Below are 72,089 nucleotides of genomic sequence, written 5' to 3'. Positions count from 1 at the left end.
CACTGAGGGGATTTTACAACAGAAAACACTGTGGTAGCGGTTCTGCTCCAGCTGTCCGGCAAACACCAGGCAGGAGCCGTAGAAAGAGAAAACGTAGAAGTAGTTGACCAGGATGGCAACGCACATGCTCTGGCAGAAGATTTTCACAGACTCGATGTTGGTAAAAGGGCTAGCTCCCATGCCAAAGGTGATGATGTACAGCGAGCTGGTCATCGTGTAGCACACCATCACGTCAGCGAAAGCGTCCGCTACGCGCTCCTTGAAGGGGAGGTTTTCCCTTGTTCTCCTCCAGCCTGCCAGCAGCTCGAACACCCCTTTAGTTCCATGGCCTAGAAGAAAAGAGAGAGAGAAACTTCAGTAAAAATTATGTTTGCACTGATGTGTTAGCACTGTGTACATCGAAAATGACATGGTCTGGAAAATTGTTCTATTTGCATGATATAATCATTCCAAGCAAGTGAAATGGTCCATTTCTCAGAGGAAGTTCTGAAGCAGTGGTTTCTTGTACCACTGAGTAAGTTTGTTAGAATACACCAGATTCCTAATCAATTTTTGTTACTGCTATGCCATATCTGAATTACAAAACATGATTTTATCAATTCAACAGAAGACAAACAAAATGTTGTGCAAATAAGAAACAAAGGCAAATTCGTATTTCTTCCCATTTGGATCTCATTTTGAAACGTTTATGCTACCATAACAACTGCTCTGAAAATAATATAATATGGGCACCCCTAATGGTCAAGCCACATACCACATAACCCCTAGTTTGATTTCAGCATGGGGCCTTTGTTGCATTTGCCCCCATAATATAATTTTCCTGTATATGTCAACATTACCCTAGTTTGCAACACAAACCAAAGCATGCTACAAAAGTTGACCCCAAAATACATGAAACCACATTCTTTCAGCATCATTACAGCCAGAAAAGGACTTCTTGTTGTACCTATTACCATTTCTGTGGCCCACATGCAATATATACTGTGTTATAGACTTGTTGGGTGGGAACAGTTATTTCAGATGTCCCAAATTTACTGCATATACAAGGTTAGGTGACTAGCCTCTGGAACAGTTCCAGTGCTTTGATGGGCAAGACACTCTCAGCACAAAACAACTGCTATAAAATATCCTGTTCTTTGTGTGGAAACACCCTTTTATTTCAAGGCTGAAGCTATTGGTTGTTGGATTTGGTGGGTTGGCTGGCTGGAGTGTGTAAGAGCCACTACACTGAAAGAGTCAGAGTGGAAAACAGGTGGAAGTGATTGCCTAAATAAAACAGCTGCTACAGCGAACTGAAGGTGCCAAGTCTGCTTGTTGTTTCAACTTTTCTGTTTTTTAAGGCGTCCTGACCGGCCTGAAATGCCAGGCTCGCCAGAGGATCTGGACCAGTCACTTGCCAAGACTGAAAGCAGTCAGAGAGTGACAAGTCCAAAAAAGAAAAAGAAGTTAAGTTGAACTCCTAAGGGGTATTTTGATAAGAAGCATCCAATTGCTGACCTTAAAGGGACTTTTTATGTGAATATATATACATATATGTATGTATATATGTCAACAAATTTTCGTGCACAAGCTTTGAGTGCCCATGCCCATATTCCTGGTATCACTACCCTAGCATGTAACTATTACATAAACAACATCACTGTGACATCACTACTAGTACATGAAGAATAAGAAATGTTGCTCCTTAGGAGCTGCCATGTTAAGTACACTCTTCAATACACTGTCAAGAAGAATGAAAAAATGCACTGATGTGTTGGGTATTTTTGTACCAGCACTGGCAAGGCTGCTAAACAATTTCAGCATGACAAGACAGATTAAAAATTAAATTAAACCCTAAATTTGAACGGCCTTGGTTTGGCTCCTCTAATAGAGACGCAGGCTTTCCTTTTCTCTTCATATCTTAGATAGAGTTGTCCACTGTCCTCTCTAGCATGCATCAGTAAACGGCATCCAAATCTGTCTGCAGCAGCAGGCCCATTCATGTGAGTCAAATCTGTGGGATTTTCACCAGTCAAAAATATAGACATGAATACACGGCGTTCAAAGGCATATGCTCCATAGTGCAAAATCTCCCACACAGGAACACCCGCCCACCCACGCACACTGTTCATTTATTTGTGAAATGCCGGAGCTGCATTTCTGATGGAGGGGAAAAACTGCTGCGAGGGAATGTGTTATGAATTTCTGAACACGGGAATCAATTTAATGTTCCTCCACCATGTAAATATTTCAGTGCGAGTGAACACTGGATTCGGCCTATCTGCACATTTCTCTGCTTTGAAATATTCCTTTCAAACCCAGCAGGTGGACAGTGAAGTGAAGGGGGGGGATTGCTAACCTTGACGGCATTATAAATTTCCCCTAGTCTGACACGGAGGAAAAAAGTTAATTAACTATAAAGGATTAGTCCTATGTAATGAGTCGGCTAGATGGCTCTTCCTGCTTTTAGTTTTATTAAGCTGTGCGGCGAGTCAATTAGTTAGTGTCAGTTGGTTTAGAGGGTGTGGGGAGAGGGGAGATTCACGCCCAGGGTTTTTCCAGCATTACACCAGGGGCATCCGCACGTGTTTCCCTTCCTCAGCTGGCAAATAGGATGTTAAGTAGCGTGTCATTTTGTAGACATGATTGGAAAAGCACTGGGATTCATTACCGTGATTGATTTCTGGCAGGTGGAGGTGAATTATAACAAAGGATTTTAACAAAAGTCAGTTTACAGCATATTAACTAGCACGTGTCTCACTAAATGTTTATTAACATACAATTATATTGTATTAGTAAAGTCCTTTTATACTATATATTATCTGATGTAATTAACATTAGCAATGCACAAGCAATCAGTGAGTCAGGTGAGGATTTGTCTTGACATGTCAGGACATGTGGTGTAGGGGAGAAAAACTACAGCATAGTATTGTGATGTTTTGTGTGGCATGAATGTATTGATACAGTAGTACTATGTGAATTATAGTATCAGGACAAGTTGACACTGATGTAATTTACTCATGTTCAATGATTTACAAATCCCCCCAAAATTCCTAAAAAAGTTGGAATGACATCTAAAATGCTCATCTGCTCATCTAAAGTTCACATTTTAATTTGTTTTTAGAAAACACTGGCGTCGTGTGCTCCGGGGCTGAAGACGATAAGGACCATCTGTGGTTCAGAAGCCAGCATCTGTGATGTTATGGATGTGTGTTAGTTCCCGTGGCCTCATGGGTAAATTGCACATCTGTGAAGGCACTATTGATGCTGATAGGTACATATAGGTTTTGGATCAACACATCCCAGGTAGCACGCATACGTCTCACCACCCACAGCAGGGACATGGTTTGCCAGAGGGCGGGATTGAACAACATGAACAACTTCCCAGAAGGTGAAAGCTGACTGGATGTGACCCCCAACACAGTCCATCAACATCAACTGACATGGAACATTTCACTACCAAACTGAAGTGTCAGCCTCATGTAACCTTACACATAAAAAAGGGAATATGACATATATTACTTATTCAATTCAAAACGTGGAGAGAGACGCCTTCGACATGCAACCGACTGGAACCAAACCAGGGATTCCAGGGCCTCATGGCACGAGTCCCAACCACTGGGCCACCAGGACACCGTGAGAATTTTGATGATTAATGGACATTGCGGATTGTGAAAAATGCCCATCTTAAGTTTCCAGAGCCAAACAGGACATCTTCATATTGGTTTTCCGAAACCAAAAGATATTGAATGTTCAATTATATAAAGCAGCAAAAAGTCGTAAATCCTCACAGTGAAGTGAGGCTGGAGCCAACAACTTTTGGATTGATTAATTTTCTCCAAATCATGAGAATGATAATGAACTATTTTTTTCCTTTTGCACTTTTTTAATGGTTTGAACATCACTTCTAGGGTAAAGATACACAGATGTAATAAACATGTTCATCATCAACATATAAAAGAATATGGCATATTAGCGTTATTGTAGTAAATGGTATAAAACATTCAAAAACACTGGTAAGACCCTTCACACAGACTTGATTTAAGACGTCTTGAGACTCTAGTCTTGGTACTATATATTTTGATCAGGTCTGCTTTCTAGTAAGAGCAGAGCTCATTTTATCAATGACAAACACTTGGGAGATTTCACACCTGTCTTGTCTCTCCGTGAGACTCCTTTTGTCTTTGAAAGCTCCGTGCTCAAAAGTGAGAAGAATCCCAATTAGAAGGGCTGAGAGAGAGGGAACTGAAAGAGTGCAAGCAAAGATCAAAAACGGCAACACGCTCACTGGGCTGATATGTATTCACACCCATGTCAAACCGAGACAGACGCTCCGCTGGGCAGCGTTCTTGAACTGAGCAACGAGAACAGCAAGGGCAGCAGCCTGCACCTCTTTGTGTTAGTGAATATGAAAGTGTTGCTTTTTCCCAGATTTTCTTAAATCTATCAGGATATTTGACATGGTGACTTAATCAAAGCAAATGACTATAAAAAATAATATTGTTTTATGAAACATGACAGGAGGAGTTTGAATGTTGCCTTCAGGTGAATGGTTTCTATTTTGGCTCATAGCTTAGTGTTTGTCTCGACAAAATAAAGATACAGTCTGATTTAAGGTGCTGGTTGTACTTTCAACCTATAATATTTATATTATTAATATTTATAAATCAATTGTTTAATGTGGAAATTTCAAATAAAGCTAAATTAAAATGGGGTGCACCACATAGGCCTGGGCAGTAAAACAATAGTGATATGCACCAGCAAGACACCTCATCAATAGCAAGAAGAAAACTGGGTAACGCTTCAGTTTCCAGGTTTCATAATTTCATAGTGTGTAGGTGGTAATTACTAAGTGATATATTTGAAATGTCTTAGAAATTACCCACAAAACTCATGGTTAAGTATGTGATATTTTTTTCATGTAGTTGGTGCCAATTTGGGGTAAGTTTGCAGTTAATTTCAAAGACAGTTCAAATATGTGAAATGGTAAATACTACCTACTTGCATAAAAATGACACTTCCGAATTATCACATACCTCAAAAAAAAAATGTGGGGATAATCTGTGGGTAAATTCAGAGAAATTTTAAATATGTTCCTTTATAGTTTACCATCAACTGCATGAAAATGGTACTTGCTAATTATTACATAAGTAACCATTAGATTTGTGGGTAATTTATAAGAAATTTCAAATATATTACTTGGTAAATATCACCTGTTTAGCATGAAATTGTGAGACCTGAACCGTCATGAAAGCACATTAACAAATACGCCCTGGCTTATCAACATATCCCTTGATAACTGAATGTGCTATGAGTCACACACACAGCCAATCATGTTGTTTGGCTGTACCACTGACATGTGACACAACATGTGCAGACAGTGAGGAAATGGTTAATAAAAAAGGACAGGTAAGGCAGTCTTTTTTTTTAAAAGTCTATCAAGTCAAGTACCTGTGTGCCTTGAAAAATAATCAAGTGAGTAAATTCAATTAGGTTTGTTAAAATTGACCTTTTCCCCCTCGTCTTATCAATAAAAATAATTACCAGTACTTATCCATATCAACAGAAATTTCACATTTTATCCTGATAATTTTTTCAGTTATATTGCCCAGGCCTATCACAAAATAAACTAGTTCTTACAAAGAGATTAGTTGTTACTAAATCTTTACCCCCAGCTGCTGTCAGGTTTAAATGAACTAAATGACAGAATTAAAATTATGTAGCTAATGTATGACCCATTAATGAAGAAGAATACAATAGGTAGTACAAAATAAGGGTGTGGGTATGAATACTCTTTAATGATACAAACTGGGAAGATTTGAAAATGCATTTTACAGAAGTAAAACAAAATACCTCTAAGTACAAAAAAAGTTAGCAATAAAATTAGGCTATATTACTGGTTAGCATGATCCAATATATATTTCTCATTATAAACTGCATAATTAGCCTAATAAGTCTGAGATGTATATTTATGTATATATAATAAAAGTAAGAAAATGCTTACATTTACAAAGACAATAGTTAGTTATTTTTGGAAGGTGTACTGCAGCTTGTCACCAGCTATATATAAGTTCAGACTTAGCTTCATAATTCATAAGTCTTAACTAAGTGGATACTTACACATAATTAAATTCAAACAAGGTGAACCACACAAACTAGTTCTTCTGTAGTTATTTGTTACTAAATATTTACACCAACTAACTGCTAGGTGTAACCCTTGCATGGCTAACTTATCTGACAAAGCTAACTAGAGCTTGCTAATGTAATACCCATTTAGTGGGGAGTCAAAGAGGTAATAAACCTGACAGAGGTAATAAACTTGACACTTTAATGTCATTTAAACTGAGGAGATTTTGAGAGAAAAGTAACACAATACACATCTAATTACAAAATGTTATGCTAATAGCATTAGCATTAGACCAGATGTCCAGAGTCTCAGTTAGCTGCATAATTTCCCGCTCATTCTGAATTGCTTGTCTCTCAACTCTCAAAGACATAAGCATATTTTCCTTGTATGTATATATTGCAATACTTTTTTCCAAGCATGGTGAAGGCATGTCCCACCCAGCTCTGCCTCTGATTGGCTTACCCCACTCCTCATGCCTAAAGCTACCAACCCAACCAGCAAAGGTCAGCAGGTCATGACATCACCATTCTATGAAAAAAACATAGTTGACAGCTTTGTGTTCCAGAGGTTTCCTGTGATTTTAGACAGACAACACAATAGTCAGTAAACTAGCTAGTAGTTACTGAACACTTCAGGACTTAACACACAAAGTTAGTAATGGATTCAGTAATAGCTAGTGCAACCCAATATAGGTGTTTAAACTTTCATCCAGTGGTCAAATAAAGGCAAAGCCTGGTATAGTGTGGACGGTGCAGAAGCTTTAATCAATGACAACGTGAAAAAAGCAGGAGGGAGAGGAGCACATGGCTGGCAGCATGACTGCCGCTCAATGCTAATCAGCTTTGGAGGAAACCGGCAGTTCTCTCAGTGTCTGAATGCTGATAGAGGCAAAACTGAATGTCCAAATTCTTACTTGGGCCTCTATGACGGTAAAGAGATATGAACGGATGACGAAGGCAGAGCGGGGGTGAGGTAACACAGCAACAGAGGCGAGGAGAGAGGCTGCGTTCCCCATTATTGCAGTGATAAAACTAAATCAGTGACACCGTGATGTCCCCGAAACAACAGCGCACGCACACACACACACACACACACACACACACACACAGCACAACTCCTCTTCGAACTTTTATAGCCACGACTACGAGTCTGCAGGGAAGACCAGACTCTCATTTGCGGTTGCTCTTGCCATCCTCACCCACACAGAGACACCCCCACTCAAACACACTCCGGAACAAGCACACATACTCATACACACACACACACACACACACACACACACACACACACACACATGTACAGACAGCAAATGAACAAGTCTGCCTCCTTTCACCTCCCGTTTTCCTCTATATATGAGACTGCAGGTGGTAAAATACACTTTCTGGCAGCTGCAGTGAAGGCCTTCAGCACTTGTTCCTCAAAATCTGTGAACAGTTGAGTGCACTTACTGGGGATTGTGTTTAGATAATAACAACCTGTTACCAGCAATGTCAACCTGCAAAAACAATCAAAATGTGCTTTTCAAGCTGGGTGATTCAGCTTTTTCCAGAGTGAAGCTGCTCTTGAGGACCAGCCTGGCATCGCTGGATAATTCACAAATGCAAATGCAAATTGTCTGGAATCTCTAAGTTCATTTTTGATTTCCAAGAGGTGTTTCAAACAGCACTGTGTAATACCTCTGGATGTAATTGGATAGGCCTACAGTAGATGTCAGAGCAATGAAGCGTGTGACATAGTACTGAGTGACACGTGCAAGCTGGGGTGATGCTTGGTCCATTTTCAAGCAGGGAAAAATGCCAGACTGGTCACAGTCTTTCTCAATTTAAAACAGTAAGCAGCAATGAAAGGGCCACGGCCTCAGTACTGGACCCAGTAGGGCTCTGAATTCTCAATATCAATGTTCAGTGTCACTTCAAGTTCACTGTCACTTCCTGTTTCCACCATGTGGTGCAAGAGAACACTCACCAATCAACACCCATTAATCAAACGTGAAGTTTTGGGCAGATTTGACCTTGTATGCTCAAATTACAGCAACTTCCTGTTCCACCTAGGACTGGACAAGTACACAGAAGATACAACAACTTCCTGTTTCTCAGTGAAATATAGAAATTTGCTGCGCCACAAGGGTAAAACTGTTTGCTAAAACCTCACATTTGTCCCAGTAAAACCTCGTCAAGGTCTTAGGGCTTCTCTTACCACAATTGAGGTGAATTTTGGGCAACCGGGAGGAACACATCATCTTTAAAAACATGTCATTTCCTGGTGGTGCTATGACTGTGACCAAACTGGCATGTCTTACGGCTGGGACTCTTATCACACCTGTGAAGCTTTGGGTAGATTTGTCCATGTACACTCAAGTTACAGCAGCTTCCTGTTTCATGGCAAAACCTCTAAAGTCAACGTCATATCATGGCCACATCAGTCGTTGCTCAGTTTCTACACCAAAATGTGTTTCTGAAAACATTTGAGGCGAGAAATAGGCAACGCACTAACAGAATTGTTTTAAGAGCCTGGTGTTTTGCACCCGAAAAGTATGATGTGTGATGAGAAATCTGGAGTGGTGACTCTCTTCTAAATTAATGGTTGTGTTTCGCCTGATGAGAACAAGATCTGCCAGAGCAAATGAAACATGAGCTTGCAGATTCTTCCCAGCTAGTTGAGGATAACTTGACATGTTAGGGTTTTAGCATCTGTGGGGAATTTAAATTTGATTTTTCTTTTTTTTTTTCTCCTGTGGGGTCACTCAGGGTTCAAGCCTAGGTCCCCTTTTATATCATACAACTTATTCTCATAAGGTCTTCCTAAAACAGCGACTAACCGGTCATAGCTTTGGAACAGTCAACTAGGCAGAGTGTCTGTTGAGGCTGGGATTTCTCTACTTGCTGCACAGTAAGAAGTTTTGTCTTTCCAAAATCAAAAATACAAGCGCAAAACCAACGAACATAGACTTGAAATTTTAAAATATGGTTTGGGTTGTGTAAGTGAAACATGAGCGATTATGTGGCTTCTGAAGACAGCTGTCTTGATTAAAATACAAGCATATCTATTTCATCAGATGCGCGTGAGATGAATGTCTGAAAAACACAGCTGAAAAGCTGGACGAGCTGTTAGTTTTATTTCTAAAGCAAATTGAGGATTGACACGTCTGCTGTATGGGAGCCAGTGTATCACCAGTCCTGGATGCTACTAGCTGTTACATCTATCTTACCTGCTTTTTATTGGATTTGGGGAGGCTTACCAGAAATCTGTTTGCCAAACTTATCAATTGGTCTTCGTCTTTAACGCATTTTCTCACACCTTAAACACATTGCTTGAAAATACTGAGAATAAAACATGAATATCTGGTAAACAGGTTCCTAGATGTTGCTCTGAATTGGGCTGTTTCTTGTCCAGCGGGTCCTCTGTTTTAATTAGAGAAGCGTACTTTTGGTGGCCAGGTAGCTCAGTCAGTGGTGACTGTGAGTCCTCTGCAGCATCATTCCCGCTTGCAGCCTTTTGCTGCTTGTCACTCCCCCAATCTTTCTCTCTCCCTCTCTCACGATCTGATTGGTCACACCCCACTTCAGCTGTGCTATAGATTAAAGGCATAAAAATCCCCCCCTCAAATATTGCTCAGGATTCAATCATGAGTTCCCTATTATTCTCAATCAACATACTGCCCATCTAAAGAAACAATATATAATATCATTGTAATGTGGATGCTACGCAAGTGACCACTCCCTAAAGCCCTCCCTGAAACTGCAACTGACCAATTATAGCTTGGCAACAGGCACGGCAGTTGATAAGGTTGGAATTTTGCTACGCGGGGGACCTATAGTAAAGAGAAACGTGCTATCCAAAGACTTTCTAGCGAGGTGTCTTGCCTTACAAAAAAAAAATGCAAGCTCTAAACTGGATAAAATAGACCTGCCAGTACTGAACTGACTCAAATAGAAGCATAACAATTCCAACAGGTGATTATTAGCCTAAAAAACATCATGTTCATATGCAGATGTGTTAGAGATTAGGTGGCCGCTGACAGTCTCAAGTTGCTGATTGGATTGGACTGTCAACAATGAATGGTGCATGGCAGAGGAAGTCTTGGCCCAAATATCTGCTGGCTATACTGGAAGCCCCAAAACAATGGCCATTGTCCCAGGAGGCTAAATTGCCATCAGATGATAGCTGATGCAGTCCAAGATGGCTAACTGTTCTTTATTTGGGAAGATTTACCAGAGATGTGCTGGCCAATACATTTCTCATACAAATGTGAAATTTTTGAGTTGTATGCCTAAATAATTTAATTTCTATAGTAAATAATACTGTAATACTGGCTAACTATTTTCTTGTAATACAGTAACAACGCTTCTTCTTTATTTATGTGTATTCTACATGGATCATTACCTCATTAAGATGCTGACCTCTTGCCCGGGATATGCGGTTTCAGCCTCAGTCTTTGTTTTATCAGCATTAAAATCATATATCATAAAATACAATTACATTTTGTCTATGGCCATCAAATTGATATTTAAGACCCTTAAGCACTGACTTTTCCAGTGGAATCTTTAATTATACTCCACTGAAAAAGTCAGCCAGAGATGGGTTTCCCTACCAACTCAAGGAGCTGCCAAGTCAGCTGGCACAATCGACAGTCTCCACTTAAAATTATAAGCCTGCTTTTGTCTACCTCTTTGTCTGAAATCAAAGGCCCATTCAAAAGCTTGCTAAGAACCGAGTGGTAAATCAGCCATGTTATTATTATAATGTTGGGTTGGGTTTACCAAAGGGTCAATCATATTCCCCAATGTGGCCTGCTGTTATGGATTTTTCCTCCATTATCTCTACATTGCTGCTATTACTGTCCAGTTGAATGACTCAATTCAAAGATCCTTATAATTACTCCTTCCCCCGGTCCCACTACCTGCATTATTAACAGTATAACATCAGGTCTGGGTGCTCTATCTAAATGAGAAGCATGTAATCTGGGTGTAATTTTTTGACTCGGAGCTGTAATGCGACGCTCAGGTCACTAAAGCACTGCAGTCTTGTTTTATTCGAGGCATATCACCAAAATCAGGTCACGATCCTCTCATTTTCAGACCCTGGGAAGGTCGTGAATGCTTTTATCTCCTCCGGTCCCGACTACTGTTACACTCTTTATTCGAGCGTCAGCAGGCACTCAGACTCATGACCTCAGGATTTCTCAAATCCCAGTTATGGCGCTGGCTTTTTCTTTCAGAATGGGCACTTATTTCAGGTCATTTTCTGGCCATGAATACTGGCTTAGCTGGTGATAACCACTATAAATGATTACTGTATGAGCTGTGTACAGTATCTTACTGTAGATTTCCGATGCATTCTGGGAAAGCATTACTCTGAAACTAAAGTAATACAGTAATACTAATTGACCACAAACCTCCATCTTGATTTAAGTGCAATATTTGCTTAACTGTTTTATTGTACGTTTTAACACCAAAGCTCAGGAAAGTTTCCTCACAACTTTCACTTCAGGCAGTTTGCCTGTTCTGTTGTGTCCTCACGTCTGTCTGCTGACCTGCCACCTGCTTTAGCATCAATAAATCAAATCAAATCAAATCAATATATTTAGACTGATGGCTAAAGTTAACTAAACTTTCTATATGTTGTATAATGGAGCTGTGAGTTTGGCTTTGGGTGTTTGCATGTAACATTAATGTTAGAAGGAAGTCTTTATGATTTCATTTTAACTTGCTTGTGTTTTCTTTTGTTCTCTAGGTTGGAGCTGCATCATTCATTCAAACCCAAGGAACCGTATGTGCATTATGCTTACTACTGTACTGTGGCCCAGGATTGTAGTATGGTCCACTTGAATGACTGTTTTTTTTTGCATTTAGTTTGTGGTTTATTGTATAAAAAATACTTTTAATTTATCATTCTTGTTTTGAAAGAGATCTGTTAATATCATTGCGTTATTATTATTGTATTCAAATCAAATTGCACAATAAATTTCATGCTGTTTTTGCTGGCAAGTCCTATACTGTCCTATTTCTTACTTTACACCAACAAAATAACAGTATTTTATTGTAATAACAGTGACATACAACCTACTGTAGGTTATACAGTAGTATTGTGCAAATAAATTAGTCATATTTTCATAATAGTACAATACAGCACTTTATTTTACAGCATGCAAAAAAAGTACACTGCTGTACTTCATTATACCATATTCCAAAAAACAACAGTATCAGACTGTACTTAATTGTACGGTATGCCAAAAAAATAACAGTATAATGCTGTATTTCATCATCCAGTATGCTAGAAAGTAACAGTATAATGCTGTACTTCAATACACAGTATACTAGAAACAGATATAATATAATAGGTATAATAGAACAGTGTAAAACTGGACACCATTTTACAGTATACTAAATCTACTGTGGCTTGTTCTATGATAATTTTACTGTGATATCAAATACCACATTTACTGGATAATTATTTCCAGTAAGCTAATTTGACAATAATAAATTTGACATTTTACAGTGCACACCCTCTGTGATACTTTACTGGATCACCTCTAATGGGTGATAGCCTGTGCTGTCTGCCTGCCTCTACAGCGATATGTCAGGAAGCATGGATGGATAAAGAGAGAAAGAGAGATGAGCAGCTGTAGCTCAGAATGAACGGATGAAGAGGTGAAGAGGCGTTGTATCTCAAGCCTCTCCCAGATGCAGGTACAACCCTGAATGGATCGTAAGGGGGCAGTTTGTCACCGGCTGTCCGGCAGACTATTTTCTCCAGAGAAGAGAGGCGGGGGAGTAAAAAAAAAAAAAAGGGCCCTATAGTCTCACAGCCTGACCACGTTGCTCCTATAATGGAGGCCCGGGCTGCAGTTTGCCCTCCCCTCGTCCCCTGGCCCACACCAAAAAGCCACCGAGTCATTAAACTAAATTACTGCTGTAAAACTTCGGTGGCACGCACACCCGCAAAACACATCCATCACGTGGCGAGGGAGCATGTCAGCCGCTCCCGCCCACCTTGGATTCTTCCAATCAGGACGACTGTTAACCATGGTGGCTTGTCACACAGGTGGAGATGACAGAGGAGCCATTATCGCCAGGAGGAGGTCTCGGCACAGAAGAGTGATCCAGACTCAATAAAAACAGATGATGGAAGCAGAGGTGGCAAAAGTACACACAGTCTGTACCCAAATAGAGGTACAGATACTTGTGTGAAAAACAATACTGTAGTAAAAGCAGAAGTATTGATTCAATTTCTCTACTACAGTAAAAGTGAAAAAGTACAGGCTCTGACATGCTCTGTAAAAGTAAAAGTCGCCCTCTAATGGAAATTTCTACTGACTTTGTCTTGTTACATTGTTTTCATCTTGTCTTTTAAGCCTTCCTCTTTTTACCTCTTTCACATCATTTACCTCTTGTTACGTCTTTTGCAACATTTTTTTTCTTGTTATGTTGTTTTTGTCCTGTTACGTCTTTTACATTGTTCTGTTGTTGCATCTTTTACATCATTTTTGTCTTGTTACATTGTTTTTTTTTATCTTGTTACATCTTTTACATCATCCACAAAAGTGTTCCTCTCTCTGTTTCATCTTCTTACATCTATTTCATCGTTAGTTTCATTGTCTCGCTATGTTTTATATGTCGTTTTTCATCTTGTTACATCTTTTGTCTTGTTACATTCTTTATGGGGATTTTCATCTTGTTATGTCTTTATCATCTTGTTACTTAATTGTTCATCCTGTTACTTTATATTTCATCTTTTTTGTCATGTCACATATTTTATGTTGTCATCTTGTTACGTCTTTTTTTTCCAATGACTTTTCTTGTCTTTATATATTTTATTGTCTTGTTACATTTTTTCATCCTTATATTGTTTTTTGTCTTGTAACATCTTTCATATGGATTTTTGTCCTTAAACATCTCTTAATCTTGTCACGTCTTTTTTGTCTTGTTATGTTGTTAGGTAGGCGGTGCACAATGAGATAAAATAAAAGTAACTGATAATTCCACCCAAATGCATTAAAACTAAAGTAACAAGGCTGTTTTGAAAGTGTAGAGGTGGAAAGTACAGAGATAAGTGTTAACATGTAGAAAGTTGTCAGAAAAATAAATACTTAAGTAAAGTACATATACCTAAAACGTCTACTTAAGTACAGTAACATAGTATTTGTACTTACTTAAATTATAAGAATTGACTGAAGTGAAAGTGAGGATGAACACAGGGGGGGCCCAAAAGCAGTCTTCACATCCAAATCAATATTCAGGTGATAACACTGCTTATAAACCCTGGTGTTTCCACAATTCAGCTCTTGATTTTAAATGCACATTTCAGCATTTGTTGCCCTGGCTAATTGCAGCTGTTAGCTCATGCGCTCTTTTAGCTGGAGGTGAGCTTAACCCTGCTGCAGAGGCTAACGCACAGACGTAATGACTACTGGAAAGACAGTGTCATTACCCAGACTGTAAGATGAGATTCACACATTGCTCGCAGGCAAAGCATCAGACAGCAATTAACGAAAACGAGCAAGTTCAGGGACTCATTCCTCTTTGGCCTCAAATTCCACTTAAAGGCCTTGAAAACCGATTTTCCTCCCCTGAAGAAAAGGCTCTTACATGAAGAAATACAGTGATTAACTGCTCAACTTACAACAGTTATTTCACGTCTGTATTTGTGTTTTTGTCTCAGCTTTTCTCTCTGGTTTTCTGTAGGTGGGACTGAGTGTCCAAGCTCCAATCAGGATTTAGCGATGTTTGAATTGAAGCATGACAATAGTTGTGGTGTTGTTTGCTTATGTCACAAGGTTGTTCATCAGACCTGATCAAACCATTCTTGTCCTGATAAAGCAGATCAAGTCAGACTCGAGTCACAAATTTGACAACTTTAGACTCGACTTGGCAGAATGCCGCTATTCATTCTCTGCAAGTCGACACTTAATTCCCTAGACCCACTTTATTTGAATCTGTATAACAGGATCCAGTCAAGTTGCAAGAGAGAACCATGAAGATCTAATGTCATGTTGCTGAACTACCATTTTATCTGCAATCAAAGACTACACGACGGTCAACAACACACTCATTGCAGTATGCAAAACGTGTCAATTGAAAATTACATACAGAAATGCAACAACTTCTAATTTCATTTAACATTTGTAGTTGCACAAAGAACAGTATGACAAGGCTTGGTTATTAAAATTCCATTACATTTGATGAAGAGAGCTTTATGACTTGTTCAAGGCTTGAAACTTAAAGTTGAGGATTTAAGCCTTGACTTGGGAAACCTTTGACGCTTGAGTATCTGGTCTATTTATTTACTATTTAATTGTATTCAGAAATATAGATAAGCATTTTTATCCAGGTTTGCAATGACTTTAAAGAAGACAATGTGTGTTGTCTCTTCTGCTCTGAATCCCTGCGGTTATTCAGCTAGCTAGCTAATCAATATTACTAGCTAGCTAATCAATATTAATCACTAAAAAGCTATTTACACGGGAGAGCTAATGTTTGCACTTACAAACTAGCTAGCTAATCTACAACACTAGCTAGGTCTTTAGCTAGAGTTTTGCTAACATTAGCTAAATTAAAACTGTAATTATATTGTATATATGTTTCTTTTCCAGGTCCACCTGCAACATTTTTTAACTATCATCAAACTTTCTTTTCAACATGGACAAACCTAGCATAGCATATCAAGTACAGGAAACAGGAAAAGGGAAACTTGACAACCCTAACCCTAACCCACTGGGTACTAAGCTTGGTCAACTGTTATTGGAGCACAGAGCAAAAAGGGGCGGGACTTTGGATGGGTCAACTGAACTGTGTCCAGATTGGACGATTTCATTTGCTTCAATTTGTATCCAATGCCAATACAAATCCTGTCACAGACCTGTACGTAATGTTTGCAATTGAATGTCTTATTATTCACAATAACCATCTACATCTTTATGAATGATGTGCGTTGTAGTTGCCTACCTCTAACCATACCTTAAACATTGTTTATTTGTTATAACCCATCTTACATTGACCTTAACCAGGTCATAATTGTCATGTACAGATATTGGACAAAGCCAGAATTTAAAAAACACCATTAACGACAATTCAGGGTTTTGCAGACCTGACACTTCCTAAAACCAGCCCCTTTTTACTGCGTGCTGCAATAACAGTTGAGCAAACTTGGTACCTTGGTAAACATTGTCCTTTCCCTACAAAAACTGACAATATAGTCACATTTTAAACCCTGGCTAACTAACTAGCTGATGATTGATGTCGAGTAGCTAGCATTTTGTTCGAATTATCTAACTTAATGTGAATAAATGTCACTTTTACAGGTCCCCAACAACATCCTCTAACTATTTTCAAAATTTGGTTTTATTTTCAACATAAATGAAACTAGAACATAACATATACATGCACAGGAAACAGGAAAAGAGGAATTGACCAAGATACCAAGTTAACTCAACTGTCATTGGGACACAAAGCAAAAAAGGGTGGGACCTGTCATATCTGTGTTCTTGTTTGATGGTGGGGTTGGTTTTAACATAAAACATCCATGTAAAATATGATTGGTTATTAAGTGAGAGCCACTTTACTGCAAAGAGAGTGATGCAAACAAAATGAAACCGAATTTTGCACCAAAGATAAAAATTCTGCTCTGCTTTGCTTTTAATATCGGCAAGTGTTGCTGCATCGCATAGATTGCCTTTCTAGTCTGAGTATGATTTGGGACACACTCACCCACATACACTCACACTGCCTCCCTCCCCTCCCTAGAACAGTTGAGCAGCAACACTATCGTGGATTTTGAGTAGGAGTCTGGCTGGCTTTGAAACAGATTCTCTGGAATTGCCCCTGGGTGTGAAACAGCAAATTTGGTCATTTGCATTTTCAAGGCCTCTCCTTCTGGAAGAAAAGTCTGTTGCTACTGCTGTTCTGCAGCAAAAGATGGCATTCACATCATTTTTTTTTTGGGGGGGGGGGTGTTCTGTTGTAAAAAATAAAATAAAATGCACTAGATGTAACCACAAATAGTCTGCAATGATATAATGTAATTTATTGGAGTAGCTCCTCCATCAGTTGACTATCTGAGCGGTGTTGAGACTCGGCTTGGTGATTATTTTTATTTTTAGGTGACTGAGCTACCTGTATCTGTGTTTATGCATGTCTGTTTATTTATAGGCTCCTGCGTATTTCTGCTTGCGTCTGCCTGCATATACATAAGTGATCTCCAACAGTCATTTGACACCACACTAAAATAGCACCTGAAACTGCATCGCTTCAAGTTATGGGACAAGTCAACTGCAAATATGAACCTGTTTGTATCCAGCTGCTGATGTCACTTCAATAGGTGGGTATTTTCAAACGCACAATCATATAGCTGTGTTTGTAATGTTCAGATCTCCAGCATGTTATTACGACCCCTAGGTGAAAAGGGAATGCAACATAAACCAGTTGTAAATAGTAAAATAAAGTTATTTATTTAACACAATGTTGGGAAATTATTGAACAATAAAAAAAAACCTGCTAAGGAGAAGGGGCCGATGGGTGCTGCTCAACTCAGTAAAAGAAATATAATAAAAGGAGGACTCACAAAAGAGAAGCAACAAACAAAAGTCAAAAGTCAGTATTCCTATGAAGCTGTTTGAATTTCTGATGCAAATAAATGTTTAGAGCGATTATTTATTGATAATTGAATTAAATGCTATCTATTCTGATCGATTAATCATTTTGAGTCATTAAAAAAATGTCCAAATTCTCTTATTTCAGCCTGTAACATTTTTCTGGTTTCTTTAGTCCTCTGCCAGTAAACTGAATATCTTTGTGTTCTGGACAAAACAAGATATTTGAGGATGTAAACTTGGATTTTGGAAAACAGCGATCAACATTTTTCACCATTTGCTGAAATTTTACGGGTCAAACCACCAGTCGATTAATAACTGATTAATAGAGAAAGTAACTGGCAGGTTAATCGACAATGGAAATACTCGCTGGCTGCATCCCTATAAATGTTCCACCAATATTCCCACTTACATGCAGCTGTGCACACTCCTGTTAACATAATGAACACAAAGAGAGAGGACAGAGGACTGATAGAGAGCTGAACATGATGATGTCACAGTGAAGTTGACCTTTGACCTTTTGGGTACAAAATTTCATGACCTCATCATTGTATCCTCATAGATACTTGTGTGTAATTTTGTCATAATTAGTATGTGAGTTGGCCAGAAATGCATTTTGTGAAGTCACACAGTTTCATTCAGGGCCATTATTATTATTATTATTATTATTATTATTATGCTTATTGTTATTATTATTATTATTATTATTATTATTATTATTATTATTATTATTATTATTATATGAAATAATTGCCTGTGCACTTGAAATCCAAAGGTTTTTTTTTTAGCTTTTTTTTTTTTATTTTGCTGTGCTGCTACTGTCATTGGTATTTTAGCCACCTTGCTAGAGTGCCATTATTGGAAAAAGGCATATGATTTTTAGATCCTGTCTAATGTATACTGAAAACTAAATGAGGATGCATTCTGGGACATGTAGTTAATGGACACTGCTGGAGAATCTCCCAAACAATGGAAGTGAATGGTGACCAGTTTAAAAACGTAAAAAAAAAAAGCAACAGAATAAAAATATAAAATGCCTCCATAATGCTGGTCTGATGTAATCCAAGTCTCCTAAAGCCCCAGCATGCCAAGTTGACTAAAAAAAAAGTTATTCACACCATGTTTTTGTAGATCCTTAGTTTGGAGCCACGTTCATGTGCACACACACACCGTCTGAACTGGGTGTGTGTGGTGCGACGGTCTGCAAACAACATGTCAGGACTTTAAGAGACTTTTTTTTTTACGTTTAAAAACTGGTCACCATTCACTTCCAATGTTTGGGTGATTTAGCAGCACTGTTTTCCTGTAAAACACCAGTAAACTTGATCATCAATCGGCATGGGGGTGAGTAGATAATGACTGCAGTTTCATTTTTGGGCAAACTATCCCTTTAACTACGTATTATTGTTATGGATTTAAAAAACACATTACAGACAGAGAATTGTATAAAAATGAAATTCTCTGATGCAACATTCACATGAAACAATCTGCTCAAAATTCAATGCATATCAAAATTGATATTGATTGAATATACTGTAATTTGAAATATCCATAAAATATGTCACTTGGTGAGGGGTCACTGATGGAAAAAGGGTTTCTTAAGGAGAAGGGAATTACTGATTGACCTTCTGAATATTGTCATATTCAGAGCAAACATGGACATTTAGCATGCATGTAAAGATAGTGAGGGATCTGCCCATGCAGACTCAGATTTAAGTGCTTCCCCTTGACTCTGGCAGAGAAGTTTTTTTTACATCAGATCCTGAGAGTTAATTAAATCACTGGAGATGCTGATCTTTAATAATACATTGAAGTGAGTGTGTTTTTGCTGTATAGCAGTTTGCTGGAATTGTGCTGAGCTGTTTGGGGGTTTTGACTGCAATCTGAAAAAGGAAAATCGGGAGTGGAAAAGGGGCTTGGGGTGCTTAAAGTAAAGAATCATTTATTTATATGATGCATTTTTTTGTCCTTATAGTGTCACTCTGCAAGATGTCAAACCACAAAGAGCGCAGGGTGCACTTATTGTCACGCCCAGCTCTCCAACCAATCAAATGCCTTTTCATCTCAAAATCTTTCCCAAGTGACGAACATTTCACAGAACTGTCAAGTCAAACCCCCAGCATGAGTCTGAAATAACACGAGAGAAAAACATCGCTGTCACTCGCTCATCTTTGATGTCAAATGACTTCACAAGCAATTAGTGACACGCGGCGCACAAAAATACCACAGCAGCCCAAAATACACATTTACAGGAAGTGCGAACAAAAGTTTGACCTTTTTTTTCTCCATTCGATCCATTAAAAATGCAGGACCTCGCCGCTCTTTGATGCTATTTTTAGCGTTGTTAAGAGGGGTCCTTCAGAGACCCCACTTCCTGCTGAATGTTCCATTAAATATGGATTAGCCCCCAACACACCTGCTCATTGACTCTCATCAGTAAAAGTGGCTCTCAGGCCGGTCAATAGTCGCACACTCGCACAAATGGCAAATGTAATGAGAAGGTGGAAGGTAGGGGGTGGAGTAATGCGGCCTGTTCTAATTAATTACTGTTGTGTTTTTTCTTACTGTGCACAATCAGCAATGTATTGATTATAGCTTTCAAGGAAATGGTTAAGTGTATCACCTCAAACAATGCATCAATATCTAATTTTCTTATTTTACACAGATACAAGGCTTTCATTTGGCATTGCATTGGAAAAAAAGCTGATTTTTCTGACCAGTATTCAATATATACAAAAAAATGCATGCAATGTTAAAAAAAAAAAAGTTTATTTCAAGCATAATTAATAAAGCATTTTATTTCTACTTGAAATGGACTTCAGTATAATGACTAAGTTGCTTATTAAAGATACACAGGAACAATAAATTCATGTTCTGAGTTTGTCACTTAAAAAAATCGCAAAGAAGTATATAAAATTAGATCTCAAAATCACAGTAATCATATCACATCCATACAAAGTTAGCTATTACGCAAAGTTCAGGCATGGGAATCAGTATACTGAAGGAAAAAACTGTATCAGAACATCTCTAATGAGATTTTAGCCTATTTTATCATGAGCGTATGATTGAGATGAACAGCACACAAGGAAACCCCACACTCACTGACCTATAATCGACTTCCAACAAAAAACCAAATGACTTCATCACAATCAGGCTGAAAGGATTGATTTGAACACTGCTGCCAGCCAGTCTTCAAAAACCTGCGATATTACAATTTGAGTTTAATAATCAGTGAAAATAATCACACAATAATGAGTTGTCCACTTATGATCATACAGACAAACTGCTGTTCAGGCACATTTGACAACTCACTTTGATAACTCACTCATAGCCAACACTGACAGCTCTGTGTAGCTCACTTTAGCTTCACAGAATGACAGTACAAACTGCCTCACAGCTCTCAAATGTCCTGATTCTAGTCGATACACAGACACAACTAGACATGCTAACAAGTTCTGACTAATATTTAGGCTGCTGTATTCCCTGGTGTTGGGTCATTTTACACTCTTCAACTACCTAGCGAGCTACTTTCTCCCTGTCTAAAAATGATGTGATGTGAGCAGGTAAATAATTTATCTGGAGAAAGACTCAATACACTATGGGTAGTAACAGCAACAGCAAAAGACAATCACAATCCAATCTCTGCCCTTTCAAACATCAAAACAACACCGTTCTTGTCTCGGTAATTACAGTGTAGGAGGCGTAGGCGGCTTCATACTTTCCTGGCATACAGGGGTTTATGGTATTAGGCAGTTTTTGGGTAAAACTTGTGTAAAATGTCTCAACTCGTCTGTACTCCACTTAATGAAATCGCAGTATGGCCTATGGCAATGTTCAAATCGCAGGAGGCGATTTTGCATGTGCTGAATGCAAAATGTGTGTCTGTACCATGTCAAATTAAATAATGTGCTGCATCTTTGTTTGGTGCAGATCCTTGCAAAAATCACACCGTAATAATATGTTTTAAATGAAAATGAGAATAATGACATAAAAATTAGCACTCCCTCTGATATTGCAAATGCAAAACCCAAATCATTGAATGATGACAGCTGAGAAACACACACACACACACACAGGAGACTGCATTATTCACAGACAAGCTCAAACCTACATTGTATATTTACAGGGCCGTTGCTGTACATTTACTGCCAGACTGACAACTTCACTGCTGCCCTTTTCCTGCGCTCAGTGTGCATTTACAGCCGTAAATCATAGTTAGTCTGCCAGTCGCTCTCTCTAATGCTCACTAAAGTTTTGCACTCACCACACTATGCTACACAGTCTGCAGTGTTTGCTGCCTTACCTTTATCATCAGGAGCGCAAAATACTCTACGGTATTGAAAATCATATTGTCTGGGTTTTTTAATACACTGTTGTCGTGTAATACTGCCCAAGCCAAACATACATCAGACTACAGCAAAGAGCTTCATTTTTCAACTGTTAGAAATACATTTTGCAAGAGTTTGCAAGAGGAAACCTGACATTTAAGGCAGCAAAATTAGTAACTAAATGTTTTACCTTTTACAGCTTGTTAAAGCTGGCTGCTTTTCAACAATTTTCAATCATTTTAATCTGAAATTATTAACTGTTCACCCTTATCTTACAAATTAAAAAGACCTAATCATTGTGCATCATAATTACTGCTCACTTTCCACCAGTTGCTGTCCTTTTACACTCGCCGTGTTGCCCACCACGCTAACTGACATTATGCTTGTTCCGAAACTGATACCAGTATCAGAATGCCCATAACTTATTAACCGTGAAACAGGACCCTACTACTTCCCAGCAGCGTTCTGTACACCAAATTATTTAAACCTGAGCCTGGCCATACAACGATGATAGCGATCATATCCCGCCCATAGATGAGTACTTGGTATTGGCCAATAAACAAAATTGAGGTATCAAAATTGTGCTGGGAGGGAAAAAATGGTATCCGACCATTGCTGAACTTTGCCTCAACGCATTTGTCCTGTTACTGGTACTAATGCAAAGTAATTCATGTATAAAGTACGTAAGATGTGTAGAATGCTGGTTTAATATAAGGCACATATACAATGGTGCTCCTTTTTTTTTCCTTATCTTGCTGAAAACTCAACCCAAACTTGTGTCTCATCTGTCTTTAAAACTACAATCATTTAAAAACAATAAACCGTCCAGTAATCTCAGTACAAAGTAAAGAGACTGAACGACTGCGTGTCATCATCTCTTCTCTTCGGGTGCTGTTCTAGCATGATACAGACTTGAAGCCATCATCTACAGCAGTGGCCTCAAATCCCCATTACTCCTCGTCACACACATCACTGAAGAATTACACAGCTCCTCCATTAATGGCATGTAATATGTTACACTTGGAGGGATCTGTAATAAGAGAGTCAGTGAGGATACCTCCAGAGTTGATGAGAATTCTGCCACATTTTACTGCATACTGTTAAATCAATAGATTACAGCTAAACCGTCCCTCATGCTCTGAATATAAATACGTTAGCATTAGCAGCATTAGCTCAGAGATGCAGGGGTGTATTCACTGTATTTTGATGTAGCATATGTGACACGTGTGTGTGTTTCTGTGTATGTGAGAGGCATGCTGATACTTTCTCATCGGTTTTCCCAGCATCCACCTGCCTGTTTGTCATGACCAGCGCATTCATGGCTGTGTGTGTGCGTGTGTGTTTGCGTAGGGTATCTATCAGTCCGCCTATCTCCTGACCAGGGATCTCTGACAGTAATGTGAAGATCAATACTTTCTGACGTAAAGAGGAGGAGCCGCTGCGGTACTGGGGAACATCTCACCGTATGACACGTGTATAAATCTACAGGCTCACATGAACACACACTTAGGCTGCTACACACACATGCACAGAGCCTTTCGTTCACTCCAGACGTGCAGTCACTGCAAAATATGACCAATCTGAAGAGCGGGGTTTTTATACCAGGACATCTCTGCAGCACTACAGTACCTCATTATAATGTTATTTTCTTAAACATTTCCCTTTTGTTAAAAATTGCAATTTGATTCTGGTTCTGCGATTCATATGCTGCACTTGGCCATACTGCAATTTTGATAATATTGCAATTAATTCCTACTCAGAAGTCTGCTGGCATGCTTATCATGTGTCTTTTCTGTTCTTTAGACACTTAATTTAATGAGTTGAATGAACTCTGAACAGTGCAGAAGTCAAACAACTTCAAGTTAGAAGAACTCTGGGCTGTGTTCTGAAAATAAATACTAAAAAAATTCAATTTAAACTAACTATAAAAACATTTTCATTTTCACATTAAGTTAAAGAGAAAATATTAGTTGATTCCACTAAAGTCTTGTATAACTTTTTACACTTAAAAAGTAATAAATTCACTGAGAACAGTTTACATATGGAGCCCTGTCTTACACCCGGCTCAAAGCCGTCACACCGGTTGAGCAGATGAATGTTCTATCTTACACCAGCGCAGTTGCCATTTTTACCATGTCTGCAAGATCGCAGATGAACGTGCGCCCGGTCTGTGCAGCCACAGGTGGGAGGGCTAAAAATGAAGGCAAAATGAAGGCGTGGCCAGGTGCATTTCTCTTGCTCTGCCCATTGGATTAAAAACCACTTGCACTGTAGGCTAAAACCTGGTCGAAGCGCAAAGTCTGTGGCGCAATCGGTCTGTCTGCACAAGATAGCACCTGGCGCACACACACGTCTCCACAATCACAAAATACCTTCTTCTATATTCAGTCTTTTCCCCACATAGGATTGTGGATTAATAAAGCCTCCTCTGAACATATTTTCTATCAGTGATACAGTGTAAATATTTAAGTTAAAAGCCTGCAGGTGTGTTTGTCTTGCACTTGGATAAGGTGCACACACGTCTCCACAAGATTATTCTCACTAATAAGGAATTAATTATTATTATGATTATTATAAAGCCCAATAAATCTCAACAGACCTGCAAAGTGCACACGGGACGGGATCACAGCTGTCAGATCGTCTGCTGGAGCAGCTGCAGCGTTTGTGTCTCCATGTTTATTGGGATCCAGAAAAAAAACAAAACAAGGATTAAACAATTATGATCTTAAATTGTTACATCTGACCACGAGACCAGTCCGACCCGGGGAGAAAACAGTAGGCGTACTGTTGTCACAACCTGATGCTGGCTGGACAACCTGTGCACAGTTTTGGGCATGGGTTGAAGCTGCGCCTCATTCCAGCTCAGGTGGGTGTTCAGTTGGATTGAGGTGCAGCTTTGCCACCAGACTCTCTTGTCTCCAGCTCAAGCCCAACGGCTCCTTCTTCATGCACTTCAGACAGCGGAGCTGCATAATAATTAATTAATATATATATATATATATAGTGTGACTAAAGAGTTGTTGGTTCACCTTATAATATCTTAAGTTTATTGAACATGTTTTGTCAAATTCAGTTGAGTTACCTTAATGGGTTCTACAGACTCAAATATGACTTTCAACCAATTATCCAACCTAAATTCAGTTAACTTACATTTTTAAGTTGAATCAGCTCAAAATTAATTGCTTTGCTCATTAAAAGTTTTGGGTGCTGTTTACAAGAAACTTGAGTTTGTGTTGCGTGCACGGCAGTAAACTTACAAGCATGTAAGAAGAGACACACATGCACAACATCGTGTCTGGGTCAGCTGAGCCAAGGTTGGTGGCAGCGCGGCAGTATGGAGAATACAAATGAGTCTGCTGTGATGCAAAAGGCCTGACAAATAAGGCAGCAAAGCAGATTATCTGCTGTGTCTCTGCCTGGTTGTGTAGCTGCTGTCTGAGCAGCAGACGCTGCACTGTGTCTGATGACATCCGCTGGGAATTCATGTTCATTTTGAGGCTTTTTTAAGATGCAGAAGTTAGGAATAGAGTGCTATCAAAGTGAAGTCTTGAAGCTCGGGAGAGAACAGCCGTACCTGACTTCTGTTGCGATGGTAAGCTCCGACAATAACAATGGTGTTATTGTGTGTTACTTAAACCAGATGGGACCCAAATGGATTTTGATTATTTGATTCTGGTTGCAAAAAATAATGCTGCAGAACTACAATAAGCTGCATTTTGATGACGCATTCATGGCTGGGCTCATTTAAAAATAATAAGTGGAAAAGCAAAAAGGAGAACATCTTACTGGGTGCAGATCAGGACAGCAGTTTTTTGGGAAATGTGCAGGTTTGTGTCAAAGGTCTAATCTTTTTTTTTCAAAGTTTTGTCCATTAGGGAAAACAAAATGAGCAGTCAGATGATTAGACAAGTTTTAAACCTCTATTCACATAAGTTAGAGAAGTCAAAGACTCATAAATGTCTATTGAATGTGCCCATTTCTTTGTTAACCTGTAATTAAGATAAATAAACAGGAGGCTTGTTTAAAACCAGCTGTTTGCTGCATACTACAGTGGAATCAGTGCGGCTCTGTCATCACATCACATTATCTTTTCATAATTCCATGGTAACCTGAGAAAAATAACACCATCAACACCAAATCTATGCAAATACAGCGACAGTCAAATTGTGAAAAAACACCACTTTACTTTACACTTTCAGGAAGTGTTTAGGAAAGAATATCAGTCATGATCTAAATAGCCTGACCAAAATGCATCTGTACTACGGCTGGACGATATTTTAAAATCTTCCAACCGTAGGCGATTGTCGATATATTCTTATCCCCTTCTGCCCGCCTCCTCCCATCCTCTCGAGTCTCAGCTGGGATGTTTGCAAGCAGCTAACTCACAAAGTGTCAAGAAATTAAATATTCTCACACCACTTTTCCTTTTTAAACACAGAAATACAAACGCACACCTCCTGAACTCAAGTTTCTCTCTTTTACTGAACTGAGATGAGCTTAGTTGGCTCCTCAACTTGTAAAACACACTTCATTCAAACTCAGCAGAAAAACATGCAAAACTAAAAAAAAAACGTCTTTGTTAGTCTGTTCACTCTTTCAGAAATTACCAGCTCTAGTTTGGTTGAATTGAATCCTTAATTCATCGTGTGAAAAAGAGTGCAAAGAGTCTAACTCTGCAGGCTTTTTACCTCTCACTCCTCAGTGCACTCATGGTCCAACTGACTGGGTGTATGGATGACAGCGCAGTGCACAACACTACATACATTAGCAAAACAAAATGACAAATAATGCCCCAAAAAACAGCCAGAAAGATAGGTGATAATTTTGTCCAATCGCCCAACTACTCTACTCTGTACGCAAGTGGATGGACCGACAACCAATCAGAGCGACAAAACATGTGATGTAGTGCTGACTGACACATGCAAGTTGGGACAAAAAGGAAAAACAAATCCAGCCTGGTGACAAACTTTCTTAATGTACAGCCTAACAGGACACTAGAAGGTGTTGCTGAAAATATCTGAGGAGAAAAATGCCTCGAAAAATGCCTCTGCCTAGTTTGACAGTCTGATCTGGGTTTTGTGAGTCTGGTGCGCAGGTGATGTCACTGATGCAGTCCTCCTCAGTCATCACATCAAACCCATCCTGTATTAAATACACGGTTGCAGAGCAACAATGATTAACAGATTATCAATCGATTATTAAATTATTGTGAGTAAAACAAGACTTTTGTGGATATCATTTTTAGGTCATTGACATTTTTCAGCATTTCCTGACATTTTAAAACAAACAACAATTAACCAATTAATCAAGAAAATAATCAACCGATTGATCGACTATGAAAATAATCATTAGTCGCAGCCCTAAACCGCAGCGATCAGCCCGACCAGATCCAGGACACGAGGAAATGTGTGTGGTGTGACGGTGTGCAAACGGCATGGTTGGACTTCAGGAGACTTGGATTATGCCAGACGAGCAGTATGAAAGCATTTTATGTTTTCTGTTTTTTCCCTCAGTTGTCAGTCAGAAAACTGGTCACCATTCACTTCCATTATTTGGGAGATTCTGTAACGCTGTTTTCCTGTGAAACTCCAGCAGTGTTTTGTGGACTGATAAAATAAACCTGACCCTCAACTGGCTTGAGGGTGAAGAGATAATGACTGAATTTTCAGTTTTGGGTGAACTATCCCTTTAACACAGCTTGCATGTTTATGTTTTTTATGTTTATGACTTTCTTTCAATTTTAATGAAACAGTGTTCTGATTCCTTTTACTCTCTAGCTGACCTGGAAAAATACCCGTTGATGCACGTGTTACCATGGTTACCACAAGACCTTACATAAATCTATAGCTGCACATCGTTTGTTTGACAGATACCTTAATCATATAGACTCAACAGAGTTTAATTCAGGTTGAAACATATGTGATTTTAATCTGACTTAAACTGCAGTGTACACAACAGTAGTGTTACAGCAACACAGTTATTTTAAGGTAAACATAATTAAACCTTGTTTTTTCCAGGAAACACAAGGTGTCCTCCTTCGTCCTTAGGTTTTACCTATAGGCCCGATCACCATGGGAACGTAGAGAGATGGCACAGTCACAAAATATGTGATTCTTGTTGTCTGCTTTGATTAAACTGTGACTTTTCCTTGCTGCATTGGCACTCAGGTTTACCTGCAAGAATCACAGATGCTCCCTACACTATGCATACGGCAGATTTCACAGTCTCCAGTTAAAGATGCTGTGACACACACTGCTGAATACTGAACACTGATTTTACAATCGTGAGCTAAAAAGGGAGGAAATTAGCGGAAAAGCTACATGAAATCAGTACAAGAACATGATACTGGGAATGGGACCAGGAATAAATCTAGTTTCCAGGAAAAAAAAAAAAAAATCCTGTTGCCCACGGCAACAAAAAAAAGTCCTGGTGGGAAGGAGAATATTGTATAGACTCCAGATGGCTTGCTCTTCCAGAAATAGTATTTTTCCATCTGGGAGCGTATCATATGGAGCTCTATTAATTGACGTATAGAGCTGTTTTATGATTCCTCCCTGCAGCCCTTAATAACAAGCCTGCAGCTGTCATGCCGCCATCATCCCACAGCCACTCACGGCTATAACATCCATAGATCGATCATCAGTCATCCAGCCCCACTTATTGAAACAGGCAGGAATTCCCAGAAGGCTTTTCACCGTCAGCAGAGATGGCCACTGTGTGAGACTGGCTGCGAATGTTGAGTGTCACTATTTGTCTTGGCCTCTCAGGATAAAAAAAAAAAAAAAAAAAAAACATCAACAACATCAAGGTCCACAAAGAGAGGACTCCAAACAGCTTGTAAATCATAAAGCGGCACCGACAGGAACGTCACAGGCTGAGACAGATGTGACAGAACACACAGAGCAGGCGTGGCAGGAGAAAAAATCTTTAATGACCTTTCCTTCACCTAAACATGTGCTATATGGATTGAATAACACCACAACTCAACAGATGTACTGTACTTATTCTGGCCAGCTGGTGCATTATTCCCATGGGAACCACCACTCAGTGCACTCAGACATTTCGACTAGTTAAAGCAGAAAAAAACACAGGTATAGAGAGAGAAGATCGCTTCATAGTTGTATGCCTCCACCAACCAGTTGCAGTTTACATCCATGTCCATCTAAACTCATATCGTACATGCAGCAAAGACATCGAAGTAAAGTCATAAAAGTTATTTGGTGTATTTTTTGGCAAACATAAGTTGTCACTACATTGAAATGTTGATTCCAGTGAATAATTCACATTAAATGTCATCAAAATTGGCACATGAATTCTTGAGTTATGCCCACAAATATTTACGTGAGGTCATAGTGACCTTGGCTGTTGACCTCCAAATACTAATCAGTTCCTCTTTAAGTCCAAATGGATGTTCTATACAAGTTTGAAGAAATTCTCTCAAGGTTTTCTTGAGATATCATGTTCACAAGAATGGGACGATTGTGAGGTCATGGTGATTCTTTGACAACCAAGATCTCACAACTTTATCCTTGAGTTGAAGTGGACATCTGTGGCAAATCTGAATTTTGAGATGTCATGTTAGTGGACAGATCAGTGTCGGATGGACGATGGATGATCGCAGATTGACTTGCTGTTCAGTTTGGATAAGGAACTTAGTTTGGACCTAACCTGACATGCCAGATGATTTGTCACACAGAGCCATCTGGGAAGTCGTCCTTAGAAACTGTTTGGAAAAGTTTATCTGTTTATCAAGTCTAACACGGGCTAACTTTGGCCAATCAGATCAACAAACCATATGACGTAGTAGGATTGTGACCTTGCGAGGCATTTGTGAGATCACAGATCATGCAAGAATTCAATACGCTTCCATGGATGCTTCTTGCCATTGTCAAACCTAAAACCATTGCTGCCAGTCATCCCTCCTAAGACGCTGATTGGCTGCACCACGTGGATACAAATGGATAACTTGAGGCCTGGCAAGATGGATTCTAATTCGCAAGCTTGCAAATTCAGATGCCTCGCAAGCTAAACCCTGTTTGGAAACAACAGTAAAGCAGTAATCCTACAAAAACTGCACAGTAAAATCATCACACTGCAAAGAAACATCCAAAACACTGCTATAAACTTTTGTTAGAATGTTCCTTACAATGACAAAAAAATATCTGTTAGTACTATATTTCTAGTAAGTATTTTCAACACAAGGTCCACTTAATTAGGTATTCCACCAGCTTTCAACTGCATTCCACATCCTTCTTCACAGAAAATAACTTTGTGAAATAGCTAAGCAAGAGGTCCTTGTATTCAGACGTGTCCCTAAGGCCGAGAATCGCTCAAGTTGCCGCTGTCTTTGGTGGCGATATCACTTCCCAGCGCACCTCTGCACTACATCAACTCAATACTGCTGGGACCACAAATGGGATTTTTCAGTATAAAAGTAAGAACATTTGCAGAGGAAGGCATTTGTTGTTTGACTTTCCACCTAAAATAAAACAGTTCATGCAAGGTAGCCATTTGAAACAATTTATGCTCTCGATGTGAGTCAGAAATGGCTGAGGAGAAAGAGATTGGATTACGGCTCGGCACCATGGAGCAGCACCATGTCCCGTTGGGATGAACATGTTGTGGTAAGTAAATAAAATAGCATTTGGGAAGATCAATATACTGAGGTGATTTATGCCAGGCAGAGCAGTCACTTCCTCGCAGCATGTAAGTTTCATGAGTCCTGCTCAGCTTTCTTTCCCTTCCTCTTCTCCCTGCTCGTTTTTTTTTTTTTTTTTACACTTCCAACAGCCGTCACATATCCAGAGAGAGAAGGAAGTGACAAGCTCGGCTCAGCAGTAATTGGCCGGCTTGCAGATGACACGGCAGATAGACGCAGGGGAGATGGACAGGAGGAGAGAGCTGCTCCATATTAAACAAAGGTCCAGCCGCACGTGGCGGTACCTGCCCCGCGTGCGGTTACTTCCTTGACATGATTCAAAGGCCAGAGCTGACATTAGCTCCATTGTTCAGAGAGCATAATGGATTACTTTTACTACGATGCTGAAGGAGGCTTTGATGAGACAGATGAAGGGAAACCATGTCACAGCTCTGCAGTTAATGAGCCACATTCAGCTTCACAGGAGATAAACTTCTCTGCTGTGTAGTTGGATGCTATCAAACTTTGCCACAGAGTTGCAAAAATCATTTTGTTTGTTCCTTTAGAGTTTCTTTTTTGCATTGCTTGTAGGACTGTGGTTGGGCTACCACTGGAAATTTGTTCACATGGCACATTGTATCAAATCCAGTCAAGCAAAGGTGTTGACTCAAGTCACATGGCTTGGATTCTAGACCAACTTGGGTCACGAATTTGATGACTTTAGATTCAACTTGACAAAATCAAAAAGACAAAGGTAATCTGATCCATGAACTCCCCAAAATAGAGAGTTTATGAAATGCAAGACCAAGAGGAGATTACCTCTGATTGACGTGGTCCACCGGGACACTCTGACTACATCTTGGTCCACCTGATTCCAGCACATAAGCAGAAGTTGAAGCTCTCTAAACTGGTCATGAGGAGATCAAAGTAGTGGAACAGTGAAGATCTTCATGCGTGCTTGGGCTGTACTTTACCGGGATGTTTTCATGATTGCCACCAACACTTTGGGTGAGTACATGGAGGCTGTGACGTCCCGCATCAGCTTCTGTGATGACTGGTGTATAGCAACACACAGCAGGGTGAGTTAGAACAATGCAAAACCCTGGTTCACAGTAAGATCAGACGGCTAAGGTCAGAAAAGGAAGAAGCATTCAGGAGGCAAAGCGCGGTCGCTCACCAGATAAACCCTGGACTTGGTAATGATTGTTCTCAGTGACTTTAACAAGGGTAATCTAATCCATGAACTCCCCAAATGCAAACAGTGACACCCCTGACTGACACCACGTCACGCTCAACCTGATTCCTGCATACAAGCAGAATTTAAAACTCTTTAAACCTGTCATGAAGAAAATAAAGAAGTGGAACAGAAGCTATGGAGGAGGACTTTAACACCAGTGACTTCCCTTGAGTTTCTTGACTTCAAAATACTTGATACCTTCGCCCGAGCCCAAACGTGAAAAAATCTGTTATTTTAAAAATGTGAAGAATTTCCTGAATCAACTGCCATTAACACTTAATGTATTATGTAAAATCCAACAGCATCCAATCAATGTACAAGAGAGAATCATGAAGAACTAGCGTTATATTACAGTGCTCCAGTTGGAAAAAATGGAAGATGACTGGATGACCCATCCAGAGACAATTTTACTATGTGGTGGTCAACAAAAAACAAATTGCCATATGCAAAATGTTCCAGTTGAAAATTACAGACAAAGATGCAGAAACTGTGTTTGACAATTGAAGTTGCACTAAGAATAGCAAATCAAAATTACAAATTGGTTCTGTTGTTAAAACTGCATTACATTTGGTGAAGAGAACATTATAACTTGTTTAAGACTTGAAAGTCAAAGTTTCGTGCTTGGGACTTGTCAGCCTTGACTTGGGACATGGCTGCAAAGATTTCAGACTCTCTTGTGACTTGGTCTCACCTCTGCTGTCAAGTACTGAAAGTCTTGCACTCTCTTCATTGCTAACAGTGATGGTACCTCACTACACATAGCAGTTGGCATGAAGGTCAGAGTTTAATTTCCATCTTGTCAAACTGAAGAGTTTTTTGGCTTCCAGAGCTAACACGTATACACCAGTTGCGTGGTTGGCTTTTACTCAGAAGTGGCTTTCAGCTGGCCACTTTGTTACACAGACCTGATAGATGGAAAGATGGATGGAGGTTTTTGGTTGTTCCAAACCTCTTCCGTTTCATAGTGTGCTGCTGGTAACTTTCAGTGCTAATGCATTTTTGTTCCAGATCTATGCCTCTACACAATAATGTGTTAGAGCTCTATGAGTTAATGGGGCTTAGCTTTGATGTCACACCACCATTTGCAACTTCATATGGACAAGTGTGTGCCTTCTAAAAATGTGTCAACCATGAGGTCTGTTCTAAAGATCATCATAGATTTTTAGTATTTGCCATTAGCCTGAAGACCAGATTAACCTGATGTAATCTAATTCATCTCACCCCCTTTAGTGCAGACAGAAGTCCATTAGCCTTGGATCTGATCGGTCCAATCACAACCACTTATTTAATATGGGGTAGATTCTATACAGTGATTGACAGTGGAGCATCACTGGTCCAGATTTGAGAAGACACATGTTTTGCTGCCGTGTTTGGTTGGAAGTCTATTCAGTTGCATCAGCAGGTCCGTCGAGTGCAACGCCTCAAGCTTCCAAACCTCAGGTCAAACTGTCAAACTAGGCAATGCTTATCAAATATATATCAAGATATTTCTTGCTCCAAATGTTTTCATAAATATATCTTAGTGTACTATTTCACTGTGAAAATGAACCAAGCATTGCTGTGTGACTTTTCATTGGTCTGATTGGTTCTAGGTCTGTCCTATTGCATCCAGAGGCATTCTGGCCTGCATGTGTTGACAATGCCTCTTGGAAATTGAAAATGATCTGACTAACTCTGATTTCCAAATAGTCTGGTGTTTCCAGGCTCATAGTTTATTCTGAAAAATATTAGTTTATTAATTGTAAATCATGATTTTCTTATAGCATGCAATGGCTCCATTTCAAAATATTTCCACAGTGACCTTTTTGGAACTATTTAGAGCTGTATTAGGCAGGACAACTTCCAATAATGAAATTAGGCAGGATATCTTCAAACTTCTTCACACAAAACAGCTTAAAAGTTCACTAGATGGACTAGATACTGGTGTGGTCTTCACTCAGCCTCACTGCTAACAACAAGTGTATGCCCATGGCTTGTAAGCAACAGTTATCAGGCGGTCTCTTCATTTTCCTACCAGCTGCTGTCAATCAAATGCTAACACTATTTGATATATCCCTCAAAATCACTATTTTGATTCCAAAAAGGGATGACTAATTGTTATTTCAGTTGCACTTCAGATTACAGCCCCTTTTACACCATATTTAACAAAAAACAGTCTGTCACCTTCAAGAAAAGCCACAGTGGCAATAACAATCCACAACGAACCCAATGAACCCTTAATTTTTCTACAAAGAAAAACCAACACCAGCAGGATAATTCAAAAGCTTCTCTGATGACATAAGAATTCTACACACAGGAGCTTTAAATAGCTCCCTGCAATCCCAAGTGTGATTGTAGGCTCCACAGAGAAGATGAAGGGAACAAGAACCAACTAAGAAGCCATGGGACTGTACTCAGATAAGATAATGAGGTCTGTGGTGTATATCACTAGGACTGTGCAGAATAAAGGCCCAGAGGTGTCTGATTAACTCTGCTACAGTGAGGTGTTTGTTAGCATGTGGCCATCAGATAGCTTAGCAAAACAATAAAATAACTGTAAACTAAAAGGGCGTAAAAAGTCTCTTAATTAATTTCCCGCCATCAGATACTTCACTGTAGCCTATACTGTACTACTGTTCCAGAGCAAGATTTAAGACAACCAGTGTAAGAGTGAAAAGTGAACTAAAGAACAACTTTAAGGTTGGTGTCCATAATGAATTCATGTTGGGAAAATGCTGTGCTAAGTGAATTTTTGAAATATATATTATACTTGACATTTGGACACACTTCTGTGAAGCTGTTATAATGTCCAACTCAAAATGGGGAAACTGGATGAGATAAGTCAAGCTAGGTCAAGTTTAGTAATAAATTTGTATCCAAAAGCTAGTTTTTATATTAATAAGGTTGAAAATTCGCATTTAAATATAAATGCTGGACCACTGCTTTGAAATTAAAAAGGTGTCCAAGGGAAAAATAAGGACTAGAGGCTAGAAATTAAGTTGTGAAGAGAACCAGTGGAGCAATGGGCAGGTTTTTTGGCGAGTGACCAGCCTTAGCTAGCGACACCACACCCTTCACAACGTTGTCAAGTTTGCTATCACAACTTCAGCTTCAACTTTATTTTTAACCACCGATTGGTTATACAGCATGGCACAGTAAAGAACACATGTGCCTGTGTGGTGGTGGGGGTGTTGGAAGTTGTAGTCTTCAAATTTAATGCAAGCCCTCTTTTTCAGATGTAATTTTAAGTAGGTTTAGGTGCCGAACACTGTTTTTTCAAGCGTAAACACCAAATTTTGACGGCTACTACTGACTACCCATTAACCCTAATAAGTGTTATCAAGGTTCGGTGCCTGAGAGCACATCTGGAAGAGAGAGTGACTAGAGCACAGAGAAGAAAGAGAAATGTCAGCTTCGTCAAGTCACAGATAGGGCAATCGTGAGCTGAAAGTGGTCACAAGCGTGGTTAAACTTTTCGATACTTGACGCAGACAACATTTGCTGCTGTATATGTGATGTAGAACACAAAGCACTTAACCAAACACAAAATATATCGAAAAGCAGAAGAGTTTACCGCGTTTAGCCTGAAAGTCAAGCGCTCAGCCGCAGCTGCAACTAATGTTAGCGTACCATAATTTAAAGAAAACAAATCTTATTATAATACATCATACAAATACATATCATACAAATATTTTCAAGCTAATACAGTATTTTTAGAAATTCATTTTGTCCATGGGTCACCATGTTTTTTCCATACAGTGTGCATGTGTACACTGTCAATAACGATGCAACTATAAATAATGAGGAAAATCAAAAAAGGAAAAAAAAAAGGATCTATTGGGTATTAGTAATTAGTTAATACACTACTCTGCCCATCCTAAATAACAACTGCCCACACTCACTAACACTTACTACCACTGACTCTTTCATTTGTCATAATGTAAAGTAAGGTAAGCTGATTTTTTTTTCTTAGAATTTCTGCTGTCATGGCTTATGAATCCATAAAAAAACCAACCACAATTATGAAATCATATATTAACTTTTTAATATGGAAATTCTATTAAACCTCAAGTTTACATTCAGTAAGAACTTCAACCTAAAAGTTACCAAATTTCAATTAAAACCAAACAAAGCTTTAAACAGTGATGAGGTCTCAACAGGGGGCGCCACTCTGCCGCTCCAGCCCGGGTATCAGTTTCCATTTCTGCTCTCAGTGTCTGGCCTGATGTGGCGTTGATATAGTGATAGGGGTGTGTCTCAGTCAGGACCTCCCAAGAGGAGGGTGGACATCTGCTGCCTCTGAGGTCCTGTCACATGAAATTACAGACTTAATCAAGTCCTCTCCATCTCCTTCGCCCTTCTTCTCCACCTCCTCCCCGCTCCCTCTGTGTGACTTTCTCTCTGTCGTGCCCTCTCCTCTACCTCTTCCCCACTGGCTGCTCCCTCTTCCTCCACACCCTCTTTTTCCTATACATCACACGCATTTTTACTCCTCACTCGCTCTTTTCTCCTTGACTTTCCTTTTTAGCCTCTCTCAGTGCCATCACCCCCCCCCCCCCGTCTTCTTCCTCTCCTCTCCTCCTCTGCCTCTAGGTCACAAGGAGCCGATCCAGCCTCCTGTTCCTGAGTCTTACTTAAACTTCAGTTATGTCAGGCGGCCTGCAGCAGTGCTGAGCCAAAGCCCCAGGGATGCAGTGACCTTAGGAGCGCACACGCAGGAAATGCAAGATATACTGTGGTGTAAAGGGACGAGGTATATCTGAGGGGGCGAGGAGAGGGAGAAAAAGAAGGTGTTTCTTTTGCTGAATACTCATTTTAAATTGTAAAAAAGGACATGATTTTATAACTTTTAGTGCCTGATTTTAGGGATCAATGCCAATATTAAAGAGTAAAAAATCTAATTTTTATCAGCCAATATTCTTTATTTATATATACACTGCCTGGCCAAAAAAAGTAATCACCTGGATTTAACTAAGCAAATATTTAAGATCCTTCCATTGGATAATTACTGCAGTGATTCATATGTTTCAGCTGGCAACAAGTTATTGAACTCTAACTGATGCAGTGAGCAGCTTGTCATTTCTTAAACAACCATGTCAGAAGACATGTCCTGTGGTCGTGGAAAAGATGTCACTCTGTTTCTGAAGGGTCATATTATTGGCGTGCATCAAGCAAAGAAAACAACTAAGGAGTTTGATGAAACTACTAAAATTGGGTTAAGAACTGTCCAACGCATTATTAAAACCTGGAAGGATGGTGGTGAACCATCATCCTTGAGGAAGAAATGCGGTTGAAGAAAAAATCTTGCATGAATGTTTGGTGAAGTCAAATCATAAAAAATCAACAGCAGAACTCACAGTTATGTTTAATAGTGAAAGTAAGAGCATTTCCACACAAACAATGTGAAGAGAACCCAAGGGGTTGGGACTAAGCAGCTGTGTAGCCTTAAGAAAACCACTTATCAGTGAGGCTAATTGGAAAAAAAGCTTCAGTTTGCTGGGGAGGATAAAGATTGGACTGTGGAGTGATGGAAAAAGGTCATGTGGTCTGATGAGTCCAGATTTACCCTGTTCCAGAGTGATGGGAGCATCAGGATAAGAAGAGAGGCAGATGAAGTGATGCTCCCATCATGCCTAGTGCCTACTGTACATGTCTGTGGGGGCAGTGTTATGATCTGGGGTTGCTTCAGTTGCTCTGGTCGAGGTTCAGCAACGTTAAGAGCCCAAAAAATGAGGTCAGCTGAATATACTGAATGAGCAAGTTTTTCCATCAATGGATTTTTTCTTCTATGATAACCCAGGCATATTCCAAGATGACAATGCCAGGATTCATCGGGTAGAAGTAGTGAAAGAGGTTCAGGGAGCATGAGACATTGTTTTAAACACATGGATTGTCCACCACAGAGTCCAGACCTTAACCCCACTGAGAATCTTTGAGATGTACTGGAGAAGACTTTAGGCAGTGATCCAACTCTTCCATCATCAGTACAAGATCTTGGTGAAAAATTAATGGACAGAAATAAATGTTGTGATGTTGCATAAGCTTATTGAAACAATGCCATGGCGAATGCGTGCCCTAATCAAAGCTAAAGACTAAGAAAATATTAGACTGTGTGACCTTTTTTGGCCAGGCAGTGCATATGATCCAAAATAACATCAGGGCACTGAAACGGTAAACTTTCACCTATATTTTAGATGTAAGTTTAAAGAAAACACAAAATGTACAGCTTCAATTGAGACAAAAGGATCAACCATAACATAAAAAAATCTGCATTGTATTCGGCACAAAAAAATAATAATCTGGCAACATACTGATCCCGATCTAGAGCGATATAGTCATGCTAAACCAATATCAGGCAGATAATATTGGCCAGCCAATATATCTGTCTGGCTCTAGTAATTTTTGCAAAAGGGGCATTAAGACGATATTTTGTAGTTGGAAAATTTATCCACATGTGTGTTTTTACAGTCCATGTGTGTTTTCCACACAGCCAATGTCTGTACAGGACTATGCAGACACGAACTGTAGCTGGACACAGATTTTGCATTAAATTCCAGAGAAAAAAATGAAATAAAATCGATACAGCTGTGAAAAACTAATCTTTTAAAACCCTCTCAGTCTCTGCACTCCCTTCCATTTTGTGTGTATCAGAGTGTGGAACCCGGCCCTCTCCTGCTGGCTGGCTTTGCCCCCCAGTGAAATACCTGCTTTAATCCATCCAGAACATTCACACAGAAAGAAAGAAAGAAAGAAAGAAAGAAAGAAAGAAAGAAAGACCTCTATAATCTAATGATAAATATCCAAGAAGTTCTGATGGTATGTTATGTTATAATTTATGTGCACTCATTTTTTTCATTGTGACTTTGATTTGCTGTTGCGCTAGTTTCATTCCTCTCATCTGCTAACCAGGTAATTCCTGAAGACGTGTATCAGTTCCTGTGATGTTAGCAGTTAGCCTGCTAGCTAACGCTTATGTGTATCTGTAAGTCTCTGGTTCAATATGAGTTCCATTGTAAAACCAAAACTCAAATAAAATAATTATAATGAATAGTGGAAACAAGTTTTACTAACTTAAAAATGATAAGTACCAGTAGAATTTTCTTTCTTTTGCGTTTATTAAACTCAGAATTTATGGTTAATATGACGTTACCTGAACATGAAATAATTTTCTTACAACTGAAAATTATTCAGTTCTTTTAATTATTTCAGTGAGAGGAGTGAATGAAAATTCTGAGTTGGATTTACTTAAAGTACTTGAAAATCAATAACTGTAACTCTAACTGTAATCACAGAGTACATGTAACACAAACTCTACATATTTAAACTCTGATAACTTCCAACTTTTGAGTTTATGAACTCAACAAAATTGTGTCAAGTTGTCAAAGTTGTGTCCCTTTTTTGAGAACATATTTGTGTTTTAAAGTGTAAGGAGCAGGTTTGGACAGTCACTGAACTTATATGTGGCTGCTGAGTGACTGACAGTGACAGATGAAAACTGTGAGCTGGGCAGAGGGAACTGTACGATCATATTAGCCAAGACTGCTGTCAGATTGCAACGCAGCAGCTAAATGGCTGTGCCGGTGTATGGGGTTAGCCTCCCTTGACTTCCCCATTCTGCCTCCCAAAGCAGCCAACATCAGGAAAAAAAACAAAGAGAAGGGAAAAACACACACTTGTACTTGCAAGAAAAGTACACACCAACTGTGTGTGTGTGTAGAGTGTGCCTGTACGTGTTCTGTTGACAGCCAACCAGTCCTGCTGTTTTCCTTCGGAGGTGCAGCTTTACCTACATTCCTGCCTCCGACAGCAAATTCACCACTGTTTGCGTCCGCTCACGTCTTCGTGTTGACTTTGTTATGAAAGGATGGAAACCTTAAAGCCACTGGAAACTTAAATCCAGAGCAGCCTTGTAACTGTATAATTTAGGGTCTCCTTAAGCATCTAAAAGTATTAGAAAATGTAGTCATTTAAGTTAAGTTTTTGTTCACTTTCCTGATATCGGGTTTGAACCGGGCATGCTTATGCTCTTACATTTATTACAAAAATTACACAATTAATTCCTCGACACAATAGTTACAATACGTTTACTTTAACTTAGGTGTTGTGGATGCTTAACCAGATAATCCACTTTGATATCATACGTACATTTTTACTGTTTCAAGCAATTTTCCAGAGGCTTTAATGCACTGGTTCTAATGGTTACCATATACCCATAACATCCCCGAAGACCACTGTATGTAATATCCTTATCCTTTCTACCCATATTTCCTGTCTGCATCTATATGGTCACTATCTAATCTAGAAAAAAACTAAACAAAAAACTCTCTAAAAAGTGTTTTGCAATGATCCAAAAAATGATCAGTGCTTCAACAGCTAAATCTAATGCCTCTATCGCCAATTAAAATCACAAAAATACAGTTTTTGGTTTTGTTTGAACAAAAAAATATGTTTTATTGAGGAAAGCACATTTTCAGCAAACTATAATCAAATCAGAAGTCCTGCTTACAGTTGAAATCCCCAATGCCTTTTCTTTAAACACCACGGCTGTGCTGTGGTCAAGAATTGATGATGATGATTTCAGAGGTTTGACAAATTCAAATGTTTATGCACAAACACCGAGTCACGATCTTTGCTTATTCTGGTCAAACGTGCCACATTCACAGCACTCGTTCCTGACATTATGCGGTTTCAAAATGACCATTTTCTGCAGACAATGTGTCAAATCACAATAGTGTGACACCATTGTAATATGACTTAAAATGCAAATTTGAAACATGAATAAATCTATTTGTATTCGGCTTCATAATGGATTCCAGCAGCCTGTTTTCCTCCATACAGTACTCTGGGAGTCTGTGTCAGCCTGTGTTGCTCCTCATGGCTGACACACGCTGTAATAGAGTTTATTATTAAATCCACGACACGGAGGATAACATCACTTGAAGCTCGGTGAAATAATAAAAAAGCTCGCACAATAATTGAACGTGTCCTCAATGCAAAAATCACAGAAAAGAAAAACTCGCCTGACAAAAGACTGTGCCGCACAAAAGCAGCTGCACAGTCCACACACACACACATGCATGGACGCACATATGCCACTCTATTTTGCAATAACGACAATGAAGTGCCGGCATCCCCTCCGAGGGAAAGCCCATCGCAATTCTGCTAATCCCTTCCCCAATCAACCCGATGTCAGTGTCAACTCCTGATAAGCCCCTTAACCAACCAACCCACACACACACACACACACACACACACAAAAGCATACAGTTCCACTCACCCATGGCAAAGAATGGAATCCCCAGCAGCGTCGAGTTGAACTTCCCGTCCGATATAAAGAAGATCCCTGCGGCGGTCACGTTGGCGATGCAGATGGTCAGCACCCCCAGGAGGCCCAGGAACGGCTTCCCCCTCAGGCAGTCCCGCATGGAGCTGGAGATGGTGGCGGCCAGGAGCACCAGCACCAGGCTGACCAGCACCTCCCCCTTGGCCAGCACGCCCGTCTGGTGGAAGTCCCGCCACAAGCTGAAGGAGGTGAGCGACTGGATGTGGAGCTGGTCGGTCGGGTGGGGAGCCTCGGCCGTGGACAGCCGGCTGACCAGGGCGCAGAACTCATTCTCCCAGCGCTCTGCGATGGCATCCTGCACCACGGGGCCGTGGTTGCGGAGGTAGTAGGTGATCTGGACGGCGCGGGCGAACTTGACCTGCTGGTCGCGGCTGTTGGGCGAGAAGGACACGCCGCCCAGCTGGTGGCCGATGAAGGACACACGGCCATTCTGTAGGGGATTTAGAGATATCTGAAATTAGTCCTGATGCAGCAACATGTCCTCACACCTACTAGAGGTTAACACAAAGTGGATTTTCACTCCTGTCTTTTCCCAATTCCATAACAGAGAAAAGCCTGTCCAGTCCAAATCCCAGAAGAATCCCCTCCCCTTCCTGTCATTTCAAATATAGAAATAACTGACCTATTGTTGTTGTTATTATTTCCCCTCTTGTCCTGCTCTTGACTTTTTTTCCTGTCTCGTCCCAGATCTGTGAAGAATAGTGAAACTGACACCTATCCTGCGGGAATCACATGTCCCATGGGAAAAAAAATGTTAGCCTGTAATAACTACATGACAGAACTGCTCAGTGGCTAATGACTTCCAAGACACCATATATGACAGGTGGAGAATCCTGGCAGCGACAAGTTTACAGGATCTTAACCATGTTACATTAAACACGTGGTTAATGTTGTAAAATTGCCGCAGCTTGGTTAGGTCACCGGTTCCCAAACTTTTCATGGCATGTCCCCCCCCTTTCAGATGCTGACAAAAGTTCGAGGCCCCCCTGCCAAAAATTTTTGATCAACCGATAGCAATAATTCAGGATGGAACTGATAAAAATGATACAAGAAAAGTTGAATTCTAGTAAAATAAAGGTCAGAGACAAATAAATATTGATATTGAGGTATTTGGTCAAAAATATTTTTTATCCATGATTTCAGGCCTAGTTGGCACTATATAAAAATGTACTCTATTTAAGAGATAATATGTGTATCAGGTATGTATCTAAAACAACATGGCGTAACCAGGCCTACTCCACACTACACCCCAACAACGAGAAAATATAAATGTTCCAAGACCATTTTTTCCTTCCCGATACCAATTCTGATACCTGAACTTCGCACGTCAGCCGATACTGAGTACTGATCCAGTACAGGTGCATTAAAAAGTATATGTAACAGACCTGTACCCCTGTATGAATGTGATGTGATGTGTTTTGCCCTGACCTTTGAATGACCTGGCTCAGCTTTTCAGGTTAAAACTTGAACAAATATGCAGTGAGAATGAGTGCCACAGAACATGACTTTGCTGTATGTTGCCAGAGCATCAGAGGCATTTTCCGATACTGGTATCAGCATCAGAACAACCCTAAGTGAAACCAGTCGTGTTGCCCTTGACAGCAGACAGCAGTGACTGTGGAGCAGCCAGCTGTACAACATACAAGAAAGTTCCAGCCCCGCGGAGAGCAGTGCAGCAGGAGTTATCTGCCCTATTTGCTTCAGTGTTGATTTCACTTGAACTCACCTTACAGCTGCGGACAGACACGACTGTGAAGGTTGATATGCTGCCCCACCGTAATGACTAAATTTATTTAATTATATAGCACACGCGAGGCAATACAGTGACAAGAGTTTGGAGATAATGCAATTGTGCGAGAAGAATTGTGCAGAGCAGTGAAGAGTTCAGTGAGGCAGCTGGGACAATAAAAATGGCTCTGTCAGTCTGTCAGGAAGAAATACAGAACTGTAGCAATATGAGGCTATTGCTGGCACAACCTTCCTCATCTTTAACCTGAGAATGTTGCCAAGGTAGCACTGTAGATGTACACTGTGACACAAGTTACAATATTTCATGTTTTGAAGTAATTTGTTTTCAGCAGCAGAAAAAGATGGGGACCAAAGGATGTCTAAAGTAAGGTCTGACACAATTAAAAATGTGTCTTCACATTATGCTACTGCTTATCACCCAAAGCACAAAGGAGCACAAACACTTCTCCAATCATTTCCATCAGCTCAATACAAAGATTTGTTGTCACTGACGGCAGTTTCCACGTGTAAAGCAACTGAACCCTTTTAACACATCAGTGTACAATCCAAACACTGTTCTTAACACTGTGCTGCCTTCTGACAATATTCAGTCTTTGAATCTAAATTCAATCTCTTTCTTAAGACTATATTTTTCATGGCTAGTGGCTGGTGGTATTAGCAAACCATTTTTCTCGTTAGCATGTTAGGCTAATTACTTTTTTGTTAGCAGGTGCTTTTCAGTCCCCCCAAGATTTCGCGGGTTGTTTTGGGGATAGTTGCGCCCTGAATTGCCTGATGTCACGGCAGCTTTTCTAAAATACTGCAATGTATTTTTAGGCATTTTTTTGCAATGAACTTGCATTAGCAAGTGAAAAATCGCAAAAGACAGTTGCATTTTTTTTAAATATAATTTACTCAAATCAAAGACAACTTGTTCTAGGGAGAAGAAAACTGCACTATATGCTGGCTGTTCTAAGTAACCTTAGCAAAAAGGCTCAGGAGTACAGAAACTCTTTTTGGAGCTCAAACCCAGTCAAAACAACAAGCAAAAAATTGTAAAATATAAAAGTGCATAATAACACAAATACAAAAACTGAGACATACGTGTATGATGTTTGCGAAGGGGACTGCTATGACTAGTAAAACTCGCAGGAAGGTATGATTTTTTTGTCAAATTTGTGAGAAAAGTTGCAGTTTGAATTTGAACAAACTTGCAAGGTCGCACAGATCTGCAGGGATGGGTTGAATTTGTGTGAATTATTGAAATCACAACATTGCAGCTTCCTGGAGGGACTGGCTTTTGCCTGTGTTTTTTGTATCGACATGACAGTTGGTAGTTGAGCATCCATAAGATGACAACAAGATACTATCTGGTTTCGGTGACAATTTACCAGCAACAGTGCACCGGTTACTTTGGCCACAGCCAAAGGTAAAACAACAAAACTTGTTCCCTGTAACTGTGCTGTTAGCTCTCTTATGCTGCCTTCAAATGGGGTTGTGTTTATGGTGTTCACAAGAAGAAACCATACGAATGCCCCGCTCTTTTCTTCTGAAAAAGGGTTCCAAGATCAAGACTTCACTAACATTTTAAGAATGTAAATTATATTCCCACCAGCCACATTTTTTCATTTTGCCATTGCATATACTGCATTATGTTACCCACATGATAGCTTGCTAAATTGTTAGCCTTGTTAGCCTCACATTCTGTTTTACAAAATAAAATACTTTCATAAGTACCTAACTTATGAATTTCAAAGCTTTTACGTTTCTTAAAAAAAGTGGTTCTGAACAAGGGGCTAAATGAGACGCTAACATTAGTCACTCAGGTGACGCTGAGTCACGCAACCATGGTGTTGTTTGTTTATATCATAACGTTACCTTCTGGTGATCACATTTTTTGCTCTGAAAATCATACAACTTCATTTGTGAAGATTATTTTGCTGGATAAAAACATGCAAGTATCGTAAACTTTTGTTCAGCATGGTGCTTTTTTTTCTGCTCTATTCCAAAATCCGATGGAAAAATCCCAATGTTTTTTGTACAGGGAACCAGGGTGATGCTAATTTCCTGGTTGCCCTACAAAAACACATCACTCCTGCAGCACTCGACATCCCAGCTAACGGGAAAATGGCACTGTTACAGGGTCTCCAAAACCTGATCCTAATCAGGCAGTGAAGGATTCGGTGTTAAAGATGATTTACTTCACATCTACCCAGGATAAATTGAGTATTAGCCCTTTATCTTAATGCACTTCCACAATAACGTTAGCTTCCAGGGATGAGTGAGCTGTAAGGTGAGAGTGAGTGACTCATTAAGAAATTCAGTGCATTTCCTGAATATTATGATTAATGCAATCACACACATATATCAAAGCTATATGCTTATTCACCAGGTCTAATTGCATAATATCTTAAAACACTTGACAGAATAAATATTTCCCCCAGTCCATTTAATCAGGAAACCAAGACACACCCACACAAGATTGTGATATGAATTTGAACTCCTGCATGACACTGGATTCTTGTCGCAACCAGAACAATGTCAGCTTTAATTTGCAGCTTATTGTAGATATGATTTATCTTGTTATGAACACAATAATCCAGCACAATCAAACAGCCACAATATGCCGTTTCACAGCAGGGAGCTTGATATAAATCTCACGCTTCCAGATAAATAAATCCCCCTGATTGTTTGCTTCAATTTCTGTAAACAATTTACTGCAGCAAGAGAAAAAAAGAAACATACAAAAAAAAGGGATGAGTTATTCAGCTTTGGCATTATGTGGGCAACGGGATGAATTACTGGTGGTGGACGCTGCACCTTGAAATCGCATAATTGATAACATTCATAGGTCAACAGCCGGGTTTCCTGTTGGAGTCAGACGTTTTATAACTGGCTACCTCTAATATATCAATTTATCAGGCCAGATCTGCACATTATTTTTGTACTCTCAAAACACTCCCACTCAGTGCTTCAGATTTGTCATTTCGTGACAGTGTACAAGTGTGTTTATGTAATGTAATCACTCAGTAATTGCTGAGGGAACTCGGAAAGCTTTAGCTCTAATTTCACTTGTGTAATTGCACAAAGCTCAAATCAATCTTTCCAACTTCGCTAAAGCATTTCAAATGGATCTCAACAGTCACAATTTGTCTAGAAACTTTTGCATCCCACACTGAGCCAACACATGCTTAGACTGCTGAAACACACACATGCCCCTCAAGATCAAACACAGTGAATAATGACACACAATCAGGGCAACAGTTTCTATTTTACCTACAAAATGTTTGTTCGGTGGAGCTTTTTAAAGAACGCTAAAGCTTATTTTCTATTCTTGTTTTTGGCATCATGCATCAAAGAGAAAAAATAGTTCCCTGTGTGTGTGTGTGTGTGTGTGTGTGAAGGAGAGGAAGAATGGGAGTAGGTGGGGGCTGGGACACCGCACAAAGGCAAGATGTGTGTATGTGCGATATCTGTGAGAAGTTGAGTGATGTGTGAAAAGGGAGGAAGTGACACCTCTCTGGCTTTCTGAGAGGAGATGGAGGTGACTGATGGAGGAGGTGGAGGAGGAAGCTTCCAGATTTCATGGACACAGTTAAATAGAAAAAGCAGGTCGGCAACGGGCTGCATTATTTTCATGGGCGGTTATTTTCTGGATTAACAGATTAATAGTTGTTTGTTTTAAAATGCCAGAAAATAGTGAAAAATGTCAATTTTTTTTGTTCCCCTCTCAACCAAAAGATTCAATTTATTGTCATACACTGTAAAAAAAAAAAAAAAAAGTTGAAAGGACTTAAAATTTCAAGGCAGTGCACTGCAGTACGTTTTTGAGTTTTGAGCCCAACTCAAAATAAACTTTTGAAATAAACTTTAAAAAGTTTTGCTGATGTATAATCTTTACTTGAGATAATTTGCTTTTCTTCTTTAGATAAACTGTGAACCTGATTTGTCTTTTTTTAGCGCCTGAAATATTAAATAGTTTTAAATGAAAATATTAAAACATTCATTTTTATTTAATTGTGTTTTGAGTTTCCAAAATTCAAAGTTTATATAAAGAAAAAAGTACATTATCTCAACAATGTTTTTACAGTGTAGAGGAGTAAAGAAACGAAAAGATTTGCATTTAATTTCTTTAAATTAAAAAAGCGCTCAAACATCAAAATAGTTGGCAATTAATTTAATAATCATTTAATCAATTAATCACTGCAGCTCTAAGAAAAAAAACATTTGATTATTAATAGGTTATTTCTCATTTCTAAGACAAACTAATTATAGATATTTTTTTGTATATGAAGTAGATTTCCAGGGTACAATAACTGTCTCAGAAAACATTCACGGTATTACACAATTATTTTAGGCATTTTCTCCCCTGAATGTGTGTCTGTGTGTGTTTGTGTTTGTGTGTGTGTGTGAGGCGACAGTTGACAACAGGTCTGACAGGCAGTTGATGAGGAAAGGAAATGTGCACGTGCAGGTGTGATTTCACGTCCCTTTGCATTTTATTAAATGACACTAGAGGCTTCCTGTGTTTACAAAAATAGACCCCTCTGTTTCACACAGTGTAACTGTCCACATGCATCCTTTACGTTGGCATGGATTTTAAGGATTACGTCCACTAGAGGGCGCTGCACAAAGTCAAACGTTTCTGACAAGAAAAATGGCAACACTGCGGCAGATTGCAATAATGTACGTCTTGAGAAGACGCAAATGCAGAGGCAGCATTGTAGATGGCGGTTTATGCAGCCATATACATAAACATGTGGATGACAGAGAATTCTTTTCACTAACTAAAAGACGACAGATGTCATTTAAAATACTTGTGGATTTTTACAAATTTCTGAACTATTGGCTACAATGCTCCCACAATTCTTGGAGGTACTGCTCTGTTTCTTTCATGTCTGTAACTTTTACAAAACGTGCACAAATATGGATGAAATGAACGCAGAGTACAGGCAGAAGGCTCCATCTGTATCCGTGGGCATGTCTAATATTAAGCATAACTGAGCCTCAATACAGCAGAATTTCATTTTTTTTTTTATTACACTAATATAGACAGCCTAATATATTTTTTTCTTTGTAACACTAACCTGATAGAATTCAAGGCTGTAGTTAAACAAATGTACATAGTATGATAACCATCACTTTTAAACCAGTATACCACTGCAAACTCACAAAGCATCCCTTTGTTAAAGGGGCGGTTCACCCCAAAATCAAAAATACCTTCTTTTTTTCCTGGCCTCTTGTGCTATTTATCCATCTAGATAGTTTTGGTGTGAGTTTCCGGTGAGTTTTTTTTTTTTTTTTTTGTGCTTTGACCACCACAAGCCGAGTGCCATTTAGTCCCATTAGATTGGAGCAAAGGCAGACATCTCTATGGCTGATATCAGAAACTCACACTCCAAAAATCTAGATGGATACATAGCACTAAAGGCCAAAGGAAAAATACTAATCTTTAATTTTAGTAGGAAAGAAAGTAGTTCCAGTAGATTCTACAGTAAAAAAAAAAAAAGTAGTTTCTACATGAAACTGCACATGGACCGCTCCACCAACCACATATCAGTATCATATCATATCAAATGTCTTCTGTGGTTCTGGAGGAGTATGGAAAAAAAAAACAGGCAGGAAAAATCTAATTAAAGATGTTATGGAGCATCCAATGTTTTTGGAGCTTCCCTCATACTAGGGACTAAAGATGGATTTACTGTACATTCCTCAACCAAATCCACAGTCCTCATTCTGTGCAAAAAAACTGGCTGAAACTGATATGAGGCTTCAGCAGTCTGAGTTAGACCAATAGTAAATAAACAAGTAAGTTTTTTTATGAAATTCTGCCTTTGTCATTCCACAGTGAGCCACAGCAGAGGGACAGTAACACAAAGTGGGGATTCAGTATTAACAAGACTATAACTTATACCCACTTTGATTTGTCTTGCTGACGCACCACATTAATTTCTGCTGAACTTAACAAAATGGGGACTGTGGATTTTGTCCCCCATCACTTAGATTGAAATCACCATAGAAGGGTTTTTTTTTGCAGCCAGTATGGACAGGAGGAAGAATTACGACGACCAAAAACCTTGTCAGCTGCTGAAAAAATGTGAATCATTTCTCCTTTAAAGGACCAGTGTGTAGGATTTTGTAGCATCTAGCGGTGAGGTTATAGATTGCAACAAACCCACCAAATGCTGCTGACCTCACCCTCCCCTTCCAAAATCGATTATAGCATAGTATCACAATATTTTGAGTCGCAATATTGTATAGATACACAAGCACCGATCCTTTATTACATGACTTAAATGCAAGTTAAGCTTTTTGTAACTAGAATAAAAATCAATTATTTTTCATGTCACTAGATGGTGCAGTATTTCTGGTGAGGTCAACAGAGGTCATGGTCAGCTGGACTGGTAGGTTTTTATGACAGTGTTGGCCAGTCAATCTGCTTGACAATTCAATTTTGCTGCAATAAAAATTTATGAAGCGAGATGATCAGACTGAAAACTTTATCTTATTACGTAAAACAGATGATGCCAAAGTTTGCCTCTGGGGACATAATTTGCAGTTGAAAAAGGGTAATAAATTGCAATATATAGCAAACTGTGTTGTGGGGCCTCTGATCATTCGCACCCTCCCCTTCCAGGAGCCATCTACGATGGCAGTGAAACTCATAAAGACAAACGCAAAAGGCCGATTCTAGAGCCAGTGTTTGATTTGTCCATTCTGGGCCACTGTAGAAACATGGCACTCCACTCCATGGAAGAAAACCTGCTTCTTCTGTAGATATAAAAAGGTGAATCAATAGTAACAAAACCCAACAATTCTTTTCATCAATACGTACTAAGACAAAAATGACGTTAAAAACGTAACAAGATGGAAATCACACAAAAGATGTATCGAGACTAAACAACGCAGAAAACATAACAAGGCAGAAATAATGTAACAAGACAAAAACAATGTAAAGGACGTAACAACAACATCATAAAAGATGTCACACGACAAAAATGACGCAACTAGAAAAAGTGAGGTTCAGTTAGCTTTGCACAGAACTGTCCTTCAAAGGACAACTTTTTACATTTATACTTTGAGTACATTTCAGAGCCTGTACCTACTAAAGTACACTTTTACTTGAGTAAAGAAGTCAGTACTTTTACCAGAGTCTTTCTAACACAAGTATCTGTACTTCTACTAGAGTAAAGAAGGTGTGTACTTTTGCCACCTCTGAACACCTTGGATGGACCGTTAAACATTCACATACATACATGCACTCACAAATACTTTCTTGTATTTTTGAGTTGTTAAACAAAACTATTCCACCTATTGATTACATCTTTAATCTCACTTTTTTCCAATCATTATTCCATAAGCTGTAGTCTTTATTAAAGAATTAAGTCACTCCCTAAAGAGAGGCCTTTCAGAGCTCTTCCTGTATTTCTGCTGAACTTAACAAAATGAGCACTGTGGATTTTGTCCCAAATCTCTTACATCAAAATCACTTTAGAAAGGATTTTTCTTTGCAGGACAGTATGGACAGGAGGAACAACTACAACAGCCAAAAACCTTTTCAGTTTTTCCGACCTTGTCAGTATTGTTTTAAGACAGAACTGATAAAACACGAATCCTTTGTACTGTGAGGGATTAAAAGCGTGGCTTCAAAGCACACGCTGAACTGAACCGCTGTAGCCATATCATAGGCTGAGCTGATATGCGCCCACTCAAAAATGTAGCTACAAGTCGGAGTTATGGAGATACCAGCAAGAACTGTGACTGGTTAGTATGAGCTGCTTGTATTTAAAGACTAGTGAAGGTGAAGACAGCTCGGTTCAGGTCTGTTCTCTTTTTCAGTAACACTCTTCAATCAATTGCAAACAATCTTGCAAGGCCATCTCCACAGCAAATAGGACTGTTCCAAAACTAATACCAGTATCAGAAATGTACCATGTAATTTATTAGTCCTGAAACTGGGATTCTGTTACTTTCCAGCAGCATTCCGTTCTCCAGTTTCGCTGATTGATGTAGAGCCCTGTAGTTCCTGTGACAACATAATCACGGCCGGAATTGTGGAATTTGAAAGAGCCATAATAGAGACTTCATTGGACTCTAGATTAAGTCAGAGCTAAAAGCTGATCAAAGATTGGAAAATATCACTACATAATGTGTTGTTATGAATGAGCCATTTATTCAATACACTTTTTTTAAAATCCACCACCACATAAGTTTTACAAAGAATCTGACTGTCTTGGAATGCTGTTTTCAGCAACAAAAGAAATTAACTTTCTTGACTTGTAAAATTATCTTTTAAATTGACGACATTGTTGGCTAGCTAACAAATGATGTAACATTTAGTTAACTTTTTAGCTAGCTAGCAAACAATAGTTTTTAGGGTTTTTTTTAACTTATCTTTCTAGCAAACAATATAACATTACGTTAACTTCTTAGCTTGCTAGCAAACAATATAATATTTTGTTAACTTTTTAGCAAGCAAACAAACAGTTTTTTTTTTTAATCTTCCTAGCAAAAAATATAACATTACATTTACTTAACTTGCTGACAAACGATATAATATTATGTTAACTTTTTAGCTAGCTAGCAAACAATATATATATATATTTTACTTTTTATCTTCCTAGAAAACAATATATGATTAAATTAACTTCTTAATTTGGTAGCAAATAATACAATATTTGTTTTTAGTTTGCTAACAAACACTTGTTTTTTTTTGTTTGCTTGTTTGTTTTTACTTTTTTTTTATCTTGATAGCAAACAATATTAAATTTGTACACTTTTTAGCTAGCTAGCAAGCAGCACTCAAATTTATTAATATGTGTTATTCATGTCACAATTTGTACAAGATTTCTACTAGAGGAAGTAGTTCCTACATGAAACTGCTCACAGCAAGGCATGTGGATTATCTTCTTTTGCACTCATGACCGGGTCATGAGTTTTGGGGAAACTGGTTTTGAATTTTTCAAATATATTTTTTGGCACTTTGAGCACCACAAGCTCAGTGCAATTCAGTCCCATTATATTGGAGAGAATGAAGACATCTCTATGACTGATATCTCCAAAAATCGGCAAATCACACCAAAAACTCTAGATATATAAATAAATAGCTCCACAGGAAATATGTGTTTTGGATTTTGGGGTGAACTGTCCCTTTAAGGTCTTTAATGCAGGAGACTGAGGATTGTATTGACTCTTTTTTTATTGGCATGCACCCAAATGCATCTTAGGGCAAGCCAATTACTGACACACATATAGCTAACACCACCAACCAATTCCTGTGCCTCGTCTGCTCACCCATCCTCCAATCACAGCCCGTCTCCCTGCAGCGTTTTAACTGTCACACACCTCCTTCTGCATATCAGCTGTTTTCCTGCTTTCTCGCCACCACCGCAGCTGCTCTCCCCTCCAATTTTATGATTTATTAAAGAGAACGGGGGGTGTAAAACAGACGCTGACCTTAACTTGACATTGCCACGCAGCATCCAACCCAAACTGCCCAATAACTTAATTCAATCCAGCACTCAATTTCACTGTCCTCTCACCAATGTAACAAGAAGCTTGATCTTGTCAAACACAATATTATTAGTGTTAGAATAATGTAATGCAGGAATAGCACACCTCTGCCTTTATATATAAATCCATTTACACCAACAGAGCTTTTATCTACGGAAGCCTGGAGCAGCCAGACTTGCTCTTTTATAAGGTCCAGTTTTATCACAAGATCACAATTCTCTATGACAAGTATCTCATTATATTGAAATATCAAACTGGTATCTTAATCTAATGGGTTGAAGTGATAAGTAGCACAAAATCTGATCAAGACAAATCACTTGATCACAAGCATGTGATCATTTATATTAAAGCACATTGCCTATGGGATGTTGATTAAATCATATCTGCAGATAGGAAACATATCTGTAACATGCCTGTAATGTATGTTTCTCATGATCTATCTTTTTTAAGTGATCCAGAGGTCTGGCATTGTGTTCACCTGGCTCCCCCGTTGGAGAAGCAGCCAAGCCAATCACAGCTTTCCTGGAAAGACTGAATGGATAGAAAAATAATGACATGAATGGAACTAATGCAGCAATACAACTTGTACATTGACTTCCAGATATAACAACTCATAAATCAACATATTTCTAAACCCTAAATTATACATTCCAAGTCCACTACGGTCCGCCGAATGACGTAAATTTCGTCATTATTGAGTTTGAGTTAACATCCACATAACTCCAGTTTGTTGAGACCGTGCAGATTTGTGCATGACTTTTCCATAAGGCCACTTCACTACGACACCACAAATACACCTGGTATTAAAATGGGATCTATATACTGTTATGTTATCCAAATTGCTAAACTCATAGAGTGAATAATGCATACACCTTCTGGTGAACCACCATGGGACCTAACTTTGCAAAAAGTATGAACCCTAGTCAATGGCGAGACACAAATTAATTTTCACCTTTTGTCAGGATTATGTATCCAGATACAGATCACATTTTAATACCAGGTGTAAACAGAGTGCAAGCTAATGAATATGATCTGCGCACAATGTGGAACACAGACTCCAAAATGTGGTACAAACAGAACTCCTACACATCCATAGTGTCCGCAGTTGTTCATGTACACATGTTTTTGAGCATAGTCAGGCTTTAAAGGGATAGTTCACCCAAAAATGAAAATTCAGTCATTATCTACTCACAGTCATGCCGACTGAGCGCCACGTTTTCTTTGTTGGTCTGCAAAACACTGCTGGAGTTTCACAGGCAAACAATAAAAAAAACAAAAAAAAAAACATGAAATGCCTCCATGCTGCTTGTCTGGCATAGTCCAAGTCCCCTAAAGCCCCGTCATGCCGTTTGCACACCGTCACACCACATATACTCCCAGTTCAGTCATTGTGTATGTGCATTGTGCATGTGCACGAGTGTGACTGCAAACAAAGGATCTACAGTGAAAAATCAGGTTAAAAACATGGTGTAAATAACATTTTTAGTCAACTTGGCATGCTGAGGCTTGCTGCTTCCTCAGGAACAGGAACGTCACTCTTTACTGACTAGTTCGGACAAAAAAAAAAAAAAGGGTTTTATACTAGTGTTTTCTGACCAGCCACCTCTGTGACTGCCTGCTGAGGTTCAGACAACTAAACTACTTGAAAAAGATTGTGGTTTAACGTAATATACCGTAATGTACCTCCTTCTCACAATCACCGCTGACTATTGGGCTCACACAAGAACCAAACCCCATTCTCCTATGTCAGAGTCCTGCGTTCGAACTACCCATCCACTCCATCTTCCTCCCGCCGACTGTTCTTATTACTTTGACAATTTGTGTCCATAACAGATGTTAATCTCTAACATTTGGGCAACTGCAAAACAGGCGTCCATATTTGTATGACCTAAGACAGGCTGTGCCCTGACTGTCAGCGGGGGAAATCTCAAATATTTGGACCCTATTGGCGATCAGCAGATAATCACATAGCAGCGTTGCCATATGTCCAATCTGTTGCTGCAACTACTTTGGCACTTCAACCAGCAATCAACAAGCTCTAATTAACCATCGGACATTAGCAGGATGTGGGGTTGCTGGTGGCATGAATACAGGGTGATACCATGATGCAAGAGCTGGCAGGTATTTTTCATATTTCTTATATCTCTCACTTCCTTCCAATGCTGCTTGATAAAGTTTATATTGATATCTATTTCTATCTCGGAATTGTCCAATTGTTCATACAGCCCCATTTCCTACATCTATTTCTCCCTCATATTCCTTGATGTATTTTTATTTGACAGTTTAAAAAGATAACACAACTGAAAATACAGCAGACAGGGCAAAACAAAGAATATATATTTTAAGCATTTTCTCCTGGGAACAGAGCTAAAGTTCAGCTCAGCAAAAAGTAGGACTTTTTTTTTTTTTTTTTAAACCAAGACTATGTCTGTCTAACAAGCCCAGAAATAAACCCTAGTTGTGATATCAAAGAGGAGGATGAGGAATAAGAAGTCAGGCAAATGAATTAGCCCAGACAGCTCGTCAAACAGGCAGACAGAGAGAAGAAGGATTCAGGAACATGGAGGGCACAGAGTGGCTGATACACCGAGAGCAGAGCTGGAGAGGAAGGAGGTCACGTCAACCTTCAAGAGCAGGAGAACTGTGATTCACGTTGGAGAGGAATTAATGATAATGTGAGTGTGCCTGAGTGTATATGCGTACTGTATATGACAGCCACATGTAAGCACGTAGATACAGCAAGACTTAAAGGGTCAGATCACCCAAACTGAAAATGCGAAGGGTCTGTTTTCACCTGGATGAGGTTTAGGCAACAAAACTACTTGTTTGAGTTCACTAAAACATCACCTAGGTTGTAAATAGCCACATTTACACCCCTGGTACAAACAGAATTTTTGGCTACGGACACCTGGGTACTTGTCTCTGCCATCTTCAGCTATATACATGCAGGTGTACAAAGCCACACTGACTATTTACACCCATTTGTGCAGATAGCATCGTCTCTGCTTTGCTAGGCTAAAAACACATGGCACCAAACTACTTGGTTAGGTTAAGGAAAAGATCACCTGGGGTGTAAGTCATAGCAAATATGACTATTTACACCTAAGGTGTAAATAGCATTGTTGGCTACGGACATCTTGGGTGCTTGATTCTGCTATGCTAGGCTATATACACTCACCTCAGTGTCAGAGATTGATTACTGGTAGGGCTGTGATGGTATGGATTTTTTGTGACCGTGGTAAAAAAGCCACATACAGCCATGGGATGGCGTTTGACTGTGGCTGCCCAAATAATTGCTTTCTTGGGCTTTATTTAAGGATACTGTCATAGGTCTACCAGAGTTCCTTTAAGGCATAGGGCAGCGTGTAATGTGTGTGGCGTGCAACTTAGGTAGAGAGAGCAAACAGCAGACTGACAGTAGCAGCACAGCGAGCAGAGCAGAAGTAACCTGTCAATCTGGCAGTAAATGCACAGTACAGGTTACAGGGTCTCAGTAAATAAATGCTACAGCTTCTTAAGAGCAAGAAAAGTTATTTCCCAATTAATGGAAAAGTGAGGGGTTAGCCACAAAGTAACCTGAGCAAGGAAGGCAAATGTTAAGCTAATACTGAGGCTAACTCTAGCATTACACCTTTGCAGCTCCGGAGTGATTGCATCCCCTTCAAAAGTTTGTAATCCAGCTTCGAACTGGAGCGTTGATCCATCAGCTACAAGTCCCAACCTGGAGACTAGGATTTGAGCTCTGTGTCAAACTGTAAGTCAGTCTTGATTTTTAACTAATGGGTTGGGTTTGGAAAGATCATGGTTTGCCTCTGCCATTTGGGTGTAAATAGTATTTTTGGTTACAGACACCTGGGGGCTTGTCTCTGCCTTGCTATACTATATACACACCATCAGTGTGGCAACTTACACCCTCGGTGCAAATAGCATTGTCTCTGCCATTCTATATTTAAAATATAAAACCCAGTAGTAAATAGCCCCACTGGATTTTCCACCCTAGGTGCAAATAGCATAGTTGACTACTGCCACCTGGGTGCTAGTTGAATTTGCCTTCAAAAGCACTTGTTTATTATTATTAGAAAATGATTATTAGGACATTTTTTAATCAGAAATTCAAAAGTTAATTGGTTCTAGCATTACAAATTTAAGGACTCTGTACACCAAATACTGTTTGGACTGTTTGTAGGGTGATAAAGTGCTATTTGAAGATGTCCCATTGGATTTTTCCACTATTTTCTAACATTTTATTACTTAAAAACACAATCAGCAGATAAGTTGACTATGAAAAATAGTTGCAGCCTTTATGGTTATTTTCATTACTCATTAGTTGATAAAACTGTCTGAAACCCAAATATATTCAGTTAATTATAATTGTGAGGCCAGAAAGAGCAACAAATTGTCACTTTTGAAAAGCTGAAACCATCAGATATGTAGCACTGTTTTGCCTAATAATGATTCACACAATAGAATCTCAGCAGTAACTTATCTTTCCAATAACAATGTCCATTCACACAGGATAAGTCACAGACCTCACTGTGAACAGTGCTCTTTTGAACCACTTTAACCAGGGTTGTACATTAACTGTGGTCGCAAAAAGTTCACTCTGTGGCCACCAAGTTTTATCCCCATATGCCAGATTCCTTTGCAGCTTTTAGTTCAACATTCTACTATATCAGTACTCGTTAGGTACTAATATATTGTGGCTACAGTATGAGTTTACTGACCCTACTCAAACTGCAAGAGCAATTCTGACAGAACAAACACAAAAGGAAGACTATGAAAAAATTTTTTTTGAATCATATGGAAGCAGGATTTTAAGTGACTACATTATGACACAACTAAGGACGTAATTACTGCTCTATGCGCTGCCAGTTTTCTCAACTAGCTAACTTTTCATCGGAAACATTGCCTTCAGGAAATACCACATCACAATTCAAGTGGACAGTAATAATGTCACAGTTAAAGAAGTCCCAGTTTATTTGTGTTAAACTGCCTTTTCTGTATTGGTTTTACATAACTTTACATTTGGGTCACCAAATATGTACTTTGGCCACCAAATTTAGGAGTTTGGTAGCCTGTGGGGCAAGTGGTCAAAAATACTTGTGTATTATGTAACCTCAAAAGCACAGTACAACAGACAAAACTCCAATTTACTTGAGCTGTATTGGAGCTGCAGCAGTAGGACTTTAGGCCAAATATCACAACTTTTAAATATGAAAATCGAAGCATTTGTATTTTCAGGTGAACTATCCCTTGACAAAAAGAGATATTACTGCATACATGCCCACAGTATGTGTTGAGCTGAATCTGAGGACATGGGGCTAAAAAACTACACTTCCCAGAGTGCACCAGGAGCAGCAAAGAGGTGCTTGACTGATAATCGCTGATTTAGAGCACCTGGTAAGGACAGGGGGAAGGTCGGTCACTTACAAACAACCTGCAGAGAAGGAAGAAGCAAGGAAGAACAAAGGGAGACCCAAGTCCACTCAGATTCAGCCAAAAGACGCCAATGGTTGGTGATATGTTTGTTTGCTTTGTTAGTGTTCTGATTTTGTGTTCAATTAGTTTGAATTAAGGTATTTTGTTTTGAGTTTAAGTAAAGTGAAAATGAAGGATACATATTCTGTTAAATGTTAAAATTTTGCTAAACTTTTCTAAAATGTTGACCATTCTTTATTCAATTTAAAAGGCTTAAGTGATTTAATTTAAAATGATTGATATGTCAACTTTTTGGTTCTGTTTTTGATGTTAATTTTGTTTTCTGTCTTTAAAGGTTAAAACCTATTGAAATACCAACCAACTAAGGTGAAAATAAAAGTTTGAGTTGGATCTTAAATTGAGTTGTCCTCGCGTCCTTTTGGAGGGAAAGAGAGGTGGACTTGACAGTATGACTGCATTTAATACAGAATATATTAAACTACCTGAGTCTCCCAAGTGACTGTTGATTCTGTCTGTGATAAGACAGTGAGGTGACTCATTCTAATTGCGTGGCTTTATATTAAACAGTATGCTGATCATTTATATAATGTGCAGCTTTGTTGAGTATTATGAAACAGTAAAGTGATATAATTTTTGACATGCCATAGCAGAAAAGCACAATAACAATGGAAATGAACCATTGTTAATGTTATTAATTCCACCTGTGCATGTCCAAATGTCTGCAAGTCTTTCATATAAAATAATTACTGTCAACGTCAGGTGAAAACCAGATTATATCTCCTAAATGCCAACGTTTTTATAAGCTAAGAAACACACTCTTGCTTTTTGATGTGTAACAGTATTTTCAAATTATTATGTGTTTTTAAACTGTTTCAGGGCTGCAACTAATGAATATTTTTTGATTAATTGATTAGTTGTTTGGTCTATGAAATGTCAGAAAATGGTGAAAAATGTTGATCTGTGTTTTCCAAAACTCAAAGAGACATCCTTAAATGTCTTGTTTTGGCCATAACCCAAAGACACTCAGTTTACTGTCAGACCAGTAAATAAAAAAGAAAAGAAGCTGAAATCAGATAATTCTGACTCTTTCTCTTTAAAAAATTACTCAAACCAATTTAATTGTTGCAGCTCCAAACTGTTTCTCAAAGGACCAGTGACAAAGGATTTAGTGACATCTAGTGGTGAGATTGCAGATTGCAACCAACTCACCTCACCCTCCCCTTCCAAGCATGTAGGAGAACCTACAATGGCTGCGAAACTTGCAAAAAATGTGAAAGGCTGTATCTAGAGCCAGTGTTTGGTTTGTCTGTTCTGAGCTACTGTAGAAACATGGCAGTGCAACATGGGGGCTTTTCTTTGTCTTATGAGAAATACATGTGATTCTTATTTTGGGCTTACTGAAGTCTCATCTGTTTCTCCTAAACCCTCCCTTAGGAGAAAAAAGAGAAGCAAAACAAAAGAAAAGCAGGGGATCTTTTGCTGAGCTCACAGGTGTCTCAAAGATTTTCTCCTTGACGACCATATGGTGCAACAAGACTTTAATTTGACCACTGAGACAAATTTAAGATCTCATTTAAGACAACAGAGTTTTCTTTTAGGTCTCACTGTTATCTCAAGAGCTGATTATTAAAACAAATTCAAGATCAGTGCAGTGAGACAAAAAAGAACATTTTCAGATCTTCAAGTGGGCTTAAATTGGTGTCGGGCTGAGATGAGACAGAAGCTATTCCTCAAGAGCCAAATTTAAGAAGTAAGAAAATGGTCTCATAGTGGTCTTAATTTTGGCTAATTTATGTCTAGGACACGCAGGCTAGACAAAGACGAGATCTTATTTTGAACTTGTCCTTTCCTCATATGTATGAATATTATATTCCATTTCTGGCATATTCTGACAATAATTGTTTTTTTCTTAAGCCTGTTTATTGGATTTTTTAAGGGCAGATAATGTATAAATTACAATGTCATGCACTCTATGAACACAGAGTGTAAAGGTAAGGCAATGTCCACTTAAGACAAAGCACCAGGATTGAAAGACAAACACAGTTAAGGTAAAGTGTGGATCAAAACCAGAGAAGTAAATAGTTTGCGCATTATGAGTAATTATTAAATAAAGGAAGAAGAAAAAACAGATGGAAGATACCAAAACAAACAACAAACAAACAAAAAAAACTGACAAATCTTGAGAGATGCACTTTCTTATCCTGCCATTGCATATTCTTGGCCTGATTTCTGAAGACGTGCACAACCATTGCTCCAAATGGACACGGGACACGCAAGGCAGCCATGATGCATATGTCAACACATAGTTAAAAGCAAGTATATCTCTGGTAACGATAAATGGAATAATTGATTATTAATCCACTATTAAATTCATCGGCAATTATTTTGATAAGCGATTAATTGTTTCAATTTTTTTAGGAAAAGACTACTTAAAAAGAATCTGATTTCAGTTTCTCAAATGTGAATATTTTCTGTTGTCTTAAGTCGTTTGACAGTAAACTGAATATCTTCGGATTGTGGACAAAACAAGACATTTGAGGACTTTGGGAGACAGTGATCAACCTTTTTCACTGTTTAATGGACCAAACAACTAACTGATTAATCAAAACGTAATAACCAAATCAGTCGCTAATGAAAATAATTGCTAGTTGCAGCCCCAACTTCTGGAATTACACACTGGACCTTTTTCTTAGAAAGTCTAAATCGACAAATTTGAAGATGCATGGTTTTCACTGGAGAGCGATGACATGCAGAGGAAATAAAAAATCGTTTTTTTGGTTTGATACACTGCTGCGGTGCTTCAAAATCAAATAAACCGGCTTATTAAGGGACAACAACAACAACAAAAAAAAAACCTCAACCCCATGTATTTGACTCCCACTTGTCATCCCTTAACCTGAATATGAGGAGCCAAACAGTCTGCAGCAGGACGATGAATGGCCTCGCTGCTCCACTCAGACACTGATGCCGCTCGGATGGCTCGCGCCGCTGTGGCAGCTCTCAAAGGAAGTTACAACCTGCCATGCTGGAGAGCAGCTCGTGATACACTGAACATGTGCTCGTGTCAGTTGGAGCCTGCAGAGTGTGTGTGTGTGTGGCAGTGCAGTGGTGTGTACTTCATAATCTAATCATCTACTGTTGCAGAAGCTGGTTGTTATAGTGACTTATGTTTAATGTATATACAGTTTTTATGTATGTTACTGGTTACTACTGCTTCTTATGTATTCATAAATACAGTTTATACATATATTTATATACTGTAAATATCTTTTACATGCTTTTTAAATACATAACAGACCTGTCTGCTCTTTAGTGCCACAACAATCAGTCATTAAGTATTTTTTTAAGAACAAAAATCTAAATTCTCTGATTTCAGCTTCTTAAATGTTAATATTTTTCATTTTCTTTACCATCTTATGACAGTAAACTGAATATATTTGGCTTGTGAGTAAAATAAGACATTTCAGGATGTCCTCTCAGGCTTTGGGAAAGTGATCGACAGTTTTCACTGTTTTGTGACAACTATTCATTGATTAATCGAGAAAATAATGACCAATTAATCGATTGTGAAAATAACAATACTAGTTGCAGCCCTACTACTTTTTCCCTTTATTGTTTAGTTTCATTGTCTTCGTTCTTAGCTGTTATGTCAGTTCTATTCCTGTGGAAAAACTGGCGTCAAAAGTCCTTTATTCTACACGCATACTTATCTACACTGTAAAAATATTAGCTTTATCTTTTATCTACAGTCTTCTACGAAAGGATACTACTACTACTACTACTTGTTTTATGAACCAGTATTATTATCGTTATCTCCCTTTTTTAAGAATAAAGATAATAATAATAATAGTAATAATAATAATAATAATAATAATAATAATAATACCTTCTTATCTTATATGTTTTTATCTCGTGCTGCTTGTTTTTACAAATGTAATACTTTATCTTACATGCTATTTCATGTTTGTCATGTACAGTGTATCATGAAATACAATGAGTTGTCATATGAAATGTACTATATAAATGAAGTTGACTGCATCTGAAAAGACACGAGTTAATTTTGTTATGATTCAAAACAAATGAACCTTTCTTATCAAATAAACTTGATATTAATTCAGCTGTATTTGAGAAAACATGTTCAATAAGCCTGAGATATTAAGTTGAACCAACAACTCTTCAATCACACTAACAAACAAATTTGATTTCCTTTAACATTTTCTCAGTTTGAAGACTCACTCCTTCATTTCAGCTGCAGTTGATGCTGTTGGAGCTACTTTGTTCCAGCACTGACACGAAGACAATATGTGAAACTGCTCCCGGTCATTTTATTAAAGTTTAAGCATAAGAGTGTAGGGACTGAATTCAATATGATCCTTCATCATCTTTGCAGGGTTTTTATTATTGTGAAAACAAACCTTGACTTATCTTAAAAAGTATGAGACGTAAGGTTTTAGAAGTACAGATAACTTTTTATTAGTGTTGCATGTTTAAAGCAACACAATATCCAGATAAAAAGATACTGAAAAAAGTTCTATAAAAAGTGTTTATTCAACATATCAGTTCAGTATAATCTTGATTATTCTGTCTTAAATTTGGCTTCTGACAAAGCAAAACTAGACAGTTTTCAGTGACATTTCCGGTGCCAGAATAATTATAAATATATTTAAAAAATATAAATATATAATATTTTTAAAAATCATCTTATTTTGTGCACCTAGAGCTTTTGCTTTTTCCTGTGGTATCTAAACAGGTATCGGGTGTCACATTTTCATACTAGTACTGTATCACAGTTTAAATTCTTGTGTCATGACGTCTCTATTAGAGACACACAGCAGGTTTTCATCATATTTGTTTTCTCCAAACTATAAAGAAGAAGGGTCTCGGGAGAATTTTAACTCTCACACAGTGCATGCTGGGAAGTCTGCTAATATGCAGGTCATGTTTCTTTAGAAGCTTAATTTAACAAGTTCAGTGAACCGCACTGACTGTACAGCACATTCATTCAACTCAACATTTCAAGCTGACGACTTCAAATGACTGTTAGAAGAATTTATGTTTTTAAGTTCTGAAATTTTCTAGAAATACATATTTTTTTAAATTAAGTTTAATTAACTTGAATAAATAAAATGTGCATATCTACATTAAGTTAAGGGGAAAGATTAGTAGATTCCACTAAATGTAAGAGGGGGGTGAACGAATTTTGTGACACTGTATTGATTCTCAAAAACCCTGCTTCATGTAAGGCTGCAACAATTCATCGATTTTTAAATTAATCGCCAACTAGTTTGATAATCGATTAATTGGTTTCAGTAATTTTCCACTAAAAAAATTCTCTGATTTCAGCTTCTTAAATGTTCATATTTTTTGGTTTCTTTAGTCCTCTCTGACAGTAAACTTAATATCTTTGAGTTGTGAGACAGTTGAGGAGGTCATCTAAGGCTTTGGGAAACACTGATCAACATTTTTCACCATTTTCTGACATTTTAAAACAAACAACCATTCATCAGTTAATATGGAAATAATCATTAGTCGCAGCACTAGATACATGTAAGAATTCATGTGGTTCATTCTGGATTGTGTTTAAACCTCCCACCAGTTCACCCGGCCTTTCTGTGAGCAGTTTGCATGTTCCCTCCATGCCTGCGGGGGTCTGCTGTGCTCCAGTTTCTCCCACCACCAAAAAACGTGTATGCTGGGTCACTTCTCAAGTCAGTACCCCTGACCGAGGTGCTGACTTATAACTGGAGTCAGTCTTCACTGTAAAGCATCTGCCCACTGCTTCTAATATGATGCAGAGAATGCATAAAGTTGGCTTTAACCTTCACTGTTAGGACTCTTTCTACATTTTTTTACTTTTTTCCTAATTAACTCTAAAATTCCTAAAAAATTTCAATATATCACCTTGCATATGGTATTGCGTTATATCACAGTATATTGAATCCTAGCCTCTGTATTGTGATATGTATTGTATCACCAAATTCTTGCCAACTCAGACCTTCTAACTTCCTGTATGCCCCCTTTTATAAAGTGTTGACAGCGATGTAAAACCAGTCAGATTCCTTGTACGTGTGCACATATTTGGCCAATGAAGCCAGTTCTGATTCTGATGTAACATCAAACCTGTACATGACTCTGAACGCACCTATGCAGCTATAACCTTGCACTGCACTCGGTTATTGTGTGTGGCGATACGTAATCTGCAACTGCCACAAAAAAACCTGGACAAATATTGCATATCAACGCATGTGTGCAACAGCTTTTTAAGACGAGCAGCACTGGGCTCCATCTGCAGAGCACATCTGCACCTGATGCTGCTGAATGAACAAGTGCACCTGTGTGTCCACATGCAGCATCCTGACATGTTTGGCGGCTGCTGTGTGTGTGTGTGTGTGTGTGTGTGTGTGCAGTCAGATCCCACCAAAGAGCCAGGCGAGCAGGAGGTGGAGGTGGTGGGGGTCTATTAGCTGCTGCTGGAGCCATGTCATGCTGCATGTGCGGGGAAACACTGCATCAAAAAAAAAGAGACAGGATATCCCTCTGTGTGTGTGTGTGTGTGTGTGTGTGTATGAGAGAGTGTGTGGGGCTACATGAAGCCAATCAATTCACCTGCACCAGCAACTGCAAAGCCGGTGTGTGTTTGTGTGTGTGTGTGTGTGATGGAGAGGCTTCCCTCTCAGATATGTAGCAATCTGCAGCCTGAGAGAGCACTGCGTTCATTCAGAAATTATGGCAAGCTCGGAGGGCCAGTCTGCTACAGCTATTCACACTGCTGCTGCTGCTGCACCGTCACCATGCACACGATGGGGGGGTTTTTTGTGTGTGTTTTAGTGTGTGTGCAGGCCTCACCTTCAGTGTGGTGTTGGGATAGCTGACGGGCACCTTATGGAAAGTGCTGTTGGAGAGCACCGCCTGCCTGATGTCTTCGAAGATGGTGATGATATCATCCAGCAGGCAGCGCTTGTCCCGGTGGCTCAGGACGCAGAGGTGCGCGAACGTGTAATTGAATCCCTTGTAATTGACGCGCAGGTCCAACACCTGCTTGTGGACCTGCAGGACCTGGTCGGCCAGCTCCAGGATGTTCCCCCCGGACTTGGCGAGCAGGATCAGCCTGCCATATCTGCCGGGGGTGTGCAAATCCGAGTAGAGCTTGTGCTTCGACTGGTCGATGGAGAACAGGCTGTTGGCGAGACTCCGCTCGATCTTGGCGAGGCTGTGCGTCGGGGCGACCAGCACCTCCAGGTCGGTCTCCGGCTTGAAGCGGCTGAGCACGGTAGATCCGAAAATGATGGTGAGGACGGCGGGGACGGTGAGGAAGAACACGGGGTGCCTGCTAACGAATAAGCCCAGCCAGTAGAACGAAGCCTTGAGCCCTCTGTGTATCACTTGCCGCAGCATCCTCCACAAAATCCAGCTTGCAGATGCCCCGTCTCCTCCGATGAAGCACATGTGACATCAGACTCCGATCCCCGGCTTTAGTCCAATTCGTAAAGAGAATTACACCGCCATGCATTCGCGCACACACTCGCACACACACTCATTCACACACTCACACACACACCTGGAAAAACGGCACTGCAGCAATCCGCGGGCAAGACGCACGGACACACACAGACAGGCGGACGAGTCAGAGAGCCATCGTGCATCGGCCGATCGAGAGCAATCCGCGGCGTCCGTCCGTCTCAAGCCATTCCGCCCGCTCCGTGTGGCGCTGATGCTGATGGAGAAAGGAGCTCTTCTTCTTCCTCGCTGCACCGGCTGCAGTGGCAGCAGCGACGAGCCGCGGCGGCGTGAAGTGCATGTGTGCCTCCTCTCCTCACTGCCGTCCTGTCTGCCTCCACAGCGCTCACACAGCAGCGGTGGCGCCTGATTTATGTACTTAACTGTAACCATGTGGCGGGGTTGAAGGAAGGAAGGAGGGAGGAGGGAGGGAGGGAGGGAGGGAGGATGGATGGAGGAGGAGGGGTGATGTGATGGTGCCTGGTTATTTTAGGAACAAGTGGAGGCAACAGGCAACATGAGAGTTGTAAAATGTTCCTGCAGGTGGCTGAATGACCAGAAGCACTCAGAGGGATGAGTCAGTGCTGGCTGCTTCATGAATGGGGAAAACCCACCGCGTGTTGAGCTTCATGCTGAGTGGTTTATACAGGCCAAGCAGGGTGGTGTGACAGGAGCAGCCAACACAGACCCCCCTGGTTTGCTGGGTCAAAAATAACATGCCTGTTTATGTGGCTTGTTATACAGCAAGATGTTTGATCATCAGCGGTCATTATATGTAAAATTTCTGCATGTCTGAAAACTATCCCAAATGTTTCCAATTATATTCAAACCCAGAGAAATCTGTGCTTTTTTGAAGGTAACGGTAGCTACCTGTAGTTAGTTAGTTGTTATAAAGCTATGATATGTAACTTTTTTGCATTAAAATGTCTTAAAGGCTTAAATTGTACACTTACATTACCCCAAATACGCTGAGGAATCCATATTTTTTTAAGGTGGCAGTATGTTTCCAAATACCCATTGTTAGCTAGTTGCTATAAAGCTATAATATGTAACATTTCCACAAATGTCTAAAAATGTTGGACATATGTTACACATTTTATTGACTTGTTTGCACTATTCCAAATGTTTCCAACTATGTTCAAACTCAATACAGAAATACATATTTTTTGTCAGGGTAATGTTGTGTTTCCAGATAGCGGTTGCTAGCTAGTTGTTGGGAAAACTCAGGATACAACCCATCAGGTCTGGTGTGACTGATTCAGGTAATACAGACCACTCGTTGCTTGTTATATAGCAAGGTGGTTTAACATTTGAGGCTATTATATGTAAAACTTCTGCATTAAAATGTCTAAAAATGCTAGAAATGCAGATTGATATTTACTGACTTGTTTGCACTATCCCAAATGCTTCCAACTGTGTTCAAACCCAGAGAAATACTTTTTTTTCCCAAGGTAACTGTATATTTCCATCTACCCATTGTTAGCTAGTTGCTATAAAGCTATAATATGTAACCAAAGGTGCAATGTGTAAGATAGCCTGCAGTCAGAATTAAAAATTTAAACCTCCAAAAAACATTATCAACAGAATGTGAAGAAGTAACAGTTATATAATTATGTCACAGACATCTATGTATGTCTATGTATTCTCATAGAAGTCTAATAAAACCTAGACAGGGCATTGTCATTCGTGGTATTGCAGTAAAAATTCAGCTGCTGCCCAAATTCCAAATAAGAGACGTCTGTAAACTGTTGACAGGACATGCTGAACTGCACACAAAGACTTTTTCTATGATGGATTTTGATCTATAGAGGAAAGAAAAATGATTCATCATCACAATGTATAGTCTGTGGACAAAGCTAGAACTCAGGGCCACAAGAGTCACTACAGCGCATATTCAGTGGGCCACATATTCAGGAAATTTGAAAGATATTTGCCATATGCACCAGGTGATAACTCTCATTGGAATGACTGAGCACCATCTTTATGTCCATTGTCTATTTATATAATATGTCTGTGGCATAACTACCAAAGTTAGCATGCTAACCAGCTAGCCCCTGCCCCATGTACAATGCTGCATTAACCGCTTAAGCCCGTTGGTGCGATACATCAGTGTAGCTGCCATATTGGTTGAACATATTTTCATTCTCACTCATCCCTCATTAGTTAGGTTTAGGCACAAGTCGCAAGTCGCTGAGGGGTGCAACATTTCGTAAGTATCCAGCTGAGGTGCTGATTGGTCTGGTCAAGACAGACCTGTGAACAAACACATGTAAACACAAGAGCTGCCTTTCATAAAAAGCACTATAATGTTTACATTTTTCAACTGAACTTCATTTAGTCGTATTATGTTATTATATATTATATTCAAAGGTTTATTTATTTAATATAAGGTTTCTATTCTACATGGAGTATAGGAAAAATGTCTAACCTACCCCACGTAGCTTATTATCACTTGACACTCATAGAAGTGTCACACAGTAGAGAAATGTAAACATTTTACTGCTTTTTAACCAGAAAAACTATAGCTCTTTACCTGTGTACTTGAATGTTACAGGCCAGTCTTGGCCGGACCAAAATGGTGCTGATGTTGACCTTCAATCCAGAGGCCAATGCAGCATCTACACAGATATGTCTATGTCTGGCCGGTCCTGTTCCATAAACACAACTTGTACCTGAGCTGATATTCTGATGAGATGTATGCAAGTGGCGAGTTACTTCCATAAGCTCTCTTAGCTTTTATATTCTAAACAATCAATGAAATAAACTTATAAATTGTTAAAAAAAAAAAAAAAGGGAAATATTCATACACCTACACTGTCTGAATTCAAATAACTCTCTTTGACCAAGACGTTTGTCCAGAAAACAAACTTGACAGACCCAAAATAAAACTTACCAACAATGTTTTGGTTTGTCTGTCCACTGTTCTACAGTCATCAACTCTGGTTTGCTGGAAAATAAATCCATCAAGTTCCTCCTAGTGACAACATTTTCTTAATTAAATGTGCACGTCAACACTGCCTGATGGAAATCGTGATAAATCAATGATAAATCATTGCAATAAACCACCTTGATACTGTATTTCCTGTTGTCAAAACGGCCTCTGATGGTCTGTTACATGCCACAGTGTCTGTGTATTGTTGTACTCTCCTATGCCCAGGTTCTGTCCCCCCACCCTTGCAGGTTTCAGTGATTGACAGCAGGTGCAGTCACTCTGCAATCAGGACCTGGTGCTTAAAAGCATGAAGAGTGCAGCCAGTCAGAGCCAGTGGGTCATTTGGCAGATGGAGGTCTGCATTTCAGCAAACTAGTCCTGCAGGCTGGACTGCTAGTAATTTGTGTTATGTGCTTTGCTAGCTCTCCCAGCTAGTGAAGTCATTCATTTGTGTATATGTGTCTTGCTAGCTTCATCAGCTAGCAAGATACTGGTTTGGGCGCCCCATGTGCCTTGTGAGCTTCACCAGCTCAAGGGCATTTGTTGTCTTTGTCTTTGTCCATGTGTCTTTGTCAGCCATCCTGGCTAGCAATGACATTCGCTGTCTTGCGTGTATTTGTAGTTTGAGTTAGTAGGTTAAATTAACCCTTTTGTTTAATTTACTTTGTTAACTTAATTTGACACATAATTTGTTAATAAAAGAAGCTGAATTTACATTTTTGTCTCAGTTTTCCTTCATTCCTTTTTCTTTATTTATTGTTACACCCCTCATCCCCTAGCCCAACTTGGGGGTTGTAACACGGTCTCAGAGTCTGTGTTGGGTCACAGTCCAACCGCTTGCACCAAGAGACTGCTGAGCCTGGTTCCATGATCTGGGTCCAGCCAGACCAGAGTCATAGTAGGGCCTTTATCTACGGGGCTAACTGAGCTAATGCAATCTAGTAGGCTAGCTACAGCCAAAGATATTTGTCGCAAAGACTATGATGAGCAGCAGTTAGTGGTTACTCTGGTGCGATGCTGACCCCTGTTTGTTTGGCGTTGCCCTCAACAGGTGGCCCTTTATTGCACGTTGCTCATTTACTGGCTAAAACAGCTTGTCACAATCACACACAAAATACACTGTCTAAAACCCCAGTCACTGCCGCTTGTGTTCATCAGGTAAATTGTTTGAAGTGGATGCTGCTCCATGTATTGTTCCTTTGTCACTGAATGAATAGAGCAGGTGCATGAATATGGCAGCCTCCAGCATATTTCTGACACAGTTCCCTGACTAGCATTATTTATCCCCAGCGTGAGAACATTTTATGATGGACCATGATAACGGAATGATGTCCATTTGCCATTCTGATGAACAGGGTCACGAAATGGTGATGGCAGATATGCTGTATTTTGTAATAAATGACCAGATTTGACCTTGAGTCACCTTTTTGTGACTGCCGTTACAGAAGTCTCAAGGTCAAAACGCACTGCAGGCTTCATTATACGTGCGTCAAATGAAGCCTCTATAACGCAATGCAGGCTTCAGAATAAGCAGCGAAGTGACAAATGTTTCATGGAGGAGACGAACGTCTGTCTGTTTCAGACAGATATTTTAGTCAGGAAACTGTTGAGTACCATCAGGATTTATCATGAAAAAAGTTATATATCAGTCGGCACTCCACGTGCGATCTCCCTCCCTGCCTCCTCTCTGCTGTCTCTCTCTCTAGTTCTTTGTAGTTGTGATTAATCGACGGGGAGTAATTAAGTATTTAAAAGTACACAAATGGGACTTGGAGCCAAAAAAAAAAAAAAAAAAAATCACACACCACCAAAGTGTATAGTAATATGTTTCATGATCATAAAACATTTTTATATATCAAGGCGGCGCATCTGTCCATATTCACACACTCTCTCCCTCCCTTGCTCTCTGCTGCGAGTACTTTTTTTTTTTTTTTTTCTTACCTGCTTACAGGTGGTGCTAAAGCTCAATCAGCACTCACTCCTCACATCATATATTTTTTATTCCATTTAACTCTCCCCAAGCACGACCTGCAGCTGCAGATAAAAAAGCCCTGATCCTCATTTGACGCTCCAAAATTGAAACAAGTTCGGAGTGCGAGCGTCAAGTCAGTTTGACGCGTGTCGAGATGCTCTCAGTGCGTGTTCTGCCATTTCAAACAATAGGTGCATTTCAAAACGCAAGCGTCAGACACCTTTAGTGTGTTTTGGCCTTCAGAGCTCCAGCAGCAGTAGTATTGAGAACAAGTTTCTTTTGAAACCCATGCATTTCAGCCTGACTCATCATCGGTGCCCCTGAACCGACTGACAGTGGCAGTGTGCTGTTGCTGAGCAGCACCATTTTCAAAATGACATAGTTTCATACATAAGAAACTCTGCTGGAATAAATCATGCTTTTTGTTTCTTTACACAGACAAACATACTTATTTGCGTCAAATGGCATAATACTACTGTGTGTTGTACTATATAGGACACTACCATCCACAATGTATTTTTTCCCATAACCCATTCAAATAGATAAAAACCAGGATACAACAGTAAAGGGGCACTAAAGCTATTTAATCTACTATTTACTGACATAAAATTAAGGGACAGATTTGAAAAAGAATGGTACGATCCAAAGAATCAAAGACCACGATTTTAGTCTTTGAATGGGTCCAGTTCCAAAATAATGGATCCTACATTTCCCACAGTGCAACTCAGTAGTATCTATAGTTATGTTGTGCTCCATTTACCTCATAAATAAGAAGCTGGAGTTCAGAATGAAATCATACCTAAACTGACCACAGTTAAGTACAAGTCGGAAAACGTGGAAAAGTCAGACGCCTCCAGGAAAACTGTTGTTGCGCAAGAACGCACTACACAGCATTCTGTCCAACTTTGCCCCAACCTTGGGAAAATCATGTTTCTTTAGTCATTCCCAAAACCTACTTACTAACTTCAAATTTGTGCTAATAGCAAAAGACGCTACAATAGCTGGCTGCTTTTTGACCACTTTCACAGACAGAGATTAAACCTCGTCCTGGTCTAACATCTTCTACTGAGCATCTCATCACTGAAGAATCAATTACAGCTCCGGATTAGGATTAACTCTTGCTTGTTATACTGTAAATACCATGTGTATACTCTGGGGTTTACAGAGGTAATCATCACTGAAGCCTCTTCTCAGCCTGTATACAAAGGAAGCCAGTGAAGACCAAGATCTCATTGCATAATTGTTGGAGTCCAAAGTCATTGTTAATGACCCTGACCTCAATCTGGCCTTCATTTCATACAGTCTGATTTTCTAAGCAGCACCTCTTACTGTCGGAGCGGCAGCAGTGGAGAAGTCGCATAAAAAGTAGGGCATGTACAGTCGCTACCTCTGTACCTGAATAATCTTTTGGCATGAGTAAAAGTCCATTCACCAGTCTGCCAAACAGGCCTCCCGAGCGAAAGATGCCGCACCATTATTTGTTCTTATTTGTTCCCTTTGATTGTCAGGAGCCGTTTGGATGAATTTGCAGATTTAAATGACAAAGCTCCGGCCCTACTCACCAGACCTGCACAAACAGCGCTGCACAACTCACGTCTGTGCACTTTCGTTGAATAAATCATTAGAATTTCAAGCTGCTCAGCGTTCCAAAAACTCATTCTTCAGAACGGCCCCCACCGAGGACTTGAGATAAACAACATTCTGTTGTGGCACACTATCAGCTGGGCTGGACCAGCCTTTACAAAAGCCCTTTATCTTGACACAAAGCATTGGTATCAGAGAGCTTATGG

General features: G+C 39.4%; 2 protein-coding genes across 2 annotated transcripts in view; both read right to left on the bottom strand.

Moving 5' to 3' along the window:
• The window catches only part of LOC146313952 (patched domain-containing protein 1-like), an 8,474-nt gene extending 1,353 nt beyond the window's left edge, over positions 1-7,121 (bottom strand). The window contains exons 1-3 of the mRNA XM_084738205.1: positions 7,020-7,121; positions 1,351-1,402; positions 1-329 (exon numbers count right to left, since the gene is read on the bottom strand). The exon at positions 1-329 is cut by the window's left edge and continues 1,353 nt beyond it. Coding sequence (XP_084594331.1) covers positions 1-329; positions 1,351-1,402; positions 7,020-7,121 — 483 coding nt within the window. The remainder of the gene's footprint in view (positions 330-1,350; positions 1,403-7,019) is intronic.
• A 28,904-nt stretch (positions 7,122-36,025) lies between these two features.
• Positions 36,026-65,779, bottom strand: ptchd4 (patched domain containing 4). Its single transcript, XM_084738040.1, has 3 exons — positions 64,745-65,779; positions 41,153-41,648; positions 36,026-36,182 (listed from the first exon to the last, which is right to left on the bottom strand). The coding sequence occupies exons 1-3, from the start codon at positions 65,342-65,344 to the stop codon at positions 36,133-36,135; spliced, it is 1,146 nt and encodes a 381-aa protein (XP_084594166.1). The 5' UTR covers positions 65,345-65,779; the 3' UTR covers positions 36,026-36,132.
• Between the last annotated feature and the right edge of the window lie 6,310 nt (positions 65,780-72,089).

This window comes from Lutjanus erythropterus, chromosome 15, assembly GCF_056507025.1.
Source record: "Lutjanus erythropterus isolate fLutEry1 chromosome 15, fLutEry1.hap2, whole genome shotgun sequence".
In the NCBI taxonomy this organism is placed as follows: Eukaryota; Metazoa; Chordata; class Actinopteri; order Lutjaniformes; family Lutjanidae; genus Lutjanus; species Lutjanus erythropterus.
Note: the sequence above shows the minus strand (reverse complement) of the source record. Positions and strands in the feature narration are given on the sequence as shown.

What these genes read in the sequence shown, in the direction of transcription:
- ptchd4 (XM_084738040.1), bottom strand. Translation starts at nt 65,344, where the DNA reads ATGTGCTTCATCGGAGGAGACGGGGCATCTGCAAGCTGGATTTTGTGG. An exon ending in ATCCCAACACCACACTGAAG is followed by an intron (nt 41,649 to 64,744) that starts GTGAGGCCTGCA and finishes AATCCCCTACAG; the next exon opens with AATGGCCGTGTGTCCTTCAT. An exon ending in GATTCCATTCTTTGCCATGG is followed by an intron (nt 36,183 to 41,152) that starts GTGAGTGGAACT and finishes TTCATGTGACAG; the next exon opens with GACCTCAGAGGCAGCAGATG.